The sequence below is a fragment of the Peromyscus maniculatus genome, chromosome 18 (genome assembly GCF_049852395.1).
Source record: "Peromyscus maniculatus bairdii isolate BWxNUB_F1_BW_parent chromosome 18, HU_Pman_BW_mat_3.1, whole genome shotgun sequence".
Taxonomy (NCBI): Eukaryota; Metazoa; Chordata; class Mammalia; order Rodentia; family Cricetidae; genus Peromyscus; species Peromyscus maniculatus.
The window spans coordinates 16,631,441-16,703,529 of record NC_134869.1 but is presented as its reverse complement, the minus strand read 5'-3'; positions in this window follow the sequence as shown (position 1 = coordinate 16,703,529).

Sequence of the window (72,089 nt, the reverse complement as noted above, 5' to 3'; positions counted from 1 at the left end):
GCTGCAACTGATTGCTGCAAATTTAGTGTCTCTCAAAATGCAGATTCATTATCTCACCATTCAAGTTGACCAAACCTGTTCCTTCTTCCCTGGGTTTCCTTAGGCTGAAACAAAGAGACCAACCAACCTAGACTCTTATCTGGAGGCTCTGTGAAGAATCTTCTGGGCTCACTCTCACAACACAGTTGATAGATTCATCTCCTGGTGGATGTAGGGCTGCAATTTCCACTTCCTTCAGGACCATCAGGTAGGAACTCCTCTTAGCTTCCTCTTCATTCCTTACAGTTAGCCCTTCACAGCTGAGGCCACAGAGAGCAATCAAGTCCCTCCCTTACTCTGAATTCTGTTGATGTCTTCTCATCTATCCAGCGACAGCTGTTTCTTGAGGGTGTATGTGATCATATCAGACCCACTCAGATAATGCAGGGTAATCTCCCATTCTCAGGTGTCTATTCAACAAAGTCCCTTTCACCATGTTATATAACACAAAGGTGACACTATTAAGTCATGAACACACTGGGGGATCTGTTCTGCCTTCCACGAGGTCTAAAGAACATTCCACCTTAGTACAGCGATAGATACATCTAATGAGAACTCAGGTCCTTGTATTAAAATAGGGACAGTTTCATTTGTATATGTAAGCATTGTTGAGACAGCAAAATTTATTGAGGCTCTTTTAGGGTGCAAATGCTTTGATAGACTTTAAGTCAAAAATTCTTAAAGTAAGTTCACTCTCTGGATGCTTATAATCGAGTAGAGAAAACAGAAAAATAAATAGAAGAGCCATGAAAACACAACCTAAGATAAACACCAGGGTCTTTATAAGTACACTAATGAGGGCATCAACCCCTCACTGGATGCGGAGGGGAGCTTCTTGAAGAAAATAACTCCGAGTTCCATTCTCAAGGCTAATGTGCAAGTAGAATAGGCATTCCCCTATTAGCAGATACTGTAGGGTTTTCTGGACAGAATTCCCAGACTGTTTTGCACATTAAAGAAAACCACATTAAAGAAAATCTACTCTAATAATTTGATAACAGGTCAAGTCTCTCTAACCTAAAATGCTACAAAAGCTAAAACACTTTGAGCACCAGTGTGACATTGCAAGCGGAATATTCCACAACCTGACCTCAGGTGATGAGGGAGGGCTGAAAATAGTGTATGAAATTACCTTCAGATTTTTCAAGTACAGCGACGAGGAGAACAGCTGAATTTCGTGTTTGTTCTTCAATGTCATTCCCCAAGTACCTGAAATACCTCTAGTCCCAAGCACTTTGGGAGAGGAACACTCCACTTGTGTGTTCGTGTGTTGCTCTAACACTCTGTAGTGAGCACACATTTCATTTTACATTGTATCCACTGTAAGGTCAGAGGAACAAGGACCCTTAGTCTCATTGGACAGACATGGCACACAGAGTTGAGAGAAATTAGGAATTTAGACAGTGATGACCCACTTGTCTCCTGATGGTGCTTAGATGAGAATCCGGGCTGTCCAGCCACCAGCAAAAAGACCATTACTTACTAAAGTATGTCACCTGGAACTCGGAAGTTCTGCCCATGTTCGCTCACTCTGCTTCCTTTTTAAATGCACCTAACATCGCTAAGGATTGATGAAATCCCAGAAAAGACCAATGGATTCTTTCTTCTTTGCCTTCTAGTTGACCGCACAAAAAGGGAACAAAATTATACTCTTACCCAAACATTATTGCTTTGTTGGTTTTCATGTTTCCCAAAATGAATAATTTGTGTTGTTTTACCCCAGTCATTAGAAGACATAAAAGGATCCGAAGGGCAGGAATGTTGTGATTGTCCCGGGGACGTTTCCTAGAGGACGTGTGAGTTATTGATATTCTCTTCTCAAGCTGGAAACTGTCTCGGGGGATGCCAGGGAAACATAAAATCCTAACAAAAGCTGCAAAACAAATTGATGGAATCAGAGACAGCCGCGTCCGTAAATCGCTTTTCACGCCACTGCCTGCTCAGTTTGGATTCATACTTTGGTTTTGCAAATTGGTAGGGGGCAAAAATTAGTTTCTATTTCAGCATTTTACTCGGCAGTTAAAAGGCAAAAAAAGGAGTTTTTGCACTCAAAATGGTTCCTTTAGGTTGCTTTGTTTAAAAAAAATCATAAAGTGCTTTCATTAGACACACACACACATACACACACACACACACACACACACACACACACACACACACACAAGACCCGTCCATTGCATTGAGATGTTGAGAGCACGCTCAGAGGAGGACGTGTGCCTTCCTTTGTACAGAGGATTTAATAGTTTCATAAAGATCCTCTCCTCAGTTCCTCAAGCATTTGCCTTTCATTTTGTTTTATTGAATTAGGTTGCAAAGCACTCAAGCAAGAAGCGCTTTGTCGTCTCTAACCAGACTAACATTGATTCTGCATATCCATATGCCTACTCTGGGTTTATTAATCCACACATCTATCCCACTAAGAAGAAGGAAAAAAAAAAAAGGACTCTCTAATTTATTGTGTAAAAGGACCGACCACCTCCGCAGCCCATTTGCATGCAGGTAAACTTAAAAGGATATTTGTTTCTCTCACTTAGAGCTGGCTTCTGCAGCATTAAACCCAGGGGGAAATGGAATTATACTGTGATTTTTCATGGTGGATTAGTTGACAACCGTGACAGAAGCAGACCAATATTTCGGGGTTTGGTTTCTTTAAACATAAACAAGTTTTAATGTAAAGAGTCCCAGGCTCGTTTAAACCCAATTCTGCATGCATGCACACATATCCTCCAACAGGCAAATGCCAACTGATTCACAGCCTGTTATTTCTCACTGGAGTTAGATCACCCCCAGCCTGAGGCCAGCTGGGGTAGGGAGGTGCTTCATCGTAGTGGCAACAAAACTTATGTTCATCCTAAATATCAGTTTCCAAATACTGAAGACACTGATATATGAAATAGGCAACAAAATAATTATGAATTTCAAGGAAACTTACTTGTCATTAATTACATGTCAGTTTTGCCTTTCTTCAAGGTTCTTGCATTTGAAGCCAGACAACTAATTAATAAGTGCTGGAGCCAGGCGGTGGTGGCGCACGCCTTTAATCCCAGCACTCGGGAGGCAGAGCCAGGTGGATCTCTGTGAGTTCGAGGCCAGCCTGGGCTACCAAGTGAGTCCCAGGAAAGGCGCAAAGCTACACAGAGAAACCCTGTCTCGGAAAAAAAAAAAAAAAAAAAAAAAGTGCTGGGCCCCTGCCTTAGTCACATAAGGTGCTTGCGTGTCTTTTTAAGCTTCTCCACATTACTTTGGCTCAGAGGTGTTTTCTGTACAGAAAAGAAAGGTTATCTGGCTCATCTACCCTACAAATAGTCGTTAGAATGAACTAGATGTCTGTCTGTTCCAGAAATTTGTATTTGAAAATCCCAACCAAGCCTAAGGGACCAATGCAGTGGTATTAAGCAATGAAGCCTTCACTCACAGTCACTGCTGCTCTATTCAGACTAGCCCAACATCGGGAACAGCCTAGATGTCCATCAACTAGTGAATGGCTAATGAAAATGTAGTAAATCTACCCTAGTGATTTTTCAACCTTCCTAAGGCTGTGTGTGGCCCTTTAATACGGTTCCTCATGTTGTGGTGACCCCCAACCTTAAAATTATTTTGTTGCTACTTCATAACTGTGATTTTGCTACTGTTATAAATTGTAATATAAATGTTTGTGTTTTCCAGTGGTCTTAGGTGACCCATGTAGAAAGGTCATTAGACCCTCCCCCAAAGGGTCACGACTCACAGGTTGAGAACCACTGCCATATTAATCAGCTCTTAAGAAAAATGAAATTATGACATTTGCAAGTGAATGGATGGGGCTAGAAACAATAATCCTGAGTGGGATAATTCAGAATCAGACAGACACAGCATGTTTTTGTTTTTGTTTTGTATGTGGATGTTAGCTTTTATGCCTTAGATATATGTGTTTATATATATATATATATATATATATATATATATATTATCCACAGAGATTAGGTAGTGAGTAAAGGAGCAGGAGTGGGGGATGGGAATCTTTGAAAGAAGAGGAAATAGCATAGAGTTCTATAAAGTGATAAAGGGGAAGTTAGAATGGGAGGATTAAATCGGGTTGAGGTGGGAAGGCAGGACAGAAGAGGTAATATGTGAAGTGATAACCAGTATAAAAGCCCTTTGAAAAGCCATTTGGGAACCTATTACATTAGAAGCTGCCCAAAATATGTCCATATCCAAAAGGAGTCTAAATGGAGGAACCATGTAATGAGAAGACAATGTCCCAACTATATATCATATGCTAACAAATAAAGCCCCCAGTACCACGAATGGGTTACATCTTTTTGAAACAGCCTTCAAAGTGATTCAATAGACTTCCCCAGACAGTACAGGCTATTGCCAAATCTATTGGTTACCATCCACAACTTAACAGTAAGACTCTATTGCTAAAGACCAACTTATCAGAAACCAAGTTTATCCATCACACCCTGCTCCACAGTTACAAACTTGAATATCAGCTTTGAATTTTTTCCTCTTTACCCTCAGCTTATACCAATGAGAACTTGTACTGCCTACCATAGCTACCTACCATTCTTAAGCTCAGAAATGCAAAGCTATGGTCTCCCAAGTATGTATGCATTTTATACATAATTAACTTTTTGGAAGTTCTGTCTCTTAGTTTGATTTCCTTAATTGACCCTGCATCTTAAAGGATCTCTGTTCACCATTTGATATTTGACAGATCCATGTGTCTTTGTAGCTGACGATTGCTCTACAATCTCTTAATCTTGTCTAAAGAAAAATGTGCATGTGCCCCTAACTGCTTTTGTTTTTAATGTGAATATGATGAGGAAAATTCTCACATTTTCTAAAAAAACATTTACCATAAAATAAGTTCCTGTTTCAGAATTGTACTCAAAGCCTTAAGTCATTTTAAGATGGGTAGGCTAGGGTATAAGTCTTGTCCATCCTCATATTGGTTGGCTATAAAAATCAATAGCACCACCACTCTGTAGATTTATCTAATGTAATAATCAATATCAATGTCTTTCCTGATATTTACTTAATATAATAATCAATAACAATACTGTTTGTTTATTTGATGCCATTGACCAGGGTAGAACAAATCCATGTGCTTTATCTGCCCTTTGTATACATAGGTTAGGTCGTTTACCACTAACATCTCCTTTCTTTACTTCTCATACTCCAAACCAGAGCAGAACATCATTTCCTCCTTGAAGTAAAAGGATGGTCAGTAAGCTACCACGTTGGGAAGGCAGTTAGCACCACTAGAACCTTTTCATTATTCTAGGTACTGTAAAATAAACAAAGAATTATTTAATTACATATGACACTGTAATATTATTTAGCCCTCTGATTTCCAGGGGAAAAATCTAGCTGCTGCAATAGAAAAGTTCCAAGATCCTGGTACAATAGTCTTCAATAAAGTGTTTGTTTCTCATATAATGGTATAGTGTGCTTGTTCCTGGTTAGCTGAATACTTCCATATGATATTTCAGAGATGTAAGCTCCTCTTGATATACAGACCCACACTCTCTTAGAGACTTAACAATCCTATGCAGTTAGCTGATGTCTTGCTTACTTTTCTACTGCTGTAACAAAGCATCATGACCAAGGCAGCTATTAGAAGAAAACATTTGATGGGAGCTTACAGTTTGAGAGGATAAGTCCATGATCATCATGGTTGGGGCATAGCAACAGGCAGAGAGGCATGGTAATGGAGCAGTAGCTAAGGACTTACATCTGATCCACAAGCATTAGGCAGAGAAAGAGATAACTGGGAATGGTATAGAGTTTTGAAACCTCAAAGCCCACCCCCAGTGGCATACCTCCTCCAACAAGGCCACACCTCCTAATCCTTGCCAAACAGTTCCACCAACTGAGAACAAAGCATTTTTAAACATATAAGCCTATGAGAGTCATCATTTAAACCACTATAGCTGGTGTATGGAAAATGAGCAAGGATGACTATGTATAGGATACTTCAACAAGTCAAACCTGGAAACAGAGTTCATCACTTCTTTCTGTGTTTCTGTTGGTAGAATTTGGTCTTCTGGTCACATTTAACAGCATGGCAAAGCAATCAAAGAACATGGTCCGGGTATATACCCAATAATGGGAATGAATTTGAAGAGTTAATCCTGGCACTATCCCATCCTTGAATTGCTTAGGGTTCAAGGAGGAAAACAGGAGGAAGGAGTATCCATGTAACAAGAAGGGAGAGCTCACTGGGGACTGAATTGGTCATAGATGACAGCGTACACAGATTTTTGAAAAATAGATTAAAGAGAACATGAAGAGCCATCTCCAGGGATGAAACAGCACAGAAAAAGCGGGGTTGGAGAGAGGTAGGCATCAGGAAGTGGGATGTGAAGAGGCCATTCTGTCAACTGCAGCCTACGCCTAGTAGAGACAAGCACACCTGGTTAAGGTGCCTGGGATGAAATTACCTGACTATGAGAACAGTCTCTGACACCATATGCACACATTTCCTCTGCATTCAAATGCTTAAGTCCTGGGAGCCAGTGTACTTTTCTGCCATTTTCTTAGAAATCTCTAAATATTAGCTGATGTTTTCAATTTGAGTAGAAAATGATAGCATTACCTAGAGGAAATTGCTCACTGACTCTGAGCTTCTCAAAAAACAAATGAAAATCTGGCAGCAAATTGTCATAGAATAGTATTAAGCTCAGATCATCTCATTTATAAATGAAGCCACAAGACTTTGCAATATAACAAAGCTAAGAAGTCAATACACATCAGATGTTCCAGGTCAGGACACTCAGACTTGGATAATTAAATGCCTTGACCAGGAACCTAGATTTGCAGCAACATCAAAGAAGAAATAAAGCCAATCATTCTCTATTTGACCCCAACTCTAGATCTCATCATAGTTAGGATTACTACAGCTGTGATCAAATCTGCCTAAAACTTAATTCATACATGATCCCAATAGACATTCCAATTGGTGTGTGTTTCTAAACCACTTTGGGAATCTCTTTGGTTGTCATGGGAACACACCTCCACCCCTACCTGTTCTGACGTCCCAATGTGTTTCTAGTGTAAGACTTGCATATTAAATCTACTTTATACTCCTTCATATAGAACATGAATCAGGATTGCACTGTCCCTTTGTAGAAGTTCTGGGGCAATGTTTATTTACCTTTGGGGATTTTGAATCCAAAGAAAACTATGCTTCTTGTCTCTTGCCTCTCCAGAAAGCTTTGCACAAGTATGTAGAAGGTATTTCATTTATACGCAAGGGCAAATTCTTGAGAACCTCTTATAATTAAAGTACTTTTAGCATCAGTTTATCTTAGGGCTACCAGAGATCCCTGTACAGCTAAAAAACATACCAATGACAGTTATTTGCTTCTTGTACCAATTCAAATCCCTGATTTTAGAGGTAAGAAAAATACTGTATAGAAAGCTTAAGCAACCAGTCGCTATCACCCATCTCTAGGAATTGGAAGGGAAGAAGCTATGCCATCTACTTCCAATGACCTTGAACACAATAGGACAATGGTGAGATGCTGCCTCCACTCTTTCCTGTCCTAGTAATATAGCCATTACACACACAGAGACACACACACCTCTTTATCTACTTTCAGATTCATGGGCAAATGCTGTGCCTCCTGTCCCCTAAACCCACACCATCTCCTTGATCTCTTCTGCTACTAATCATTAGATAGTCAGTATGGAAATCCCATTAATCCTGTGCTTTTAAGTCCTCGGGGTTTCAGAGCATACATCTGGACAAAGTCCTTCTGGATCTATGTATTTTATAGTCTCTAGACTCTTTTACAGGAATGGTAGCCTTCTCTTAATTTGTCCCTAGGGCTTGCCATAGACATCTGCCCTACTTTCGTCTCTATTGCTGTAATAAAAACAGTCTGACAAATGACAATTTGTGAGGGAAAGGGTTTAATCTGACTCACAGTTCGAGGTTTCCGATCCATCATTTTGGTGAAGTCAAAATGGACCCTTGAAGAAACTGTTTCCATCTACAGTAAGAGCAGAGAGAAAATAAATACGTGCATGCTTGCTTCTGTGCTCACTTTCTCTACTCTTAATGCAACTCAGGACCCAAACCTAAGGAATGGCGCTGCCCACAGTGGGCAGGGTCTTCTCACATCAGTTAAAATATAATCAAGACAGTTCCCCAGAGACACGCACACCAGACACTCAGAGCTAGATAATCCCTTGCTGAGACCTCCTTCCAAGATAATTCTAGATTTTGCCAAATTGACAATTAAAACTAACCATGACAATCGCTTATATTTTATTGAGAGCAGGGATATAATCAAAGTTCTTTTACTCTAAGTTAATAAAGACCTTGGGTGGTTTTTGCTGTTTAAATGTCCCTATTTTAGTTTTTTATAAGAGTCAAAGTCAAGTTCATATCAAACTTAATTGGGAGACAAATATTTTGAGTGATTTGATTATTGTACAAAATCTTAATCTAATGCCTCTTGATTAAGCCAGCTGTCCTATAATTCACACTAGACCTAAATATCATTTAACATTCTGGAAATGTAATAGAGATGCCAGGTTTTTTAATGTTCTGTTTATTAAGAGTTCTCTCTTCCCAGGTGACTCTAGGTACCAGTTGAGGTTTGTTAATACCTTCCCAGAGAAGGAGGAACTATGACTGCTAGGGGGTTTCCCATGAGTGCAGGCAGGGTAACTGGTTCCAGTCACAGAGGGAGATCTGAGAAATTTCACCCACATTGTCACTTCCAAATCAACCCAAAATAAGCCCACTTTGTAAGTAAAAACTGCTTAGTGCATTTTCAGGAGAATATCAAACTTTTACTTTGATATTAGCTTATCATCAAGTTATTTCAAATAAACATGGAAATCCAGTTTTATATATGTGTGTGTATGTATGTATGTATAGTGTTCACTATGAAATTACAATCACATCCTTAAGACAGATTCTTTAACAAGCTCTGCCCACCTTCCATACAGGAGATCTGAAGTTCCCATTTGTGTCTGGTGCTCTCAACAGCAACTCTATGGGTCACTTCTACATTTTACTGACATGAATGTATTGAATGTGGAGACAGAATTTACATTACTTAATGGGAGTGGAAGTTCTTTTAGCCATACTTGTAAGACTAAAGTTAATCCAGAGCCATCAAAAAACACGGATCCTTAGAAAAGATACAAGTAGAAGTAAGTACCCAAGATAAGCACCTACTCAAGTCAAAGTACAAACAAGGCTTTCTCCGGGGACAAATCCAACTGAATACAAGTTATCAATCCAAAATTATAAAATACGTATGGAAACTCACAGCCCTGAGAAAGTAAGCAAAATCAAGGAGGAATTTCTATCTATGAAGAGTTAAGATAATAGAATGATCTAAGATCAAAATTTTAAACTATGAATGTCATTTGATATACTAAAATATGATATACTTAAATATGCTATGATAAACACTATTACAAACAGCAACTTAGGGAGAAAAGTGTTTATTTGACTTATGGGTTACAATGGTCATCATCAAGGAAAGCTAAAGCAAGAACCTAGAGTCAGGAACTGAAGCAGAGACCGTGGAGATTTGTTGCTTACTGGCTTGCTCTCTGGCACACATTCAGCTACTGTTCTTAGACAACCCAGACCCACCTACCTATATGTAGTACCTACCACAGCAGACTCAGACTCCTGCATCAATTAGCTATCAAGACAATGCCCCACACACCTGCCCACAGGCCAATCTGATGGGAGCAAACCTTCAATAGATGTTCCCTCTTCCCAGGTGACTCTAGAGTTGCATCAAGTTGACAGCTAAATCTAGTCATGATGGAAGTAAAAGGAGAGAAAGTATTCATGAGAACAGGGCATTATAGAGAAAAGGACATAAGGTGGGGGGGAGAAGGAAAAATTACAAAAGACAAAACTTTTTGAAATAAATGATGAATTTATTGATTGAATACTTGTTTCTTCCTAAAATCTGATGCTGAAATCTTAACTTCAGAGGTGATGGTACTAGTAGATGAAACATTTGGGAGACAAATAGATAATAAGTAAATTAGTGCCCTATAGAAGCCCAGAATGCTCACTTGACCCTTGTGGGGACACAGTAAAAACAACACTCTTTGAACCATAAAATGAGCCTGCCCTGGTTACCAAATCTACCTGCCAGCATCTTGATGTTGGATCTTCAAGACTATGACGGCAGAACTATGAGAAATAATCTTCTGTTGACAAGATAATTCCGTCGATAACGTAATTCTCTTTATGATGTTTTTCTATAGCAAACAAAGCAGGCCCGAACCCATAGTCTGTGAAATCATCTGTTGACAGCTTAACTAAACAGTGGAGTAGACAAAGACAATAGCTAAAAATAAAATGAGTTATGTGAAAGGTAGGATGCTAAGGTAATCACCTAGGACGAGGAAGACATAACGGCTGAGAAGCATAAAGGGAAGAATGTGCTGCTTTGTCATACATATAAAGGGGTTTCAGGAAAAGGAAAAAGGTAATTTAGAAGAGACAATACTCAGAGAGATAATGACTAAATTTTCTGGAAATAAATAAAAGCATGAGTCATTAGATTTTAAAGGGCATGAGTTCTGGGAACTTTACAAAAGAAAAATATCATACATCATTGTGAACCTAGAGAAACAAAAGTGGAGATGAGTTTTAAAGCTACCTGGGAGAAATGACTTTAACTACCACGAAACAGCAATCAGAATGACAGAGGATGTAATTGGGAAAAACAGATGCCACAAACAGTCAGGAAATACATGAAATGTTCTAACTAAAATAGCTGTCAGACTAGAATTGCCTGCTGTGCCAAGCTAATATTCAAAGCATAAGAGTGAACTACAGACATTTTAAAACACACCCAGAATAAGACTTTGCTCTTCACCTATCAGCTCCCTTCTGCCCGTTGAAAGACCTACTGAAAAACTGAACCTCAGCAAAAACCAAAATGGGAGAGATGAAATGGGAAGCAGAAGTCATGGTGGGAGAAAATTTGATTTCCATTTTCAAATATAAATAAATGGGAACTCTGTAAAATAATAAGCATAGTGACTAATTTTGAAGGGATTTTTAATAACAGTGCACAACCCACATAACCAAATAACAATAACATAAAGGATGAGATGTGTTCAGAAGAGAACTAAAGCCATCTAAATTACTGGCAGTTTTAGGAAAATCATAAGGAGAAAATAAATCAAGTGGAATTAGAAATGGAGGAATATAGTTAAAATTTGTTTTTTATAAAGATTTGACAATAAGATTATGGTCCTATACAAGACCAACATTAATTATTTTAAATGCATTTCTCAAATATTTTCCATCTAAAAAATAAACATTTCAAGAAATTGAAAACAGTATGTCCAGAGATGAAGAAAGTTAACCTATTTCCTTATTAGACATTTATGAGTTGGTTCACACAGAATTAATCATGATATTTAGCATCTAAGGTTAATATTTATTTTCATTAGCACATGTTAATTGTACAAAACAATGGGCTTTTTGATATGACATTTTCATACATTGTGTATAATGTATTTTGATCATATTTGCCTCCCAGTAACCTCTCTTTTTACCAAACTCTAAAATCCCTCATCAAAATCATCTCAGTATTGGGGACCAATGACATGACTCAGTGAGTAAGAGCATGTGCCACCATTCCTACAACCTGGGTTTGATTCCTGGGACTCACAGAGCGAAAGAAGAGAACCAGCTCCCACAGGTTGTATTCTGAACTCTCTGTGTGCACCTTGGCACTTAAGAACCCACACACATACAAAATAAAGACGTAAGACGTTTCATTGAAATAATAATGGTGATCTTAGTAATTCTTCAAACTTTCCAGATTAAAAGGAAATATAAATCCCAGCACAAAAAAAAAGAAGGGATAGACAGAGAAATTCAGAAAGGAAGGAAAGAAGGAAGGGAGGGAGAAGAAGGAAGGAAAGGGGAAAGAAGGAAGGAAGGATATATTTTTCCTAAGAACTCAAAACTTTAAAGAACATCAAGAATAGCATTTCTTTGGAAGGCTGAGTCAAGATGATCCCTTGAGCCCAAGAACTTAAGGCAAACCTGAGGTACATAGCAAGACCCTGTCTGTCTCAAAGAAAAAGGTGAATGACATCAATTCTTCTATCATGGATTTTCAAAGTCTAATAATAATTATTAATTAAACAAGTCATTGATAACATCATTTCCTTACCACCAAGAAAGCCTCTTGTGATGTGTAATCTCACCTGAGAGGGCAAAATGTGTCTACCAAATGATATTCTAATGGTTTCTAGCACTGACTGGTCACTATTGCCATGAGAGAATCACTTTGGCTTGACTACAGACATTCTAACTTTGTTTTTCTTTTTGGTACTTTTGGGAGAGCTAATTGCTACTCACAGAAGCAGTTATTAAGGTCTGAATAGAAAATGTTTAAATTAAAAAATACCATGTTCATATTCAAGAATCATTGTAATTGGTCTATTAAACAGCAGCTTTGCAGCAGGACCTACATTTTTATTTGCTTCATTACTTAAAACGAAATAGCAATTATTAGCTATACTGCGGTGACTAAATATTCAATTGTTTACAACGTCGGTGTTAACAGCTTTGCATTGACTCATTGACAAATTCTATTATCCATTTACTATGAAGTGATAGTGGCTTGGCTGAATTCTCTGCTTCTTATAATGACTTTTAAAAAGACGAAGTTGGAAGAGATACAATGAGGAAGTTGACTGCATTCATCAAGGTAGAGGGGGCTATGACCATGATGGTCAGGCTTATTTCTCCCTCCATATACATCTACTGCTAGTTAACTACGAAACAGCTCCACGTCCCCCTCACTGCAGTGCTTAGACCATGGGAGACCTCTGCCTGGTACAACAAAAGTCTCTATAGCACAGATACAAACAACATGGAAAATCATATGATTGCTCTATTAGCATCTGTTGGAAGCACAGCAATGCTTATTGTCTTGACTGAGGCAAGTCACATAAACAATCCTAAATGTAAAATCCTCTCACAAGGGAGAGATCACAGGGAGAAAGGAGCACCAAGATATACTGGGTGTAGTCATACACTGCACCACACTGAACATGCCAGCATTTTTTTCATGAAAATTAGGAAAGCATCAATTCCACATAAAACTTACATAAGCAATTTTTTCCTACTTATTTATGCAAGAGAAAAAGTGATTTTTGTTTAGAAAAAAAAAAGTCAACTAGATATGACGGCCCATGCCTTTAATCCCAGCACTTAGGAGGCAGAGGCAGGTGGATCCTGTGAGTTTGAGGCCAGCCTGATCTACATAGTGAATTCCAAGATAGCCAGGACTATGTAGCAAGACACTGTTTTTTTAAAAAGGCAAAAAATAGAAAAGTAAGTATAAGTAAAACTTACTGACCTGAAATGTTAGACAATCTAACAAATAATGAAAAGTGATAGTCTACTAAAAAGTAAATTTTGACTTAATATTTTTAAAACCTCAATTGTCTCCTGACCGCCTATTCAAGATGGAATGAAGAGAAATAGTATGTCCACTATCATAGAGAACTTTAAAAGCATGATCATTTACAAGAAAGAAGAGGAGGAGGGGCTGGAGAGGTGGCTCAGAGGTTAAGAGCACTGCTTGCTCTTCCAGAGGTCCTGAGTTCAATTCCCAGCAACCATATGGTGGCTCACAACCATCTGTGATGAGATCTGGTGCCCTCTTCTGGCCTGCAGAGATACATGCAGACAGAACACTGTAGACATAATAAATAAATAAATCTTAAAAAAAAAAAAAAAAAGGAGGAAGAGAAGGAGAAAAAAATCTCAATGGAAATATAAGGGAATTTCAGTGTAAGAATTGGGCATTTCCAGTTCATCATACATTTGGGATAGATAAAATGCTTATGAGGCTGTGTTAGTTATTTTTCATCACTATAACAGGATGCTTGATGATGAGGGAAATAGTTGAACAGGTTAAGGCACTTGCCAACGAGCCTCATGATCTGAATTGGATTCCTGGGATCCACAAGATGGAAGGAGAAAGCCAGCTCCTAGAAGTTGTCCCTTAACCTCCATGTGCATCACACATGGCATGCATGCACACACATGAACACGCACACGCACACATGCACACACAAAACAAATAGATGATAGATAGATAGATAGATAGATAGATAGATAGATAGATAGATAGATAGATAGATGATAGAGATAATAGATAGATAGATAGATAGATAGATAGATAGATAGATAGATAGATAGATAGATAGATAGATAGATAGATGATAGAGATAATAGATAGATAGATAGATAGATAGATAGATAGATAGATAGATAGATAGATAGATAGATGATAGATAGATAGATAGATAGATAGATAGATAGATAGATAGATGATAGAGATAATAGATAGATAGATAGATAGATAGATAGATAGATAGATAGATAGATGTAAAAATGTTAGTACTGAACTAATGCTAGCCACTCTTCGAAAAAGTACCCGAGAAAATAAGCATAAAGAAGGAATGATTTATATTGGCTCATGGTTTATAAGGTTTTAGTCCAAGGTCAGCTGGGCCCAACAATCTTGGCATGATGCTAATCAGAATATCATAGTGGCAAGAGCTGTTCACTTCATGATAGTCGTGAAAAGCAAAACGAAGCAACAGAAAGAAGCCAAGGATAATGCACACCACCAGGGACACACTCACATTGACCTGCTTCCTCCAATAGTTCCCACCTCTGAAATTCCTTCCCCCAGTAACGCTATACAATTATGGTTCCAATAAGGGATTAAGCCATTGATGAGGCCAGAGCTGTCACTCACTATCCAATCGCTTCTCAATATCTCCTACCCTGAACACGATGCATTATGGGCCAGTCCTTTGAATAAATGAGCCTTTGTGGGCAAAACTTCACACCCAAACTGGAACAGAGGCAGAGGCTCAAATATTGAAGTTTTAACTAATTTTGCCCCTAAAATCTGCTAAAATCAACAGCATGTTAGCAAGCCTCAAGATTTGCATTTCAAACTCTTGGAGTTTAGTAAGCTACTATCCTTCATTTTAAGTCTTTAAAAAGTTTTAATGTTGTGGAGTTGTAGCAAGAAACCCCTAAGTTCCTAAACTACTGGTATTTGAGACTCACCTTTCTTGTTTTTGTTCAAGGAAGTAAGTTTTCAATTTTTTTCACATTTTTTTTTATTTACTAGGAACAGGGATTGGGGGCTTTGTCGCACAGGACACATGAAGAGAGCAAAGGACAGCCTGCAGGAGTGGGTTCTCTCCTTCTACCATATGGATCTCAAGGATCAGACACAGTCAATGGGCTTAGTGGTAGGCATCTTTGCTGGCTGAGCTCTCTCACCAGCCCTCAAGGAACTAAATGTCATCATAACAATTCTAACGATAGAGCAGGGTCACAAATTAGAAGGCCCACAGTCCTTGGTTTTTTTCACATGTCAAAGATGCTTGGCTATCAGCAGCTTTGTAAAGGTAGGGACCATAAAGACCCCAAATAGTTTTGCATGCCAAATTCTAAGCTAAAACTACATGATTCCAAAGAGGCTTCTAAATATCCAGATTCAGAAGTATATGTAGGAATTTTAGTGCCACAATCACAAGAAAGGTCAGGAATTAAAATAAGTTCCAAGCTGGGAAAATGTCTGAATAGGGAAAGAGTTTGCTGTGCGGTCATGAGGACCTGGGTTCAATCCCAGATGTAAAGAGCCTGGTGCAGGTGGTGTACACTTGTAAGTTAATTACTGGGGAGGTGGAGACAGGAAGATGATGGGGCCTTTTTGGTCAGTCACTCTAGCTGAATAGCTAGAGCTCCAGGTTCAGTGAGAGACCCTACCTCAAAAAAATAATTCCTCGGTTGAAGACACCCCAATGTCAAGTTCTAGCCTACACCTGCACACACATGAGCACACAGAGAAGTTAAAATGGATAGCTTATCCTCGAGAAATATATTTCAAGATCCCACATTCATGTCAACATTGAAAGAACTCTCAATGTTCACTCGTTCAATAACCATCGTGGAATCTCACCAATAAGTACCTCTCTTTAGTCTTCTAAGAAATTTAATGTAAGCTTTTCTCAAAGAATAGCTTACAAATCTGTAGTTCCATAGGGCTTAATTGATGGCTAGATGACATATAGATAATCAAATAAGTTTGAAAAGCACTGAGTTAGAATGAGGTTATTTACAGAGCTATTAAAAGATCGTGATACATCAAGAATCCCCAAGGAAGAGATGCAGCATGCAATCCTTCCAAGACTCACTTGCCTACTGACTGATTTTCATTTAGGACAAGTGAGACTGTTGTTCCACAGAGGAAAAGTGCTAAATTAGACTTCAGCCAGGGAAGCAGGCAGGTGAACCGCAGATCTTCACCTCTCCCTCCACCCCTCCAAATGCAATCCCCCAGTCTCATTCCCGGCTCTGTAGCAGACCACCTGCTCAGTCTCCCTCTCTTCTGCCCCCATGTCTAATGCATCAACCAGATCTTCCTGTCCTAACTTCCCTCCCCCACTCATTACTTTAGCTCAGCCCCCAACTCCAAAAGGCATTCCCTGGGAACCCACAGGCCACTTAAGCCAGAGAATCAGGTAGGTCAACTGTGGATCTTCACATTCCCCTCTCTTCCTCCAAATCCAGCCCCACAGCCTCATCCCCAGCTCTGGAACAGACCTTCTGTTAAGGCATCTCTGTACTCTCTACCTCCATCCCCAGGGGACTAAGCAGATCCTGGTGGAACATCCTCCTTTCCTTCGTTCTGTGGACTCCCTTAACCCCCAACCTCTGCCAGCTCATCCTCATTCCTGAGTGTCAGCTCCCAATACCTAGAAACACGTTTAACCTGGAATCCAGTAGCCACACCTAGCAGGATCCTAGAAGAATTTCCTACCAGGCAACACAGCTACCACACTCTTTAAACCAGCAAGGGCAACAGAAACCAAGGAGCAAAACAACCAAGAAAAACAAGAGCAGACATCAGCACCTAGACTCTACACAACAGGCTGTGAGTATTGTAACAAAACTGAAGCACAGGAAAAAGACCTTAAAATAGCTTTATGAATATAATAGAGGTCCTTAAAAAGAAAATAAATACATCCCTTAAAGATAACAGCAGAAGGAAATTAATAAAACTGTTCAAGACCTGAAAGAGGAAATAGAATCAATACAGAAATCCAAACTGAGGAAAATCTGGAAAAATTTAGAAACTTGAACGGGAACTACAGAGGCAAGCTTCATCTACAGAATATGAGAGATGGAGAGAGAATCTCAGGCATTAAAGATACAAGAGAAGATACATTATAGGTGAAAGAAAATGTTAAATAAAAAAAAAACTGACACAAAGCATCCTGGAAATCAGGGACACTATGAAAAGACCAACCTAAGAGTAATAGGAATAGAGGAAGGTAAAAAAAAACCGGTCAAAGGCATAGAAAATATTTTCAACAAAATCATCGAAGAAAATTTCCCTAAACTAAAAATGGAGATCAGTTGTTCAGTCTCCAGGAGTTTATGAGTTTTCTGTTATTGTTGATATTCAGCATTAAATTTTGGATTCTATTTTGTCAGATATTAAAATGGACTGGCTTGTTCATTAGGTTCATTTGCTTGGAATATCTTTTTCCAACTCTTATCAAGGTAAAAGAAGCATACAGAACACCAATTAGACTGAACTAGAAAAGAAATTCTCCTCTGCACATAATAATCATAAATGTACAGAACAAAAAAAGAATACTAAAAACTTCAAGGAAAAAGACAAGTAATATTTAAAGGCAGACCTATTAGAATAACACCTGATTTCTCAGTGGAGATTCTAAAAGTCAGAAGGAACTGACCACATGTTCTACAGACTCTAAGAGACCACAGATGCCAGTCCAGATACTATACCTAGGAAAACTTTCCATCACAATAGATGGAGAAAATAGGATATTGCACAATTTAAAAAAAAAATTAAGCAATATCTACCTACAATTCTAGGCCTACTGAAGGTGCAAAAAAAAAAAAACCCACAGTCAAGAAAACACAAGGAATAAATAATTCCAGACCAGCGAATAAAAACAGGAGAAACACACACATATCACCAGAGGGGGGAAAAAAGGAAAAATAAAACAGTAATTAACAAACATTGTTCATTGATATCATCTCTTAACATCAATTCCCCAATAAAAAGGCACAGACTAACAGAATGAATGAGAAAATAGGTTCCATCCATCTGCTACATCCAAGAAACATGCCTAAACATCAAGGATATTATCACCTCAAGAAAAAAGGTTGGAAAACTATATTCCAAGCAAATGAACCCAAGGCTCAAGCCAACACAGCCATTTTATTATCTGACAAAATATAATTCAAAAACTAAAGATAAATTTCAACAACAGAAAGCTCCTGGAAACTGAACAACTCTCTACTGAATGAAAAATGTCAAGACAGAAATTACAGACTTTCTAGAATTGAATGAACATGAATATACAACATACCCAAACTTGTGGGACACGATGAAGACAGTTCTAAGAGGTAAGTTCATAGCACTAAGTTCCTACAGGAAAAAAACTGGAGAGATCTCATGTTCTTAACACTACAACTGAAAAAGCTCAAGAACAAAAAGAAGAAATCACACCCAAAAGTAAACAGCAAGAAATAATCGAACTAGGAGCTGAAATCAATAAAATAGAAACAAAGCAACAACAACAACAAAAGAGTTGATTCTTTGAGAAAAATCAACAAAATTGACAATCTCTTAAAAATCAACTAAAAGATAAATTAACAAAATTAGAAATGAAAGGGGAACATAACAGACACTGAGGAAGTCCAGATATTCTGAAGGATATAGTTTAAAAAACTGTACTCCGTCAAACTGGAAAATCTAAAATAAATGGATAATTTTCTCCATAGATACCACTTACCAAAGTTAAATCAAGATCAGATAAACAATTTAAACAGACCTATAACCCCTAGTGAAACAGTCACTAAAAGTCTCCCAACCAAAAAAAAGTCCAGAGCCAGATGATTTTAGCACAGAATTCTACCAGAATTTCAAAGAATAGTTAATACCAATACTCCTCAAATTTATTCCACAAAGTAGAAATAGAAGGATCACTACCCAAATTCATTTTATGTGCCTAGTTACTCTGATACTCAAATCACATAAAGACCCAACAAAGAAAGAGAATTACAGATCAATATCCCTTATGATGATAGACACAAAAATTCTCAATTAAATACTTGCAAGCTGAATCCAAAAACACATCAAAAAGATCAACTACTGTGATCAAGTAGGCTTAATTCCAGAGATATAGGGATGGTTCAGCATTCATGAATTGAAAAATTTAATCCACCATATAAACAATCTGAAAGACAAAAAAAGAAACCTCATGATCATCTCATCAGGTGCCAAAAAGGTCTTTGACAAAATTCAACACCCCTTCATGATAGAAATTCTGGAGAGATTAGGGACACGGTAAGCATACCTCAATAAAATAAAGGCAGTTTATGGCAAACCCATAGCCAACATCAACTTAAATGGAGAGAAACTCAAAGCAATTGCACTAAAATTAGGAACAAGGTAAGGCTGTCTACTCTTTCCTTACCTATTTAATATAGTACCTGAAGTCTTAGCTAGAGCAATAAGACAACTGAAGAAGATCAAGGAGATACAAATTAGAAAGGAAAAAGTCAAAGTATCTTTATTCACAGACGATATGATAGTATACATAAAAGATCCTAAAAATTCCACTGGGAAACTCCAATAGCTGATAAACACATTCAGCAAAGTAGTTAAATATAAAATTAAATCACAAAAATCAGTAGCCCTCCTATTTACAAAGGAAAAATGGACTGAGAGAAAAATCAGGGAAACAACACCTTTCACAATATCCTCAGACAATATAAAATATCTTAGGGTAACTCTATCCAAGCAAGTTTAAGACTTGTATGATTAAAAACTTTAAGACATTGAAGAAAGAAATTGTAGAAGATACCAGAAGAGGGAAAGATCTCCCATGCTCACACATCAGTAAGGTTAACATGATAAAATGCCCATCCTATCAAAGGCAATCTACAGATTCAATTCAGTCCCCATCAAAATTCCAACGTAATTCTTCACAGATCTTGAAAGGACAAGTTTCAGCTCCATATGGAAACACAAAAAACCCAGGATGGCTAAAACAATCCTGAACAATAAAAGAACTTCTGGAGGTATCACCATCCCTGGTTTTTTAAGTTGTACTACAAAAGGTGTAGTAATAAAAACCGTGTGTTTTTTGGCATAAAAACAGGTGTGTTGATCAATAGGACTGGATAGAAGACCATGAAATAAATCCACACACATATATGGACACCTGATTTTTAATAAAGATACCAGAAATACATACTGTAAAAAAAAAAAAAAAAAAGAGCATCTTCAACAAATGGTGCTGGTCAAACTGGAAACCTATATGTGAATAGATCTATACTTACCACCCTACACAGAACTCAAGTCCAAATGGATCAAAGACCTCAACATAAAACCAGACACACTAAAACTGAAAGAAGAGAAAGTGAGGAACAGCCTTGAATGCATTGGCACAGGAGAAGATTTTCTGAACAGAACACCATTAGCACAGGCACTAAGATCAACAATTAATAAATGAGACCTCATGAAACTGAGATGCTTCTGTATGATAAAGGATACCATCATTTAGAGAAACCTGAAGCCTACCTAATAGGAAAAGATTTCCATCAACTACACATCTGATAGAAGACTAATACCCAAAATATATAAAGAACTCAAGGAACTAGATATCAAGAAAACAAATAACCTGGTTGAAAATGAGATGTGTATCTAAACAGAGAATTCTCAATAGAGAAAACTCAAATGAATGAGAAACACTTAAATTTCAACATCCTTAGTTATCAAGGAAATGCAAATCAAAACTACTTTGAGATTCCATCTTAAGCCTGTCAGAATGGCTAAGATCAAAAACCTAAGTGACAGCTCATGCTGGTGAGGAAGTGGAATAAGATGAATAATCATGCATTGCTGATTGGAGTGCAAACTCATACAACCACTATGGACATCAGTGTGGCAGTTCCTCAGGAAGGTGGCAATAGATCTACCTCAAGATCCACCTATACCACTGTTGGGCATATACCCAAAGGATGCTTCATCCTACCAAGAGACAATGGTTCAACCATGTTCATTGCCGCTATATTCATAATAGCCAGAAACTGAAAACAACTTAGATGTCCCTCAACAAAATACATAAAGAAAATATGGTACATTCACACAATGGAGTATTACACAGAAAATTTAAAAGGGTAACATCATGAAATTTACAGGCAAATGAATGGAACTAGAAAAAAAAATCATCCTGAGTGAGGTATCCCAGACTCAAAAAATGAATATGATATGTATTCACTTATATGTGGATATTAGCTCTAAAGTCAATAATAACCAAGCTATAATCCATAGAACCACATACATACTGTAAAAAAAAAAAGATCATCTAAATATGGTGATATTTTATTTGTATTAAAATGTTATTTGTATGTTAATAAATAAAGTTCCCCGGGGGTCAGAGCTATTAGCAAGCCATAGGAAAGCTGGGCAGTGGTGGCATACACTTGTAATCCCAGCACTTGGTAGACAGAGCTAGGTAAGTCTCTATGTGTTCAGGGATACACCCAATATTGGATACACATGCCTTTAATCTCAGTACCAATCATAGAAAACCTGGAAGTCTATACAGTCAGGCCGTGATGAGCCGGTCATGAGGTTGGGTTTACAACCAATGAGAAGGCAGAACAGCAGCTCTATATAAAGACTTTAACACAGGAAGTAGCTCTGGTTCGGAGAGGTAGGACCACTGCAGGAGGAAGGGTAAGGTTTTAGCTCTTAGCTCTAACCTCTTGGCTTTCTTCTTTGCATAGATTCTGTGTTTCTTATTTAATAAGACAGTTGGTTACTTCTACAACAGACAGAAGGGGGAGAGTAAAAAGCTAGAGGGAAAAGATAGATCTCATTGGGAAATGGAAATAGAATAAATAGTTATGGATGGATGAGGGAGTGCTGGAATGGGAAGCTAAAGAGGAGAGGTAGCGAGAAGGCATTGTGGGAGGGAATACAGAGAGAAACATCTAAAATTAGGAGGCATTTGTGGGGTAGTATGGAAAACTAATGTTAGTAGCTTTCTAAAATATATACATGTATGAAGGTGATCTAAATGAAACCGCCAAATAATGGAGGAGACAGAATCTCAACTGGCCACCTCTTGTCACCAAATGAGGCTTTTAGTACCGGGATTAGGCTACATCTAATTGAGTTTGGCACTTCAGGAATCCCCAAACAACCCAGGTTATTGCTAAGACTATAGTTTGCTCTCCAGAAACTGACAGCAAGGTCCCATCACTGAAGACAACACCTACACAGCTCATTGAACATGGAGATGTCGATCCGGTGCCTACCTAGAGCCTTCACCAGTCCATTCCAGCATTTTGGTGAAGGAATATACTCTGGACACTCTCAAAAGAGAAATGGAAACACCAAGCCAGCCACAGACCCTTTATCTACAATGGTGTACTACCTACAAGATACGCTAGGCCAATGGAGACACCAGTAACCAATTTGACTTAAGACCTACTCCATGAAATTGAACCCGTACCCAACACTGCTGGGTCCTCCTACATAAGTTAGCAACTGAGAAAATGCTCCATAGACATGCCCACAGGCCAGTCTTATGGAGGCAATTCCTCATTGAAGAGGCCCTCTTCCCAAGTATGTCTAGGTTGTGTCAAATTGACAAAAACTAACCAGCACAGACAATAATGACCATTATACCACTGATGCAACCAAGGTTCTGTGGAACTCCTTACTCTTCATCTGCTTAAAACCAAATTTAAATAATTATTTGATAATGTGATCAATTATTACACCATTATCAGAAATTTATGAAAAGAAAGGAAAAGATAGCAGAAAATTGACGATGAATGCCTTTATTATCCATATTGTATTCTATGATCACATCGTACAGGTACAGTGAATGCTGACCCAATCTCAGATCTCATCGACACTGAAACAATACTTGTAAATGAGATGAGTTAGCAGTTTTCCTGGAAAGCCAATCCAGCTAGAACAAATGTTACCCAAGCTCTATTAGAAAGAGCCAAAATGGATGCCCTTCAGGAGACACAGGAGTCAGTAAAATTGAGACACCAACAGTGATGAACACGAAGTTGGGCTGAGTGTCCACAGCTCTCGGCTCAGTTGGAGAGAAAGACATTTCTCATCTTCTTTGCTACTAGGTGAAGCGGCCTGATAGAGCGGTGATGGTTCAGTGTCTAGCTAAGGATAGGGTGAGACAAACAAGTCAGGCTAGCCACCAAACCAAAATACTTTCTCAGTGAGGTCTACCCTGATGTCATCCCAAACACTGTAACACTCCCTCTCCTCTCACGCCTCTAATCCTGTCCCTGGTACCCCAACCTGCCCAGCCTGAGGTTATTCTGTAACTTGTGTTATCTCGTAACACGTTCTATAGTTTACATGTCTGTAACCCTTCATGTTACTGTCTAAATCCTAAACATAGGCTAAAAACAGCTGCACGAATATTTACGGAATTGATATGGAAATTTAAGTGCTCAAAACTCTGGTCATGGGAAAGCTCCCTCCCTGAGACTTCCGAATCTGTACACCCTGACAGAGACTGCCTCTGTGTGCATGTTTCCCTGGGAGAGGAAGGAATGGTATAGGAAGCAGTTGACAGCTCCCAGCCTGATCACAGTGTCACTGTCTATTGCCACCCTTCTATGACTTGCCCTCTGTAATCAGAAAGGCTTCAGTGGGCAAGGAAATTCCTCTTCTGACAGAGTTCTCTAGCACAGGACCTTAAACTTTCTCCCTCCATCGTCGCTCTTTACCTGAGAAAATGCTCAGTTTTTACAGGTATATATTATTTTTGAATTATGTTTAACATTTTTTGAAATTGAAATAAAATAACATTGTTTTCCATCTTCCCTTCTCTTCTCCCAAACCTTTCCCTGTACACACCCCTCTGATCTCTCTCCAATTCATGACCCCTTTTTCTTTCATTGGTGCCCTGCAGTAATATAGGTATATATTGCTGATCTATGAATACAACTTGCACAGTCATATAACGTTACTTGTATTTATATTAGCCTCGCCTCTCACACTGTTCCTCCCACCCCACCCCCACTTGCCTCCTTAGTCCCCCTGGCCAATTTCCCTTCTGCGCTCATTTACTATACATGCACAATTTTAGGTATCTATATAAAAATCTGAAAATTACAAAGGAGAAACCATATGATTGTCTATTGAAGGCTGCTTTATTTAGATTAAATTAATTAATTAATTAATTAAATGTGATCATCTACAGTTGCATCTACTTCCCTGCAAACAACATGACTCCATTCTTTCTTTATGGCTGGGGAAAAATTCCACTATGGAAATATCATATGTTTTCCTTATTCATCCTTCTCTTGTTGGGCAACTATGTTGGTTCTGGAACTTGGCTGTTGTCAATGGTACTGCTGTAGCTAGAGTTTTCCTGGTCCTGCCTGGCCCACAGTCAGGGCAAATGTCTCTCACCCACCAGTCCTGCAGCCGCTCAGACCCAATCAAACACACAGAGCCTTATATTACTTAAACTGTTTGGCCTAATGGCTCAGGCTTCTAGCTATCTAGTTCTTACATGCTAAATTAACCCACTTCTATAAATCTATACCTTGCCACATGGCTCGTGGCTTACCAATATCTTACATGTTGGTACTCATGGCGGTGACTGGCAGCGTCTCCTCCTCTCTGCCTTTCTGTTCTCTCCAATTCTCCTCTCTGCTAGTCCCACCTATACTTCCTGCCTGGCTACTGGCCAATCAGTGTTTTATTTATCAACTAATCATCCACAGCATACTGCAGTAAATGTTGATATGCAAATGTCTGTGATAGGTTGACTTGGACCCAGGAGTAAGTAGTACCATAGGTCATATGGTAGACCTATTTCTGCTTTTTTGGAGAAACCACAATGCTGATTTCCACAGAGGCTGAGTAAGTATACACTACTCTGACCGGCAGTGTACACATCACACCAACATTTGCTGTTGTTTGTTTTCTTAATGGCTACCATTTTGACTGGCATAAGATAAAATCCCAAGGTAGTTTTGATTTGCATTTCTCTGATGGGTAGTAAGGCTAAACATTTTCTCATGTGTACTGGCTATTCCCAGTCCATGTGCTGTGAGCTGTGTTTGGTTTAAGCCCATTTGTTGACTGAGTTGTTTATTTTCTCATTGTTTAGTTTTTCAAGTTCTTTTTATACTCCCTATACTATTCTTCTGTCAACTGTAGAGCTTCGCCTGAGGAATTTGCATGCGGACCCAGGTCTACAAGTGTATAAAGTAGGCATACAAACCAAACATTTAGTGATAATAAATCATAAAGAAACTTATTTTAAGACAATTTTAGTCCACATATCATTTTCTTACTTATTAAAGATGATAGCTATGCTTGTTTATTTTTATACAAATAATTAAACCTTGGCTGAATATTTTGGTACTGCAGAATGTAGAAGATCTTTAATATTTTCCAGAGTTGTTCAAGATCTTCATTTTATGATTTTCAATATGTAACACAAAATGTCAGAAATGTGTTTAAGCCCATTGCAAAAATTGTTGGAAATTCTATCTTAATTCCAAGACAAAAAAATGTGTTTAATGACTTTATGAAATTCAAGTCAGCAACTCAAACAGCGTTTTTTTAAATCAAACATTTTAACATAACACAATCCAAGAATATACTAATTTGATACTTACATACTGAGAAATGACAGTAGGAAAATATTGAAAGTCTTTCCTTTCCAAAATTAAACCATTATTTTAAGATCTGAGAACTTTATATGTATACCAAAAACCCCTCCATTCAGAGCATTCAGTAGTGTTGATTCTGAGGCAAGGTATTAGTGTTGTGTAGCATGAAGCCATGCTCAGTGCAAAGTGTACATGTTGGGTGTTCTCAACCAAGTTCTCATGTGGTGTAAAATAGGTGAGCATTGCCAGAAACACATTGGATTCACTATGTGTTTGATTTGGAATTGATTTTGGTCGTGGCACTCTCGGGAGCCTTAAAGATGTCTCACAAGCCCTACGTTTATTTATGCGCCCCTGTGTGGTAACACAACCCACAGTTTAAGTGCTGCATTATGGAAGCCTTCTTATGGGATTCCATTCATCTAGGCCTTCCCTGCATTCAAAATCTCAACACAGAACCCAGAGCGACTCTAAAACATACATAAATATTAGATCCCTTTTCAACCCTGGTAGGCTTATATTTTCCTCAAATTTTAACACCAAAGTCGTCCTAATCAACTGCAAGACTGTGTATAATCTGGCTTTCCATGCCCTATAGCAAGAAATCCATGGGAGTCTACTTAAGGGGTATAATGAATTTATTAGGACATAAATTGGAAAAGACAACTCACTAAACAGAGTAGGCAAATCCTCACAGGGTCCTGGAAGGTTGAGATCCTGCCCCATGATGTTCCTGCCATCTCAATCTGTCTGCACAATCCAAGCCCACAAGGGAGAGGAGAGAGCCAGTGTACATGACTCTCAGATCTTAAGGGTAGCCCCAAGGCCACACCCCTGGGGCTGGTACTTCAAGGTCATAAGTAGAACAGGTATCTACTACATCTCCCCTTTTTGTTTAAATAAGAAAGTTCGAACCTAATACAAAGCTATATGCAATAGGAATGATTATCAAGTATTGTCTAGGAGAGGGGAAAGGTAATAATATAAATAAAATAGAAATACAAGAACAACATCAAACAAGAGACACATACTAAATATCCAGAAATGTCCAGACCATAGGTAAATGGCATATTATAGAGATTATTCCAATAGCTGGCCTATCCTGAAGAATCTAACTTTAGTTCCTAAAATATTCTCAGCTAAGATGCAAAGGGAGTATAACTACAACTGTCTAGTCTTCAACCCCATCAAAGACCTGAGAAGGAAAATAGTATTACCTGAGAAAACAGGAAGTACAAACAAGCAATTTCGAAAAAGTTGCAAGAATAGACAGGGACATCTGGCAGCCTGGACAGTCACCTAATGTTTCTCAGCACTGTTTGGGGCATCCATATTTGGCTACAGGCCTAGAGTATCTGACAGACCATTATTAGAAGCAGGAATTTTGAAAGGCTGTCTCACCCTGTCTTGGCAAGGTCCAGCAGTTGCTTTTCTTTGTGTCCTGCTCATCCAGAAAGGACAGCATTCATGTCAGAAGCTAAGGCATGGATAGTTCTTTGCCCAGCAGGCCATTTTGTGCCCAAGAAGAAGACAAACTTCCATATGGAGTGTCTTTGAAGCCCAACATTCTCTAAGGAATAGATCAGTGCTGCCAGGAGCAATCATGTCTTTCATCAACAGAATTCTAAGTTATTAAAACATTTAAATGCCATATTCTCTATGTCTATGGAGTGTTGGAAGATCACCTATCCATCTGACAAATATTTCTGTAAATCTGGAAAACCTAACTAATGTAACTATAGATATGACAGCATGGGTGACTATTAATCGGTAAGTCTTATCTACCTAAATAACCTAAGGACTAAAGCTTCACATTATCAAGGTAAACAATCTGTAAACAGATGTACAGTATAAAAGGACAATGACCTCAAAATTGTGGCAATATATAAAATATCTTAAATGGAGGTAGAAATGTACAGGGCAATATGACAACAATATCCTTAATATGTGTCAATATACAAAATATCCTAAACAAAGGTAGAAAATACAGACAGTATGACAAATATAATTTTACATTTGTATCAATATATAAAACATTTCAAATGCAAGTAGGAACATGTGTATAATATGACAATTATAGTTTTAAACTTGTATCAATATACAAGTTATCTTAAACAGGAATAGAAAAATAGTTTACATTTGTATCAATATACAGGAATCCATATCAGTGCAAATTATCTAAAGCTGATAGTTTGCTAAATTAGTTTACTAGTAGATACAATAATCTACCTTAATATCCTATACCTATCTATTCCCCTTTTTTCTTTTCCAAAAGAGAACCCTAAGTCTAAATTTTATTGTTCCACCCCCAACCCTATTACAACTCATCCATAACCCTGAGAAAATAAAACCTTTTGGGAGAGAGGCCGTTGTTTTCTTAAAATTGCTTCCTGCTGTCTGGGGGTGACAGTATCTCTGTGGGATCCTGTAAGAAAGCTAAATAATTAAGTCTCAAGAGGACTAGCTGAACATTTGTAGCCAGTCTCAGAGTAATGGGTAAGGTTATCTGAGGTTCTGGCTAGAAGTGTAATATGATGGGCAATCTCATGTTGGAACTGTCCTGAAGAATTATCAGTCCAAAGCTGATCATTGAACAGTGTTCTTAGGTACAATGGCATCTTTCTGGACTGAGTAGAATTGTTGTGGGGCCCCATCTTCTTTCTGGAGACTTCAGAGATTGCTATTGGAAAGACTTATTTTTCACTGTGGAAGACTTGAACATTATTGGTATCAAAATGGAAAGTTAGAATCTTAAGATGACATGACATGCAAGGAAGGATTCCCAGAAATCAAGAATAAGCATGGAGAAAATAGAATCTTGACAACATTGGTCCCTGGGTTATTGGTTTTCCTCTGTCCCACACCAGTTGGCTCTTCTGATATGATACAGAATCTCTTAATTTTTCTTTTAGCAACATGCTTGGGTTTAGAGAAGGAGAGAGCCACATTCCAACTCCAAAGTCAGCTTGATTTATAATTGAATTGGGACCATAACTTTTCTAGAGTTAAAGAGATGTAGATGTTAGGCAGTGAGATATTACCCTGTGGAGTATATTAGTACCAATAGGTCCTTCCTTGCCGTAGATGTCTAGGTGTCCAAGGCCTTTTGATTTCTTGAAGATGGGTATTCCTATCATCCTGTAAAGACAAAAAACAGAACCCTGCCCCAACCCTTGTTTGTTAAGTTTTTCTTACAACTTGTAGAATTGTCACATTGGTGGATGAGCTATCACTTCTCATCAAGGGGTTTCTCCTGTTAGAATCGAATTTTTATTAATTTTGTTGGTATCCATAGTTTTTCTTCTCCTGCAGAAACAAAGACAAAACCCCTCCCCAACATAGGACATGTCCTGATATCCATTCTGAGGTCAACACATGTTTGAAGTAAACAAACTGGCTAACTCAGTTGGTAGAGCATGAGACTCTTAATCTCAGGGTCATGGGTTCGTGCCTCATGTTGGGCCATAAATTGGAAAAGACAACTCACTAAGCAGAATATGCACGTCCTCACAGGGTCCTGGAAGGCTGAGGTCCTGTCCCACACTTCTCTACTTCCTGAGTCAGTCTGCACCATCCAAGCCCACAAAGGAGAGAAGAGAGCCAGCATATGTGCCTCTCAGGTCTTAAGGGTAGCCCCAAGGCCACGCCCCTGGGGCTGGTACTTCAAGGTCATAGGTTGAACAGGTATCCACTGCAATGCCCTCTCAGTCTTCTCTTCCAGCTATGGTCCCTGCTCCCATCATACCACTTCAGACCCCTTGCTGTTTCTCAAATGTATCAACTGTGTTCCCACCCCGGTGCCTTTGCATTGTACCCCCATATTTGGATCATCTCTTCGTAGCAGATCTCTTTATGGACTCACATCCATGTGAAATCTCACCCTTCAGATTTGTGTTCAAATACATGGCACACCTCCCCAATCTCCATATTAAATACTGCAGCCTTACCCTAGTCTTGTCCACATTATGCCTGCTATATCTTCCATAGCTATAATTTACACAACTTGCTTATTTATTTAGTTACTTTATTTATTGGGTATCTTCCTCTGTGAATTTGTAGATGTGTGTGTATGTGTGTGTGTGTGTGTGTGTGTGTGTGTGTGTGTGTGTGTGTGTTTTCATTTGTGTAGGCATACATGTATGCCTTCAGGTGTGCGTACACATGTGAGCATGCACATGGTGGCTAGAGGTTAACCTCGGGCACTGCTTATTAGGATGGCCATTCATTTCATATTTAGAGATAAGGTGCATCTCACTGTGGCCTGGGTCTCACCTGATTACACTAAGCTGGCTGAGCACAAGGGATCTACCTGTCTCTGTCTCTCAGCATTGAGATTATAAGTGGATCCTACCATGTCTAGCTTTTTACATGGGTTCTGGGAATAACGATTAAAATAAAAATTGGAGAGTCTATCAAGATTGCTCAGTGGACAAAAATACTTGCTGAATAAGCCTGATGATCTTACTTTGATATGAAACTAATAAATGAAAGAACTGACTCCCAGAAGTTGTCCCCTGAATTGCACATGCATGCTAACACACACACACACACACACACACACACACACACACACACACACACACACCAATAATAATGATGTTGGTGGTGTTGGTGATAATGAGAGTAATAATTTTTAAATAAAACAATAAATTTTAATTTTGAAAACACAGACTGTATTTTAATCCTGGATTTACCATTTATCATCACCTCTCTGAGCCACAATTTCAGCATCGTGGAAATGAGAATAACAATAGCTAATTCAAAAAGTACAGTGCCTTGCCTAAGCAATAAAAGGAGGCCACTATTACACAAAGCAGAACTTCTAGAAGCAGGGATGTGATGACCTGCCTTATAATTTGAGAGTGAGTTGATGTTATATTAGACAACAGAAAATCAAGAGGGAAGTTGGATTAAACTCCCATGCATTTCTCAGTCTATATATATATATATATATATATATATATATATATATATATATGTATAAAACCAACATGTTAGGAAATTAAAATTGATAGAATGTGACCATCTTCTACACAGTTGATTTGATGAGTCACACAGATAACAATCACTATGGCAGGTGACAGCCATGGTGGTTTGGAGGTGGGGGTGTGGCCTTATACAATGTGTAAAATATTTTCGTGCGAACTATAAAGCATTTTGTTCAGAACGCTTCAGAATCAGTGCCTCTGTTATCTCAAGGTCATTCAGGTTGTCTCCATTTCATGCATTCGAGAATGTCATTATTGACTTTGCACTTGACATTCCTCCCCGAGTCTGTTAAACTGTCCTTGGCAGCAAGGAGAGGCCATATGGTGCCCATCCATATGGATGGGCTGGCTAGATTTTAGAATCTTATTCCCTATTGATGCTCCTGTTGTGTGAATAGAATAACTTCTATTTAAGAGGGAAGATACAGGATTCCAGCCTTTCATATTGCGTCAATTAGAAAATAGCAGAGACCTGAAGATGGAGTTTAAACAAAGAAGTTACGACAGATGCCTCCAAAGCATTGGTTCATATTTCATATTCACTCATTCTTATCCCCCATCTCTTTCTCTTTTTCTCCACCCCACCATCTTTGAACTATGGCTTCCTTTCTCAGAGCTGCTTTATATGTACAAAGGGGCTACCACAACTCCAACATTTCCTCATTTTAGATGGAAGAACAGAAGAGATAAGGAACAAAGGGCACATGCCATCTAATTTGTTAGACCCTTAAAGAACATTACCCAAACATTCACTTAATAATTTATCCTTGAATTTCACTGGCTAGAGCTCAGCCATTGATAATACCAATCGTCTCAAAGGCAGGCTGAGAAATCACATGTATTTCAGCTAAGCATGCACTGCCCCAATAAAATGAGGCTTCTGTATAAGAAAACAAAGACATAGTGGATATAGAATAGTTATCTAGCAGTCTCTTCTTCAGAAAGATACTTAATTTCTGCATTGGACCGAGGACTCAAAAAAGATGACTGTCACACTTCCTAATGATTTTCCAGTTACCTTGGCATCAACATAGAAACTTCTACTAATTGATTAGCAATTTGATACTAATCGAAACATTCCATCCTGTAGGGAGGCTTTTCATGACTCAGGAAGTAAACAACTTCCAAGTCTAAGAAGTTCCTGAAGTTTACAAGATTCACAGGATCCCCTCCCCAAAGTTTATATGAGCAGTAAGGAATGATGGGGAGAGGCGACTCTCCATCTTGATTATTTGCCTGAAACCTAGCTGTGAGCTGTGCAGACAGCTCCAGGGATGCAGCTTTTGAAAGTCACCACTCAGACTGCGATGGGCTTTTCTGTGATAAAGCTGCTCTTGAGTCATCCATGCTCCCATAAGTAACTCATCCATATTCCTGTAAGCAATCACAATTAATTTACTGGTTCACCAAGTTGGACTTCGTTGGAGTCACTTTGGTCTGTCATTTGTTCTCTGTCTAGGGTAAGTTCTGTTCATGCTTCCCCAGGAAAGTCATAAACCCAAGATGGCGCTGTTGAGAAGTTGTTTCTAAGACATCCTTTTCACGGCTGCCTGTTCCCTGCTGCTTCTCTACTCCAAATCTCGCTGATCAGACCTCCATTTTGACAGCTGTTATTCCTCACTGTGCTCTGTGGGAGGAAACATTTCTCAGGACCCCAACATTACAGTCATCATTGTTGCAATGCCCCTTTGTGTGACCCAGAGCCTTGACTGCCTCTTACCCTTATACAATACGTGCTGGAAAACTGATACTTGGGGAGTTACATCTGTTTTGCACTTCAAAAACTCTTTAAGAATGCTTGGAGCACTCATTAGCTCTTTTGGGTCACCAGGGAGTGGTTTAGGTACATTTTTACCCTTGCTAACCACTTTTAAGGGTACCATTCCAATTTACTAAACGATCCCTCAGTTGCCTGAATGACTTGTACAGTTTCAGAAAGCACCTTACTTGCTGTCCTATGGTCCTCCATCCACTCAGACGATCTGGCTTCAAAAAAACCCAGTTATACAAGTCCTGCTCTTACCAATTCTTTTCTCATACTACCTGAGGAATATAAATGTTTGAAAGACAACAATTTGTCGTTAAAAACCAGTGCCTAATCACTTGGGATAAAGCCATGAGAAATACGCATGCATGTGAACTCACACCCCTTCACAAAGCACACATTTCCTTCTCCTCCACCTCCAGTGCTCTAATTCTGGTCTCTGAACACAACAGAACCCGCAACAACTCCATGAAAGACAAGCCCTTACTTCTCGGTCTGACTTCTTTGTGGATGGCTCTGTGGGGCTTTCAATCTGTCAGACAGAATCCATTTTGGCCACAGAGCCTTGAAAGGACAACTGCCACCGAATCTGCATTGTTAGATGAGAAAAAAAGCCTTGAATGCAAAATACACAACTTTACAGGGGTGATGAGCGGGACGTTCTCCCTCCCCGAGATGAAAAGAGGACAATGCTGGGCCTGAACGGAGCAGTCCAACAAATGACACATGCCTCTGTGGACACAGTCCAGAGCCTCTGCTGCTCATAAAGGATGACTCCCAAAGGCTTTGTCCTCACATCTTCCCTGTCACCCCCACTGACACATTTTCAGGAAAAAAAAAAAGAGGCCAAATCACCCTTCATGAGGATATGCTGATTCAGACAGACAGCTAAGCCAAGGTGGCTTTGGTGAAAACACTCTCTGGAATGAAATGAGTTCCCCTGTGGTCTGCTGCCCTGGTGCAGTTAAACTAACTAAAGAAGCTCAGAGTTGCTAAGAGATTGTCACATTGCTCCAGGAAGAATTTACACAATTGGCACCCTCAGGCAAGCAGTGCTGAAACTGTCAGTATTCAAGACTGTGTAATTTTTTCAGCTATTTCTTCATTCCGGTCTAAGTGGAACACAGCCTGCTCTCCACACACCTGCACAGTCAGCATCGACAGCGTGGCCAGTTCTGAAGAAAGGCAAAGACTAGCTACCTGGCTTCGCCCAGGGCAACCCTGGGAAGGAGGCGGACTGTCAGCACTAGAGCTGTGGACAGCTCCAGGGACAGCTGGACCAGACTCTGCAGGCCAGCCTAGAGAAGGGAGGAGTGGAGAGAGAGTCCTGGAAACAGTGAGTCACAACAGATAAGGGAGCGGAGCTCACCGAGCAGTCCGAGAGTGGGTTTGTCATAGAAAAAATAGATCAAGGCAGAAGCAAGGACGAGGGTAGAAACGGCTCGATTTGCTCTTCTCTTTCCCTGCTAATCAGAGAATTTACACCCAGCATCCCCAACTGAGGGGCAAAGGGACTATATGACATCACATACTTTGTCACAGTTCATCAACAGATTAAAAAACCATCTGACTGACTCATGCACAGCAGTCTTTCAGCTGGCTTCCGTATCTCTCCTTCTCCTCCTCCCCTTCCCCCCCTCCTCCTTTTCTCCCTCCCCCACCCTCCCTTCCTCCTCCCTTCCTCCCTTCCTCCTCCCTTCCTCCTCCCTTCCTCCCCCTCCCTTCCTTCTCCCTTCCTCCTCCCTCCTCCCTTCCTTCCTCCCTTCCTTCCTCCCTCCCTTCCTTCCCTCTCTCCCTTTCCTCCCTCTCTCCTTTCCTCCCTCTCTTCCTCTTTCCTCTCCTTCATCTTTCATTTAAAATGACTCACAGACTGGTGACACAGTATGACACACTAGATCTCCAAATCAACAGAAAATGGGTCAATCAATGTCCCAACAACTCAGAGACAAATGCAATCCAGAGTTATGAGAGAGCAGAAACTATGTCTTCAGAGGAAGCCAATGAGGAAAAGCACCAAGAAGAGATGTAAGGGCATCACAGAGGAGATGCCAGGTCACCTCAAGAGGGACAGGAAAACAGGGAGGGCGGCTGCCTGACACCTTTCCACGTTCCAGACAAACCCCATGATTATTCCTGCAGAGGGGTTCTCTGAGATCCCTACACACTTAGAACCTAATCTGAAAGCCCTGACCCCACAGGTCCCCCACATTCTGCATAGGCCTCATTGTTGTAGTAAGCCAGCTATTCCAGAAAGTTTCCTTGCAGCGAAAGAACAGAGCACACTGGGCCAGTGGGATGACTCAGTGGGGAAATCACTCGCTACACACGCTTAGTGACGTGAATTTGGTCTCCATCACCCGTAGTGGAAGGAAAGAGATGATCCCTGGAAATTGCCTTCTGCTTTTACACATACACGAAGGCACATATGCACATAAACACACATGCACACGCACACACACAACAATAATAATAATTTTACAAGAGTTAATATCATAAAGATATGTATGCACTGGGTCCAAAACCAGAGGGCCAACTGGAACTAACATCATTTGAAGAAGAGCAGCCCACATGGGTATCTCTGCCTCACCAGAGCCCTTCCAATCTCTTGTGGTGTTCTGTGCCTCCACTCCCTCCTCTGGCTAGACTGACTGGTTTGTTCTGTCCTTCCAAAGCTCTGCGTGGTTCTCCTCCACTCAGAGATTCTGCTTCCTCGTGCCATTCACTTCCTTAGAAGAGCAGCCTGCTGTGACCCTCCTGGCCTCACCTTACCTCGGAGATTCTCGATATAGATTCCTCCTGTCCCAGGCCTCACTGCTAACTGTACTTTCTAGTTCAGCTTCAAAAGAGAGGATGTGATTATCCCCGTTCGTTCTTTAGCACCAGGTCAGAAGCTTCTGGCCAGCCTCTGATTTGACTATTCTTGGATCAAAGCCCACTTATTATTATACAACCAACGCCAGCCAGTAGGGCAGGGTCATGTAGCATAAAACCAGGCCTATCTAGTCAGAGCCATGCACACAGTGGACACTTTGACCAATACATTTCATGTAACATCTCCTCTCTGCCATCCTCTATTGTTCCCAGACAATTATGTGGTAAACAGAGCCATGCACACGATGGGCACTTTAACCAATACATTTCATATAATAGCTCTTCTCTGCCATCCTCTATTGTTTCTAGACAATTATGTGGTAAACATCTATCTTGTACTATTAGCAATTATTGTATTTTCTTTATTTTAGTAGGTCTCTAAATTTCCCCTAAGTAATATTTCCAATTTTATCATCAGAAATTTTCCTTTAAGTATTAAGAACAACAACAAAAAAGGTCCTTTTATAGGACAAATTAATATTGAGCAACAACTATGAATCATGCTCCGTATTAGACACTGTAAATACAGCAGCAAGTGAAAGAGACCATCTCAAGCTGGGCAAATGGCTCATTGGGTGAGAACACCTGCTTGGAATGCATGAGGATCTTAGTTCAAATCCCCAGCACCCACATAAAAAGCTGGGCGTGACTGGATATACCTGTAACATTTCAGGGTGGAGAAAGGCAGATCCCAAGAGTTCACTTGCCAGCTAGCCTTACCTGCAGTAAGTCAGAGAGAATTTTTAAAAATACACCCAACTCCCTCTTGCTCTGGTCCATGTGCATATGTCTAGGCATAGAACACACACACACACACACACACACACACACACACACACACACACACACACACGAGACCTTCCCCACCCCCTTAAACATTAATCAACAGATCTGAAGAATATGCAGAAAAACAGTGTGGAGGCCGAGAGGGCCGTGATAGTCCCTCAGATCCCAGCATCCTCCTCCTCCTGCACTTTAAAAGGAAGCATCCAGGATCTCAGTACCACAAGAAGGACCAGGGACATGGAGAGTGTGGTGAAGATAAGCAGAAGGGAGTGTGTATTAACATTTGTAAATCATTCACCATGTGTACCAGCCCCATGGCTGGGTGCCTTCACTGTGTCATGAAAGTTCACATGGCATTTAATTCTGTGATATGGGTGTTATTGTGCTCATTCTTCTGAACAACAGACTGAAGACCAGAGTGATGAATTTGTTTGTCAAGGTATCATGTCCAGAATACAGAATTCAAATCAGATCCCATTGGTCATAGCTAACTCCACTTCATCAAGTCATCTCTTAAAATTTTAAATTTAGACACTCAAGACACTGGCACATTATGACCTCAGGTTTCTCTTTAAAATACATGTGAATAGCTGAGGGCCTTCCATCAAAGTCTACTTATAGTGGGTCCTTCTTCCGTAGTCTTAGCTTCCCGGCTTGCCCCAAGCTTAAACAGAAAGAATGAACTTAACAAGATGCTGATTCTTGCAACACTTTTCATGGGCCTCGTGTAGGTGGTATCTGATTCACCGTGTAATTTGAAAATGAGATTTTTTTAAGGTGATTAAAGAAAAATATCTGAAGGGTGCCATTAGCCCAGGGGACTGGGGGGAACACTCAAAATGCCAAAAAGTATTTGTAACTAATATCCTGCCACTTGAGTCAGAGTAATTCTATTGATACCAGATTAGTTAATTAGAGTAATATGTCAAATTCTATTTTGACAAATAACGTCAACTCATAGATCTATTCACTTTAATGGGATTTGACCTGCATCAGCTTTTCTTTTTCAAAGCATGAAAATGAAGAAAATCAGGTTTTTCTCAGAGGGTTTCGTGTTTGTTGGGTTTTTCCAATAGTGATGTCTATAAGACACTTTGAATCAAAGTCACACGGGAGAGTAAAAGGGACTTGAAATAAAGCCACCCATAAGATATATTTTCCCTGCCCTGTGTTAGCAAAATTCATTTACAAACTCTCACTAAAAGAATGTCAAAGGAATTTTTAACAACACTATCAGAAATCTTATTGTGCCTGTGACACATCACATCTCCGCTTCAGATCGCAGTGGCACCTTTTGAAACAAGTGTCTTTGGAGGACCTGGGTGGGAGGAACTGAAATTGGAAGACCCTTCGGAGACAGACAGTCTCCTTTTATCCTGAGAAGGTCTTTGTTGAAACAAAAAGACCTTCATATTCTGGAAATAGCTGAAAATTACAGTTCACCTTTTGTGCCTTCTGTACTTAAAATCTGAGAGATGGGGAGATAGAAGAATATGGTTTGATGAGGACTGGGGCGTTCTTTAAGATGTGAACGTCTGGGTTCAGTACACAAGCAGAATAGGCAATTTCGTTTAATATAAGAAGGAAACGGAACCCTTTTGTCCCCAGTACGTAAGTGAGAGACTCATCCAGAACTTGCCCCCCACTCTTCCCCTTCAGATCTCAAGCCGCAATTCAAACCAGTGTTTTAGAATACTTTCCTTTCCTTCCGTTTCTTCCATTAGCAGCAAAATATAATCTCCTTTCATGTTGTGTAGCTGATAACAAAAACTGGCTAGCGTGAGAATGCCCTGCTGAATTCACAGTCGGCTTCGCAGAGCTGAGCTGTATAGAAATAAATGCAACTGTTTATTGTCTCCTGAATTATGGATTTTAGAGAAGTGTTTAATAAAGAAGAAAATATTTAAAACAGCTTCATTGAATTCCGCACATGCAGAAAATGAACAGGTCACTGGAACTGATAACGGATTTTGTTAGGAAAGTTAAATTGAAATATAATGATAGTTTGGAAGCCAGAATAACTCTACAAGGACAAATCCCAGCACGGCCTGGAACCTGGGAAGTATAATTATATTTTTAAGTGGTTGAATCTTTTTTTTTTTTTAACTTGAAGCTTTAGGTAAAGAAGTTTCCCTGCTTCTGTAGCCTTTGTTTAAGATTCTGGATCCATGGAGCTAGTTCTCCAAACAGGAGCCTCTTCCTCTCCCAGTTCCTAGGTTGTTCAGGAAATTGGGTTGTCTTCAGAACTAAATTATGAGTCAGTGAAGTTCTTCAGCCTATGTCTTCAACAGACATAGCGATGTCATGTGCCCATTATCCCAGCACTCAGGAGGAATCCTGATCATGAGTCAGGATGGCCTGGGCAGCATGGAAAAACCCTGTCTCATGAAAAAAAAATTGACTTGTATCTTAGAATGTATCCATCTTCCTATGTTCTGTGGTATTTAGTAAAGTCAACAGCACAGCGCAGGCCCTTAGAAAGCGGTTCTATTCACTATGTTTTATTTGTTTTGTATGCATGTGTACAAGTGTGCTCATGCCACAACCCATGTGTGGGGCTCAGAGGACAACTTCCAGTTCTCTTCTTGCACAACGTGGGATTCTGGGATAGAACTCAGGTCATCGAGTATGGCGCCAAGCGCCTTTACCCACAGAGTCATCTCTCCAGCCCAGAAAACACGCTTTGATTGGTGGAACTCAAACAGCAAATCTCAAAAAATATTAATAATTTCCTATGCCTGTCATTTTCTAGCTGTTCCCTCCTGGCCCACCAAGGCTGGCAGCTCTGCTGACTGGTGACAGCGAGCCAGGCGGACTCTCCACAGGGATGCAGCTCCTGATCTGGGACAGGATAAACAGATGAACCATAGAGAGTACTGCTAGGTGGTCCCAAACATGATGGAAGCTTCCACTGACCCAGAAGGAGGTCTAAAGCTTCTGATAGAAGTTGATTCCTGAGCCAGAACTGTAAACACGAGCCATGAATGGAAGGGACAAGGGCCTTCTAGGCAGAGAGGAACACTTCCTTCCAAGAGCTAGACAAGTGAGGGAAAACCATGTAGAGAAGAGCTGCAAATGCTTCAATAAGGTTGATGCATGGATAGACAGTAGGTGAGATAATCTTTGCAGGCCTTCGGGCATCATCCTCCACTCATTCTTTACAGACAGCCTGGAAATATAAACTCTGATGCTTCTATGTTCTTTTGCATTCTCTTACTGTGAAATCATGACTAGGCCCAAGGGAAACCAAATAGATGATGCTTTCAAAGCGGGTAAAATAATTCAGCATCCATCGGTGGGTTCCATGTGTTCATCATGTGAACACAAACACATTATACATCCCTTTTTCTGCTTCCATTCTTTCCAACGTTTCTTTCCATAATCCTGGCTAGATTCCTAGCCCAAGCATATGACGTCATCAATGAGTGTAGAGTGAAAGAAAGAACATATGGGGGGGGGGAAATATGAGAGGATGTTAATTTCTGAAAGTTGATTATAGCCCACTATGCATAAAAGTGTTGGGGTTCAGACTCGACCTATTGAAGGGTTCCCTGAAGGAGGGGGTGGGGAATTGAGAAGTGCTAGATAGAAATATAGATGAAGAAAGTGATAGAGACACAGGATAGCTTCAGGAGGGCCTTGGGTCAATATCCAGCTGCCTTGAGTTTATTTCTAATGGGCTTTTTATACACTAGCTAGGGAAGAGGCAAAAGACTTCCCCCTTTCAAGATCAAAGCACAATGTACAACCAAGTGTAGACCCTTCAAAACAGCTGGTAACTTCGCCACATGGCAAAGCATCTAGTGATTAGCCCTTGAAGTATAAGACACCTGGTGACCATGCCTTTGCACCATATTATGCAGCCTTGGAGAGCAACATAAAGCCTGACTCTCTGACCTTGTGTCAAACCACAAGTTGGAATCTTTGTGGGCTCCCACAGAGAAGTCTCTCCTTCTGCACCCCTAAACAATTAAAAAAAAACTAAGCTTTTCTGTCTACCATGCCAAATCCACAGAGGATCAAGCTTCAGTAAGTATTTACCAAACCACAAAGCAAAACATGAACAGTTCTGTTTGTTGATCACACTACATCATCTAAAACAGAACTTTCCTGGGGAGCGGTAACAGTCTGACCACTCAAGTAAACAATCCAACAGAAGCCATAAGTTTATGTTGTCTCACCACCATTATCAAACTTTCATTCCACCAAGCTGCCCTTGAGGAACAAGTAAGTGCATACACGAAGATTTGGCCGAACAACATTGGACTTCGATGACCACTGGAATAAAAGCTTTGAAGTCTAAATCTTAGCCAAAAATAGTCCCCTCGAGGCCAGGTTTGAGTTACTGATATGGAGTCATGGACACAGAAAAATGTGTGCCTGCTCCAACACAGTGCTGAAGAGAAACCGCACGGAGCTCCTTTTGCTCTGTGTGTTTGGCTGGTTGGTTGGCTGGTTAGGGTTAATTTTGTGTTTGTTTGTCTGACTGCTTGCTTTGAGAGAGTCTAGGTGTGTAGCCCTGGGTTGACTTAGATCTTGCTACGTAGCCTAGGCTGGCTTCAAACTTGCAGTGATCCTCCTGCCTCTGTCTTCCAAGCACTGGGATTGCAGGCATGGACCACAAGGCCCAACAACCACGAGGAACTCTTATTCCACTTGCCATTTTAGGAACAGCGCCTGTCTGTCACACATCCACACATATCACCTTACTGTGACTCCACTTGCTCTCGTGTCTCTACCCAACTGCAGAAGGATCCAGAAAGAGAAAATCCTCTGTTGATAACTACAGCAACGCCCTCCACAGTACCCATCCTTGGGCTTCCTCTTTTACACCTGGAAAACCCATCGAAAGCAAAGTTTATCCTTTCCCTAAACAAAATGCTATCATCATTATCCTCAAAATAATTATTTATTCTCACCAGTTACATATAAGGTACCCAAATAGCCTATAAATCTAAAAAACTTTAATTTATTTCTGGATGACAGGCTTAGAAATGTTTGGTATTATTTCTATTAATTTATGTTTTCTAATTTTTTCATAACAAATATGTTTTGTAACAATAGAAATAAGTTTAGATGTTTAAAACGTATGTATGTATCATTGCATGTATATTATAAACACACATGGATGTACGAATTCTCTGCATCATTCCTACAAATCCTTTTATTTTTACTCTAAGATGAACAAAAGGCGGAACAATATGGTTTCCGGCCACGCCCAGCAGTCTCCTCTACGGTGTCTCTTCCATCTTATCTTTAAAACTTCGCTCAGACATCCATATATGTTTCCTGTGCTTTTTCTCTGGCTCTTTTTTTTTTCTGTCTGTCTATTTGTTCTGTACTACTCTGGTTTGACTTTATTTTGTCTTATTTTATGTTTGTTCATTTTTGTAGATGCCTGTTTGTTTTCTAATGAGAAAAGGAAAGAAAGGGTGTGGATTTGGGTGGGTGTGGAAGTGGGGAGGATCTGGGGGGAACTGGGGGTAGGGGAAACCATAATCAGAATGTAGTGTATGGAAAAATAAATTTCAATTTAAATAAAGCAATAAATACATAAATAAATATAAGATAGCTCAAGTAACTGTAACTATGGGGGAAAACACGTAGTCAATCTAGATTTAAAAATATGTAAATTTTGGCTATTTTAAATACATGTTTACTTCAGTGGTTACCTTCACATCATTAGTCTGAACTGTGTTCTTAATTACTTAATGATGTGTGATAATTTTATTATCTGTGACACATATTTTATGTGACATACAGAAGGGAGAAGGGAAAAAGATAAATGGTCGGATCTAGATCATGGTCTAGATGTGATAGCTTCGATATGATCAGGAGTCTTTCCTTGACGGCCTTTCCCAGCCATCCCTCGCTCCTGAAGATGGCTGTGCTATCCAGTCCTCAGCCTCCTCTCCAGCAGATCCCAGGGATGAGCTTCCAGCTAAAGGGGCCTAATGACATTTAATAAATAACGCGTGGTCCCCACATGCACAAAACGTGACGGCTGGGCCAACAGGAGGACCTGTGACCCAGAATCCCTGGAAAGAAGCTATGTCTTCAAAGGCTGACCACTGATTAAAACTGCAGTGAGTGTAGACATTGGAGTGTTGCAGGCCTGGAGGCTAATCACCTCACCTTGAGCTAGCGTTAGCTCCCTGAACAGCCATCTCTCGTCCACCTCGGTATCAGAGCTAACATCCTGTGACTGAAAGATTAAAACTTTTGAAATCTGTTAACTTAGAAGGCTACTACTTCCATTCTTAGAAGGCTCAGAATGTCATCGGATGGTGTCTCAAGCCTATAGAAACAATTCTCCCATCTTGCTGTAGCTATCTCTCTGACATACCAACAAATGTATTTTAAACTCACCTTGATTTATAAGTTTCTTTGTTCTGTGAAGCAATCATAAAGATTGCCATGAAACTGCTTCCATATTAGGAAAAAAAAGAAAGCTTTGTTTAGCTGACTGGAACCTATCTATTCTTAGACATTTCTCATCCTTAACTCCAGTCAGCTACTATAGCTTGAGCCGACCATCGCTGGGCCTCAGGTAACCCTCATTAATATCATTGAAACTCCTTCCTTGGCCAACAGTAAATGCCAAAAAAAAAATGGAAATATGAAAGTCAAGGGATATATTTTCCTGATCCCCTCCATTAAATTGCATGAAGAGGGGAAGTACTTTAATGAAAAAATTTGGTAGTCAATTCTTTGATTTTCATTTTTTCCATCTCATCTCCATGTTCAAAATGTACTCCTCAGGGTACAAAGGAAGATTTTTTTTCCCATCTATAAAAAGCCAGGGGTAGAAAGGACTGCTCAGCTGAAAAGAAAATACCCCGAATGAACACTGTACAGGAGGATACTGACAGGGCTCTAAATACAGAGCGCACCTTGCACTGGGCGGAACACACAGGAGTCTTGCCGGAACACGCGTTACCTGTGCTCACTCTTCTACACAATGCCATGCTTCAGCGCGATGCAGTTATTCTTGATCGCCATCAGTGATGGGATACGTGGAATCATAAAGATTACCATCTACGTCTTTAACCCAGAATAAATCCGCCGCAATCTCTCTTAATTGACCTACCTGCCATCTCAGTCACTTGTCAAAGTGCATGCTAAAGTCGCAAATGCATAAATCCCCATTATGTCATTTGAAGTTAAAAATACCCCACACAGACAAATTTATAACCATTTTACAGCTTTATTACCACTCCAGTGTGCCCTATCAGGTAGGCATATCCCGGCACTCGGTGTTTGTCAGACAGCGGAGGAATATTCATTGTATTGAAGAGAGCAGTACGACACACGATTACAACTTTTATATACAGGGGAAGTACATCATAGCAATGCCTTTTCTTCTTTTTATCTGCTTCCCCTTTCCCTTCAGGCAAAAACATAAATGAAAAATACTTTCTCCCTTCAATCAAATACCACAGATAAAATGCCGATTGCTTGCTTGACTGCTTGCAACGGAGGTATAACAAATGGTAATCTATTTCCACAGCCAACAGAGACTGGGGGCTGAGAAGGGAAGAAGGGGATTAGAAGAGCTTTGCCTCCATGGCATTTTTTTTTTTTTAGACTTCAAAATGCTCTTAGAAGCTACTTAACAACAAATCAGTTGATCCCATTGTCGGGCCTCAGAATTCTGCTTCGCATCAGCCTGTGAGTGGAGAGACGGAAGGGTGGCGGGGCATGACTGCCTTGCCCAGGCACATTCCCAAGAGCTAATAGAGCACTTTAGAGAACTCCTACAAAAAAAAAAAATCCCCCAGCCTGCCACAAAACTTGGGTCCCCTGGGACCACCAGTCCCACCAAGGGCAGAAATCCAAGGCCCCACCAGCATCTCCAAGGATAGACCTACCAAATTGTATTTCTAAAACTCCAGTTCCGCCCCGTTTCCACCCACCCAACCCCATTACAGTTTCAGCTCCCATGTGGGGTGGAGTGTGCTAGAGAGCCGCCCCCCACACACACACCCCCTTGGGGACCACACAGGACCCTCAGTGGTCTCCCACAGCTGCTGGCCTCACTACTTCCCTGTGGCTCCCAAGTGCCCAGCCTGGACCCCTACCCCAGACTCTGCACTGTATCTGCTGGAGAGGAAAAAAGAGATCGTTCAGCGGAATACCCATTTGTCTTCCCACGTGGTCAGTGTTATGTGTTAGCTTGTCTTGGTCATGAACACAGTAGTTTGCTCTATACCAATCTACACTTTACTGGGAAGGTAGTATTTCCATTGATTGCTATCGGTCCACTCCAAGTAGAGCAAATTACCCTCTCTACTATGAGCAGTCTACATCCAATCAGGTGAGACCTTAAAAAGATTAACTGGGGTTCCTCAAGTGAGAGGAACACTATTTTACATTGCCTCTGGCCTAAACTTGCAGTATCAGCTCATGCCAGAATTCCCAGCCTGCTGACCTGCCCACTGTGTTTCTGAATTGCAAGTTCCCACAATCTCAGGAGGTAATTCCTTAAAACAAATACCATTTTTTCTTCTTTCTTTTTTGTTTGTTTATGAAATTTTAATTTAATTACATTTCTCCCTCTTCTTTCCTGCCTCCAAACTCTCCCATATACCCCTCCCAACACTCCTTTAAATTCATAGCCTTTTTTTCTCATCAATTGCCATTGCATGTATACATGTATTCATGTATACATATACATATTTCTAAATATAACCCATTGAATGCATATGATATTACTTATATGTATGTGTTCAGGGCTGACCATTTGGCACTGGACAACCAATTGGTGTATTCTTCCCTGGAGAGAACTACTTCTCTCACTCATTTTAGATGGACAGATAGGTAGAAAATTGGTACATAGAAATAGATAGATAGATAGATAGATAGATAGATAGATAGATAGATAGATAGATAGATACATAGATACATAGATACATAGATACATAGATAGATACATAGATACATAGATACATAGATAGTAGATATAGATAGACAGATAGGTGATAGATAGATAGATAGATAGATAGATAGATAGATAGATAGATAGATAGATAGATAGATCCATTATTCATGGGGTAGAAAGACAGATAGCTCAATGGGTAAATGTTTGCTACTTGAGCATGGAGATCTGTGATCACAGCGCCTGTGTTAAAAGTCAGGCAGGGTGGCATTCATACCCATTGCTAGGAAAGTAGAGAAAAGAAAATCCTGGGACTCATTGACCAGCCAGTCTAACCACCATAGCAAGCCCCAATTTCAGAAATTAAGTAGAGTTGCCTGACATCAACCTCTGGCTTCCACAGTTGCACACATGTACACTCATGCACACACACACACACACACACACACACACACACACACACACACACACAGAGAGAGAGAGATATACAACTCACTGGTTCTGTTTTTGATTCTCTGGAAAAGTTCTTCTAAATACCATTCCCCAGGAAATGCTCCCTCTCCTCACTGACAACGTATCATGGGACAGGCCTAAAAGGTTGACTTGATGGCTCAGATCAAGCTGGGAAGCCTCTTCAATAAAGAAGACAGTCTACCCTTAAGGGGCTACTTTCTGAGGCTCAGTCATGTGATTGCATTCTGGGCAGCCTTGGGGGTCTTGTACACTGACTCACACTCTAAGATCTGAAAAGAAATCAGTAGCAAGCTCATATTTCCCTTTTCTAACACTGTGCTTCAGGCCCTGTAACCCTTGAACTCTGCCTCTTCTCTCAGCCCCAGGGAACATTTCCTCCCTCGTCCCCTGGCTCCTGAGGGAAAAGAGCTCTTCTGACTGGTAGAAAGTGTCCTGCAGCAGAGTGTTAGTCATCTTCTCACCTCATGGGAACCGAACTGCAGACAGAGACTTTCCTTAAAGCTCCAGAAAGGTGAGGGATCCCCTCTGGGAACTAAGCCCGACTTCACAGGGTTCTGTCTATCTGCTTTCCCTAGAGCAGGCATTTGGGCAGGAGAACCTTCCGGTAAAATCAAGCTTGTGTCACCTTCATTAGTAACTCAGAGCTGTGACTCTCCAAGCCAGAATGAATGCAGGAAATCCATGGAATAGGAATGTTGGGAGGGCCACACTGTGTGACTCTAGTGTATTTCATGACCCACCATCTCAATGGGCAAATGGCCAGATTCCCACACACTCTGCTCCCTGACTTTCTCCATTCTCTCTCGACCATTTCCTCTCTGTTTAGTGTCCAGCGTCTGCACTTGACCTGAATTGTTTCAACAACTGCTTCTTCTTTTTAATTTACGTGTGTTCTAGAAACCCAACCACAACACATTCCAGCCCCAATGTTCCCTCTCCCCCACCTCTCTCTCCCCCTCCCCCTCCATCTTCCAGCTTCTCTCTCCATGCATTCATGCACAATGAAGGGAAGTTGGAACTGCAAACAGCCAATGGACCTGTCACCTCATCTGTATTTATCACCTTTATTCATCCGGGCAAGACACCAAGTTTCCTGGGAAATCAGCTCTGTTCCTCCTGAGGTGCAAGAAAGAAACAATGGAAGGTTCTCTAGAGATTTAAAGGAATCTTTGTAGTAACCTGAAACAACCTACTCCAGCCACTCCATGGAGGTCTAAGGCTCAGCTAATTACCACTGCTTAATTAATCTGGGGCCCCCTCCACTGAATGCCCAGCTGTGCTGTGAAATCAACATTTAATTACCCAAAGGTCTTCCAGGAGATCAGTAGTGTGGCCCACCTGTGGAGACATATTTAATTCCACCCTCTGATTTTAACTGGCCCCCTGAAAAACTAGTTAACACTGTGGAGAAAGGAGATGTGAAGGTTCTCTGATCCAAGAAGTCTCACCCAGAAGTGAGGATCTCTCCAGAGCTGGAGCCACACCTCATGGAGAAGGCATTGCAACCAACAAACCACAGGCAGAAAGACTTATAACTAACAAATGCCTTGGTGTTAGAAAGAAAACATGGCCTGACTACATAGCCAGTTGAAATAAATGGAGATTCACATTGCAGTAGAAACATTATTCAAGAATCTAAGGTAGAGCTGTGGTCAGATGTAATATATGAGAGAAAAATAATAAAAAGGGATACGAGGTACAGAGATAGCCCAAGTTCAAATCTTGGCTCACTATTTAGTATATGTATCATATTCCTGGCTTTAATTAAGCCTCAGTATCCTTATCAGTAAAGTGAGCATCCTCATTGGGCTGTGGTGAGTATTAAATGATCTAATAACCCTCTACTAATCTAAATAAAATACTTAGCTAATAGCCACTACATGGTAAATGCTTCACAAGTATTATAACTAATTATTATGTGTTAGGGAGCCCTCTTAACACTTATCCCGGGCAAGAGTCATTCTCAACTTGCTGAGGACAGCAACTGCATCATCAAAGAGAAGTCCGGCTTTAAGCGATGTCTCAAGGTCTTAAAAAACTGGAGTGCTGTGGGATGGTTTGTATGTCAAATCTGTTGCTCTGATTGGTCAATAAATAAAACACTGATTGGGCAGTGGCCAGGCAGGAAGTAGGTGGGACAAGGAGAGAGGAGAATTCTGGGAAGCAGAAGGCAGAGGCGGAGAGACACTGCCAGCTGCCGCCATGACCAGCAGCATGTGAAGACGCCGGTAAGCCACCAGCCTTGTGGCAAGGTATAGGTTTATGGAAATGGATTAATTTAAGCTATAAGCACAGTTAGCAAGAAGCCTGCCACGGCCATACAGTTTGTATGCAATATAAGTCTCTGTGTTTACTTGGTTGGGTCTGAGCGGCTGTGGGACTGGCGGGTGACAAAGATTTGTCCTGACTGTGGGCAAGGAGGAAAACTCAAGCTACAAATGGCGCCCAACGTGTTGGCAAGAGTTTCTACCTAAAACCTGAGAAAAGATTCTAAAACGGAGCTAAAAACAGCTTCCTAATTGTCTCTCTCAAATGAGCAGCAGCTGCCGGTTTGGGTTCCTGGCGGGTTCCTGGCGTGTGAGCTCGATCTGCAGTATGGCGGGAATGAGGCCTCTGCAAGTGGCACATTAAGCTGCATGGTGGATTTAGCTTTTGCTAGTACAAAACAAAAAGAGGTTCCTGGGCTACACGCTGCTTTGATAAGAAGCATAGACCCACTATTTCTGAGAGTTGATGGCTCCCAGAGCTGGCGGAAAACGTACCACCGCCATGTTGGGAAGCTGAAGTGGGCGGAGCCAGCAGCCGCATTGCCGTTTCAGGCTTAAAAGGCTGCAGTTTAAGCAATAGGTTCAAGGTAATATAAAAAATAAGCCATGTAAAGATGGCTACCACACAGAGAATCTGGAATATGTTCTCTTTGATATTTGTAACTGAAGAAAAACATTTGATTGCAAAACTGTTGAGTTATGCAAAAACGTGTATTTTAAAGGTACCTTGACTTCAAAATTTGGATGTAAGGATATGTTGCTTTGGAAAGGAGGCTCTGCTTTTGTTTCCACAGAAAGCCAGAGGCTATGGATTTGTTCCAGATTAAGATACATCAGGTTTGACCAGCCAAGACCACCTGAAAGGTCTCCGATGACACCATGGCCCAGATGATCCAACATCCAGAATCGTTTCAAGGCAACTGGCTCAGACGATACGGTCTCACGGACTACTCCATGATCCTAAAATTTTCTTTGTGTCCCCATAAGATACAGCGCCCCCCTCCAGCAGGAAGTAGTAAGAGAAGCTACGCCCAAATTCCCAAATATACCAAGCTGACTTTGGAGATGTGCAAAAGTTAAAACCTTCCTTTTTAAAAAAAGAAAAGGGGAAGTGCTGTGGGATGGTCTGTATGTCAAATCTGTTGCTCTGATTGGTCAATAAATAAAACACTGATTGGGCAGTGGCCAGGCAGGAAGTAGGTGGGACAAGGAGAGAGGAGAATTCTGGGAAGCAGAAGGCAGAGGCGGAGAGACACTGCCAGCTGCCGCCATGACCAGCAGCATGTGAAGACGCCGGTAAGCCACCAGCCTTGTGGCAAGGTATAGGTTTATGGAAATGGATTAATTTAAGCTATAAGCACAGTTAGCAAGAAGCCTGCCACGGCCATACAGTTTGTATGCAATATAAGTCTCTGTGTTTACTTGGTTGGGTCTGAGCGGCTGTGGGACTGGCGGGTGACAAAGATTTGTCCTGACTGTGGGCAAGGAGGAAAACTCAAGCTACAGGAGGAGCAGAGGGGATAGCATTTTTATCCCAGGTGAAGGGAGCAGATTTGAAGGACCAAAGAGGAAGGAGAGGCCAGGAGTAAACAGCGAGTATTAGTAGATAAGGTCAAGGGATAGAGTCAGAAGACACCGTCTGGCTTCCTGAATAGCTATTTAAAGGTCTCCGGAGAACAGATACCTGGCTGGGGATAAAATTGACACTCAGGAAGTCCTACTGCCAATGACAGAACAAGAATAAATGGTGGCATGTTCACACAGTGGCGTACGATTCATGAGAGTAAAGAATCGAGTGAGCACACAAAACATTGGCGTGGAAGAAGTCAAATACAAGACTACGCACCGCATGATTTATTTATGTGACATTCATTAACTGATCATAGAAGACAAAATGTGGAGGGCCTCTGAGAATGATGGGCAGGGAGTTGGCAGAAAAATGGCAAGAGGGAAGTTTTAGGGTGAGTGAAAACATCCTATATCCTGTTTTTATGGTGGTGTTTCAAAAATTCATTGTACTAAATATATTTATTGAATGTTAATATAGAAGCATCTTTCTTAAGAAGGAAATAGAACCTACAGGGAAGAAATGAGAATAAAGAATCAAGGTAAGCACTGGCTATGAAATAATGCAAAAAGTGTTCATTGATTTTTGTGAATGTGTGCTTCAAAAAATGGAATTAAATAATTATTAGAAGTTGCAGGCAAAGTGGAGGAAAGCACTTGCTGGGTGTGTATAAGGCCCAGCACCTAAAAAACTATCGATAACAAAAATACTACACAATAATATCAAAGCCAGAAGCTTTTGCTCTTTCAGGAAAAGATCAGAGAATGGCTCAATTCAGACTTTTGACCTTAATTATGCATCCAAGACTGTAACAACAGCACCTAAAACATAAAGCAGTATACAGCTCATGAAGTAGAAGGCCAGGGCCCAAAGTGCACAGAAAGAAGAAAACGCAAATAATTGGCCAATGTTAATACACCCCGCCAGAGAGGAGGAATGAGAGAGAGAAGACACATGACTTCAGGGAACGTGCACAAAGGAACCACAGAGGCATCTTCTCACCTGCATTCATGGCAGCACTGCTTACAACAGCTGAGGTCTAGAACCAGCCTACATGTCTATCAGCAGGTGAACGGATATGTACATGGAACATATAATACTGATCATTATTCCTCCACAGAGAATAAAATTATGACATTGAAAATGAATGGAATGGGAGGTCATCGTTTTAGTGAAGTCATCCAAACCCAGACAAATCCTACATGTTTCTTCTCATACATGAAGTCTAGATTTACACATACATGTGCATTTGTGTGGTGAGGCACAGAAGCAGAAAACAGACAGACGGGAGGGGAAGGGACTAAAGGAGGAGAAAGGGCAAGATGGGGTGAGGGAATACATATTGAGTAGAAGCAGGAAGGAACTGGAAGGAGGAGGGGGGCCAGGAAGTGGGGGACAGTGGGGGACCGTGAAAGAATAAGTAAGAACAAAACATATTGATATATGTGTGTAACTAAACGTTTTTCTGTGTCCCACCTGGTCTGCAGCCGCTCAGACCCAAGTAAACACACAGAAGCTTATATTAATTAAAACTGCTCGGCCATTAGCTCAGGCTTACTACTGACTAGCTCTTACATTTAAACTCAGTCCATTCTGTTAATCTATGTGTTGCCATGTGTTCCATGGCTTTACCTGTGTGCCATTGCATGCTGCTCCCTGAAAGGCGAGCTGGTGTCTCCAGACTCAGCCTTCCTCTTCCCAGAATTCTCCTTGTCTGTTTATCCCGCCTATACTTCCTGCCTGGCTACTGGCCAATCAGCATTTTATTTATCAACCAATCAGAGCAACACATTTAGAGCGTACAGAACATCCCACAGCACTACCCTTTTTTGTCTAATCAAAAAGAAAGGTTTTAACTTTAACATAGTACAATTACATATAATAGAACAGTTATCAAGCAAGAATTACAGTATAATATCTAGTCTATTTGTATTTGGCAAAATTAAAGAAAATATTCTATCTATCCTATATTTGTGAGTCTAAGGTTCCATATATAACTTATCTTCTATCATAACCAAGGAAAATTATAACTATCTAGTCTTCAGCTACATTGAAGACCTCAGTAGGATACAATATTATCTAAGTAAACAGGAAGAGCATTGTAAGCAACTTTCAAAAATCTAGAATGACAGAGAAAGCTGCCTGCCTGGACAGTCACCCAAAGTTCCTCTGCAATGTTGGGGCATCATCTTCAGCCTATAGGCCTAGCGTATCTGACAGATTCCTTTGTGAAGTAGGATGTACACAAGGCCTACAGCTCAACCTCACATTTGGTGCAAGTAGCCCATGTACCAGATAAACCTGAATTTCACCAGTGTCCTGTGATGAGTCAGGATTTTAAATTCTGGAAATTGTTGGTGTTTTTTGGAATTCAGCTGCCCATTCTTCTCAGCTTGTGGGTGGCTTCATCTCTTTTATTAAATGCCAATCTACCATTGAGAGGGACTTGAGTGGAAGAGATTTGTCCTCTTCCAACTACAAATAGCTTCAAATAGTGGGGCAAGAGTTTCCACCTAAAATCTGAGAAAGCTTTAAAAAAAAAAAAAAAGGATTCTAAAACAGAGCTAAAAACAGCTTCCTAGTTGCATCTCTCAGGTCAACCATGGCCCATGGGCTTAAGCTACTTTATGGCGGGTTTCATGGAGTATGCTGCGTGATGGATTTAGCCTTTACTATTACAGAAAAAAAAAAGAAAAAAGAAGAGGTTTGGGGGCCTCACGCTGCTTTAATGGGGGCATAGACCCACTGCTTAGGAGAGTTGGTGGTACACATGGCTCCCAGAGCCAGAGCTGGTGGTAAATGTACCACCACCATGTTGGAAAGCTGAGGCGGGCAGAGCCAGCAGCCAAAGCTGCCATTTCAGTCCTAATAATGCTGCAGTTAAAAGCAACAGGCTTACAATAAGGCAGGACAGCAAGGCAATAAAGGTGCAGGTTAGACAGGAAGAGGTTCTCTCTGGGGAAGCTACAGTGATGTGGTGAGCTAAGGTTGGTTGGTGGCTATCACTCTGATCTCTAAGGCTATCACCCCTATATTTGGCTCTGTGTTTGTTATTTAATAAGACTGTTTAGAAATTCGTCTACATATGTGTGAAAATATCATACTGAAATCTATTACTTGGTATGCTACTAAATGGCAAATTTTTTACATGATGGAAAGGGGCCAGCAAGATGGGTCGGTGGGTGAAGGCCCTTGCTGCCAAGCCTGATGACCTGAGTTCAATCCCTGGGACCCACGTGAAAGAAGGAAAAAAGTAATTCGTGCAAGCTAGCCTCTGACCTGCACGTATGTGCTGTGGCTCACACACGCAGAGACACAACAAGCAAATGAATATCTTAAGCAGTAGAGATGCGTAAAGACGTCAGTAATCACAGCAAACACACAGCCGTGAATTCACTAATGTTACACATAAAGTTTTTTTTAAACACGTTCACTTTCAACTATATATTGCTTATGAAAGCAATATCTACTGTCAAAAACAAAAACAAAAAAAACCAAACAAACAAAAAAAAGAAACAACAGAGTTGGCCAAGGCCAATGCTGATAAACTTCAACCCTGGGCAAGAAAATGCTTCTTCAGGAGACAATTTTCAATTCCCCGAGTTCTCTGGTGCCAAGTAAGAGTGTGAGTCGGTAAGAGGGGTCAGAGGTCAAGAGCGTTCTGGGGCCAACACGGTGGTGAGAGAAGAACCAACTCTGAGAGTTGTCTACAACCTCTACAAGCACCTTGGCATGTGTGTGCATAGGTGTGTATGCATGCACATACACACACACACGCACACATGCATACATACATGCATGCATGCACACACATACACATGCACACACATACCTGCACACCCTCACACATGCATGCACATATACACACACATGCACACACACTCACACATACAAGCATGTACACATACACACACGCGCACACACATGTACATGCACACAAATGTGCACACATGCTCACACACCCACACACAGGCACACATGCATGCACACACACATACATGCATACACATGCACATACACACACACACATACACACACGCACACACACATACATGCATACACATGCACATACACACACACACATACACACACGCACACACATACACACACACACACACACACACACACACACACACATGCACCACAAACTAAGTAAGTAGATAAGTGCAATTTTTAAAGAAATTCCTGGACAGCCTCATTTTTGTCACTGGAGTGGAATCACACTTTAAAACCACACTATTCCTTGTCCCCTCACTGAAGGACTGACATGGTTACACGTGTGTCTCCCACACCTCCAGGGAACAGATATTTCCTGACTCAGGGAAATCTGTCACCAAGCGTCTAGAAAGAAGAAAACCTTCCTGGTTCACTGTATGAGGCTGACGTGCTCGATGTTTTTTTGTTTGTTTGTTGGTTGGTTGGTTGGTTGGTTGGTTGGTTGGTTGGTTGGTTTGGTTTGGTTTTTCGAGACAGAGTTTCTCTGTGTAGCTTTGCGCCTTTCCTGGATCTCGCTCTGTAGACCAGGCTGGCCTCGAACTCACAGAGATCTGCCTGCCTCTGCCTCGAGTGCTAGGATTAAAGGCGTGCACCACCACCGTTTTAAAACTGAATCAGTGACGTGTCAGCGACTGAATCAATGACGTGTCAGCGACTGAATCAGTGACGTGTTGTCTCCGTCACTGTTCTGCTATGAAGACATGACGCGGTGACTCTCACAAAGAAAGCGTTTTGTGGAGGCTCCTTACATTCAGGGGTTTAGTCCATTGTTTCAGCTTTTCACGAACCCTGTGGATTTCACATCATGCATCCCGACCCCACTCATCTCCCCCGCCCTTTGTGCTTGCAAAACCCCAAAAAACATTTAAAAGAAATTTAGAGAAAACAAAATTTAAGACTCTCATCATGGAAGCTGCCATGTGTCACACCCTTCAGTCCACACAGCTCTACACGGGAGTGTTCGTTGCTGTAGTCATTGTTTCGTGGTTCCTTCTGGACACCCCGATGTGTTCTGTGTCGCGGAGATCCTGCAGCTCTGAATCTGCAGGTCCAGCCCCTTCACATCTTCCCGCTGTGGGAAGATCCTTCTGTGCACTGTGAACATGTGTCACTCATGGTGACTAATAAAGCTGTTTGGCCTGTGACAGGCCAGATAGAGTCAGGCAGGACGGTCACACTGAGGACTCGGTGACGAAGGGCGGAGTCGAGAGAGACGAAAGATGCCAGAGGACGGGTAAAGCCACAGGCCATGTAGCAATACATAGATTAACAGAAATGGGTTGATTTAAATGGAAGAGCTAGTCAGTAATAAGCCTGAGCTATCGGCCAAGCATTTTGTAGTTAATATAAGTTTTTGTGTGTTTATTTGGGACAGAAAAACTCAGCCTACGTTTACACATGGTGGACCAAAATGGGGCACGTACATCCACATAAAGACTGAGAGAGCTTAATAAAGGGGTTCTAGACACACAAACACAGACCCAAGAGCAGCTCCCTAGTTCATGTCTCTCATGTGGGCCACAGTACAGAGATGAGTCGTTCCCCCCCCCCCCCCCCCCCCGCCGCGCGCGAGCCATGGCATGTGGCCTGAGCTGCAGCATGTTGGATTTCTGCAGTCTCACACAGGCCAAGGTACAGGGGCCTCTCCCAGCCACGTGCTGTGTGGTGGATTTGAAGTTTTTGTTCATAACAAAAAGGATTAAAGATACACAGTGAGGACAGATTCAGACAAAAAGGGCTCTAAACGGGTCACAGGATGTTTGAAAAATGTGCATAGGCTTGGGAGAGAGACAAGAAAGAGTAGAAACAGTCATAGATTAAAAAGTGATTTAAAAATAATAGTGAAGTCCTTAAAATCGAATAAAGTAATTTTTAAAATATGATAAGCCACATAAAGATGGGAAATGCACAGAGTCCGGGTCTGGCTTGAACATTTGAAATCCCAAAGCCCACCCCCAGTGACACACTTCCTCCAACAAGGCGACACCTCCTAATCCCTGTCAAGGAGTGTCACTCCCTGATGACCAAGCGTTTAAGAATGAGACCATGGGGGCCATTTCTATTCAAACCACGACAGATGTTTAAAAATAAATATACCAAAACAAAACAAAAGTCCACCAAAAAAAAAATGAGGTTTGTTTTGTATTGACCAATTATTCCTGGACACGGGGCCTGCTCTGGAGTGTGGTGTATATACTCAGTGACACTCCGTCAGAGAACTGATTTTCCCTTTCCCAGCAGGTGTCAATTGCAAACAGATGCTTGATGTGGGGTTGAAACCCATGTCCATTTCCTCTCCCCAATGCTGGGACCCAGTCTGGCTTAACCCTGTGCAGACTTTGTGCATGTTGACATAGTCTGGATGAGATCATCTGTGCCTGTCAGTCCTGTGTCTGGAAGACACTGTTGCCTTGGAATCATCCACCACCTCTGGATCTATATACTTTCTTCCTGCTCTTCCACACAGACCCCTGAGCCCTGAGGGGAGGGATTTGATGAAGACATTCCATTTAGGACGGAGTGCTCCAAAGTCTCTCAGACTTTGCACATTGTCCAGTGGTATGCCCCCTGCGTTAAACCCATCGACTGCAAGAAGTGTTTGTTTTAATTTTTGTTTTATTGGTGGTGGTGGTGGTGGTCAGGTGTGGAGGGGTGAGGGGGGATGGAGAGAGAGAGAGAGAGAGAGAGAGAGAGAGAGAGAGAGAGAGAGAGAGAGAGGAGAATTGGTGTGGGTAAAATGATAATGAGGATCTGGGGGAGGAAAAGACATGATCAAAATATTTTTATGAAAACATTTTAAATAAAAAATGTTTTAAAAAAAAAAAACATTGATGAGCAGTGGTGAAAGCCTTTAATCCCAGCACTCGGGAGGCAGAGGCAGGAGGATCTCTGTGAGTTCAAGGCCAGCCTGGTCTCCAAAGCGAGTTCCAAGAAAGGCGCAAAGCTACACAGAGAAGCCCTATCTTGAAAAAAAAAAAATGATGCTTTGATTTCAGTGAACAGCAGTCATACTGTTTCTTACAACCCCACTCATTCATAATGTTAAATAAATTAAAAATCAAAACATTACTTACTTTGCTACTATGACATTCTGATAGCTGCTTGAACATGTAGAAACATATACTAAGAAGGGGGAATAAAATACAGAAAAAAAAATGTTGAATGTGCTAGACCTTTTTTTTAAAGCTTTGAATAATTTTCTACTATAGGAGTAATTCACAAATAAATAAATACACCAAGGCTAATAAAGGCCTATCTCAGGAATGTGAAAATTATTAATTTTAGAAAATCAATCAAAATAATACCACACTATGTTGGAGGAAAACTGGTAATCTCAAGCTTCAGAAATAGAACAAATGAAACTCAGTACCTCCATGTTATAAAAACTTAGCAACTTAGACTAGAGAGAATAACCTTTGCTTGACAAAGGGTATCCATCTAAAAGCCTCCTAGAGAGACTAGCAAGATGGCTAAGTGGCTAAGAATACTGACTGCAAGCCGGGCAGTGGTGGCGCACGCCTTTAATCCCAGCACTCAGGAGGCAGAGGCAGGTGGATCTCTGTGAGTTCGAGGCCAGCCTGGGCTACCAAGTGAGTCCCAGGAAAAGCGCAAAGCTACACAGAGAAACCCTGTCTCAAAAAAAAAAAAAAAAAAAAAAAAAAAAAAAAAAAAAAGAACACTGACTGCTCTTCCAGAGGACCTGAGTTCAGTCCCCAGCACCCACATGACAGCTCACAACTGCCTGTAACTCCAGCTACAGGGACTCCAATAGCGACTTTTGTGAATACCTGCACTCTTGTGCACATATGCACATAGACACAAAATGAAAATAAAATAAATCTTTGTAATTAAAATAATAAAAAAAAAAACCTCTGACTATCGGGCTGCAGACTATTAGGCTTAGGTACTCCTCTTTCTGTAGTAATAAGGTTAGTTTTAATTGTCAAGAGACAATTTGAATTACCGAGATTCCCGTGTAGTCAGTGACCCCTTGGGCCAGTGAGATGGTTGAGTGGGTAAGGGCCCCTGCTGGGACCCCACGGTGGGAAGAAAGAACCAAATGCTGCCATGGAGCAAAAATAAACACTGTCTAGAATCACCCAGGAGGCGAGTCTCCATGGGGGACTGTCCAGACGGGTTGGTTTGCTGACATGGGAAGAAGACCCGCCCATTACTTATGGCCCCATTATCTGGGTTTGGGCCCTATGCATAAGACAGGAGAAAGTGCGTTAGCATGGCTCGTCTTTTTTTGACCGTGCATGTAACCAGTTGCTTCAAGTTTATGCTGTCTTTACTTGCTCATAATGATAGACCTACAGCTGTGAGCTAAAATAAGCCTTTTCTCCCTTAATTTGCATTTATAGGCTATTTTTATCATAGCTAAGATGATGCCCTTTAATGCTGCTTGTATTCAGTGCTTTCCTGAAATCCATGACTAAAATAAAAACACCATCAAGGGGGGAGACATGTAGAGAATAGATAAGAACAGCCAGAGCTGCCATTGTTTACAGATAACAATTTCTTACACAGAAAGATCTATGAGAATATATAAAGAAACCACTAAAAGCAGTAAGAGCTTGATGAATATAAAAATCATACACAAAAATCAATAACCTCTCTATATACAAGCAACACCCAATTAAAAGGCACAACTTAAAAAATTGTCTTGGTCACGAGTAGCAACAAGAACTATTAGCTATGTAAGAATGTGGTTGACAAACTATATTAATTTGTATTAATATCAGTGAAGCAATATACAGATTTATTTAAGCAAATAAATTTTGAAACATGGTGGGGAAGGAAATAAGGAAATTGCCCATGAGTAAGAAGCAGGGCTGTGTTTAGATATGACAGGCCTTTAAAAATGAATCTATAAAGTCAATGCATTCTGAGCAAATCCACTGGGGTTTCCACAGACCTTGTCAAGCCAATGCTGAAATTCCTATGGAACAACAAAGGTCAAAGAACAGGCAGGACAGCTCTGACAGATAATGAAACAGGACTCACCCTCAAAAACATCAAAACTCATTATAAAGTCGTATCACAGGAAAATGAGACAGTGGGCAGTTGGAACTGAGCGGGAAGCTCGGACACATGCACGAGTGTGAGCATTGGAACTCAGCGTGCGGCAGGAGAGGCCTGGAAGATTCCGTGGGTGTGGGGGGAGGCTAGCCAATTTTCTCACGACTCTTTCAGATCTCCTCAGGAGCAATCGAAGAAAAATAAGTCTGTTACTATGAATTATTGGTAAGAATGTGGGCAATGGACATTCACCCGAGTCAAGTAGGAAAATCAGTTGTTTCAGGACTTTGGACAGCAAGCTTTGGAACCAACTGAAATTGAGGCATTCACAAGTGGCAGCTCCACCCTTGAGTATCTAGCCTGGAGAAACTCAACCCTCTTCAGAATGGATAATAAACGGAGGTTTATTTACATTCATAAGATGCGATGGAATTACAATAAACTAAATATTGATACAATGTTGACTTGCTGTGTAAACAGATTTTCGTTATGTAAGTTTTGTTTTGTTTTGTGGGAATAAGTTCATACTGTGAAATCTTGGCTGGCCTGGTACTCACTATGTATCTCAGACTGGCTTGGAACCTTTTGCAGTCCTCTTCCCTCAGCCTCCTAAGTGCTGGGGTTACAAATATGCTCCATCACGCATAGCTTCATTTATGTAAATTTTCAAATGCCTATAGCAAGACTACATGCCTATTAAAAACAGAAGAAAAAAATGAATGCTGTAGAGATGAATCAGCAGTCAACAGCACTTGCTAGACAAGCCTGGAGACCATAATTCAGATCCCCAGCATCCAAGAGAAAGTCAAATGTGGTCCTACAACACCCTGTAAGGCCAGCATTGAAGGTACAGACAGAGGTGGGAGGATCAGTGACTTACAATGTAACAAAAACAAAAGAGAAAAGAGAGCTCTAAATTCAGCAAGAGACTCCGCCCCAAGGAATAAAGTGAAGACTGATAGAAGATGACACCTGGTGCCCTCTTGTGGCCCAAGTGCACACTGACATACACATTTGCACATAAAACCACACACATACACAAATACATTCATACTTGACACACATACATGCATGCACATAAATTTTAAAATTTAAATAAATAAATAATAGAAAAGTGAAGAGAGGATATAATAGCTCAGTAGCAGACCAAGAGATCCTCAATTTAAATCACAGAACCCCCTGAAATACTTTGAGCTGGGCATGGTGGTGCACACCTTTAATCCCAGAACTCCAGAGGCAGAGGCAAGCAGATATCGATGAGTTTGAGGCCAGCCTGGTCTACACAGGAAGCTCCATGCCAGCCTGCAGGGCTACATAGTGAGACTGTCTCACTATGAGTGTGGGAATGATATCCACTCACCTCGTGATTGTCTTTCTCATTTCATTTCTAGGCAGGTCTCTGGCACAGATATAAAGTTATTTAGGTGATGGCCATGTGAGTGCTTGAGGAGATATTTTCTGTTTATTTGTATGATTGGCATGGATGAACCCATGAAGAGAGTTCTGGAGAGGTAATTGGGGAGAGCCAAGAAATCCTAAGTTTGAGTAAGATGACGGATGTCGAGGTGAATACATGGACAGAATGAAAATACAACCCACTGAGTGAGGCTTAAAGAAAGATGGCTGAGAGCAAGAAGTAGGCAGGGATCTACTCTCCATCCAGAGAACAGACGGAATCTTCTATTAGATCTCACCTCACGAATCTTCATGAACCAAAAAATATTCCATCGAGGTCCTTGCCCTTCCTTGGTCAACCACTCTGAAGTTCCAGCAGCTTCCCAGATTTACAACACTCAGCTCTGGGGAGTCTGAAACCCTTCACTGGGAAGGGGCATTCATGCATGGAGAAACTGATGAAGAAATCTGAATGGGCCTTTCGATTACAATGCAGGACACTGCTCTGCCACAAGCGGCTTGACCTTGAACAGGTTACACTAGTCTCTCCGTTTCTTCACCTCCAAAATGGGTGTGCAGAGAGTATGTGCCTAGGAACGGAGAGATGGGTCAGTGGTTAAGACTGCTCACCGCTCTTGCAGAAAACCACAGCTCAGTTTCCTTTGCCTACACAGTGACCCGCAACCACCTGTAACTCCATCTCTATGGAATCTAACACCATCTCTGGCCACTGAGGGCACTCATGTGAGCATAGCCCCTCATGACCACACATATACACACAGAATCAAAAGTCAAAATAGTTGAAGCAGGAGAGATGACCTGGAGGTTAGGAGCACTTACTGCTCTTACGCAGGCCCCAAGTTCAGTTCTAGGAACCACATTGAGCAGATCACAATCACCTGTAACTCTCAGTCCAGGAAATCCAAGACCTTCTGGCTTCTTTGAGCACCAGCAAACCTGTAGCACACACACAAACAACATTAATATGCATCAATAAAAATTGAATTAAATCTTTTTTAAAAATTGCCTTGTTGAGTCATTGTGAAATTAAAGTGATACAATGTGTCAATAAAAGTTACTATGTTGCCTGTCATACAGTAAATATTTAATAAAGCTATCAATGTTTATTACCACTACATCAACTAAAATGCTTTTTAGTTGTTATAAAAACCAGAATTCAACACAAATCTACTTGGTGAGACCACTTGTTGGCTCTCATCACAGAAATGTAAGGAAGGGTAGTGTGTCAGTTAGGGTTTCTATTGCTGTGAAGAGACCACAGCAACTCTTAAAAAGGAAAACATTTAACTGGGACTGGCTTACAGTTTCAGAGGTTTAGTACATTATCACCATGGCAGGAAACCTGGTGGCATGCAGGCAGACATGGTGCTGGAGAAGGAGCTGAGAATTCTGCATCTTAATCCGAAGCAGAAGCAGACTGTGTACCACACTGGCCATAGCCTGAGCAGATAAGACCTCAAAGCCCACCTCCACAGTGACACACTTCCTCCAATAAAGCCACACCTACTCCAATAAAGTTGCATCTCCTAATAATGCTACTTCCTATGGGCCAAGCATTCAAACACGTGAGTCTATGGAGGCCATTCATATTCACATCACCACAGGTAGCCTTTACTGTGGTTTCTGTCACTGAACTTCTCAGTAAGATCATCAAGTCTGGTCACCTTCATCCCAAAGCTGACTGCCCAGTATCTTAAAAATCTCTCAGCAGAGTGAGGCTACATTTCTGTTTACTCCTCATGGCATCTAGCAGCTCTGGAAAGGGAGAGAAAATTTCTTATCCATTGAAAGATCTATAACTGCGAACCATAAAACAAAAAAGGTCAATGTAATGAAAGCATATAAATTTTCTTATCAGTTTCACATAATGTGAGAGCCTGTAGATGAATTTCTAAACAGTCTTATTAAATAAGAAACACAGAGCCAAATACAGGGGTGCAAGCCACAGAGATCAGAGCAATAGCCGCCAACTAACCTTAGCTCACCACATCGCTGTAGCTTCCCAAGAGAACCCCTTCCTGTCTAACCTGTGCCTTTATTGGCTTCCTGTTCTGCCTTCTCATTGTCTCTAAGCCCAGCCACATCACTTCCTCATCACTGCCTGTCTATACAGACCTCCAGGTCTCTGTGGTTGGTACTGGGATTAAAGGCTTGTGTCATCACGCTTGGCTGTGTCCTTGAACACACAGAGACTCTGCCTGCCATGTGATCATATTAAGGGCTACCACTGCCTGACTTCTGTTTATGGCTATGACCTCAGATCTCCAGGCAAACTTTATTTATTAACATACAAATAAAATATCACATTTCAGCACAAATAAAATATCACTACAAGAGCCCTCCGAAATGAAAGCCCAAAGAAACATGGAAAACTATATTTCACAGACAGTCATGCAGAAGTCTGATTGGAAGGCAAGGGATAGATTCTCCAGGCAATAAACTAAAAGGAACTTAGCAAGTCTTGCCTATTCAGATCTCTGGGTCCTTAGAGATAAGAACGTTCCCTTCCTCGGGATGTAGGATGGACCCCTCTGGATAACAATCTTTGGCCTCCTTTCTAAGGAAGGTCAGCCACATTTTATGTTGACATAAGACAATAAGCAGTAAGATAACATGAGAGAGAGGTTCCTTCCTGTATCTGTGATCCTCTCAAACACCAAGGTACCATGATTTAGTGCAGCACATCCTGAACCCTATCACTCAATACAGAAGTTACCCTTCTAGAAGCTCATGGTAAACCTTCTTTCTGTTACTCAGTCAACCAGACCAGGAGGGTTTGACTCTGTGAGAGGAATAAAATCTAACTTTCTTTTACATGAGCCCTGAACCAGCAACATCAACACCACCTGGAAATAAGAATCTTCTGCCCTAATCCCACACCAATTAACTCTGACATGCTAGGGAGGCATCCAGCCATTCTTGGGTGTGTTTAACCAAGCCCTCCAAATGAGTCTCGTAACACAAGACAGTCCCCAGAGCTGAGGTCACATAGCCTCCCTACAGCACACAGGCTCTGTGCAGGGGCATGGATACCTCTACAAACAAAGGGTGATTTGATGAGAAAGGCAGAGAGATGTGAGGTGGGTATTCAAATATGTAGTAATGTTCTGTGGGTCATTACCATAAGACTTGATCTAACCACATTGCTTATGTTATATAACCACAGTGGGCAGTGTTTTATATGCATCATAGCTGCAGAAATTGAAGTATAATTTATGCAACTTGTGTGAGATCCCACAACTAACCAGTGAGAGAGCCCTGACTGCCTTCAAGGGCTCTAACCCACCTCTAACCCACACCACCACATAGGTCTAGTTGGGTTTAAAAGTCCTCTGTTGACAAAAATGGGGGACCACCCCTAATCAATGGTGAGTCCTTGGACTAGAGGATGCCACTGCTGTAAGTGAAATCTTCATCTTGCCTCTCCAACTCACTGTACAAATAGGGAAACTGGGCCTTAAGAGCAATTGAAATTGGGGGGGGGTGCGGTGAGGTGGCTCAGCAGGTGGGGGTACTTGCTGCCGAGCCTGATCCCCAGAACACACATGGGAGAAGGGAAGAACTGACCCCTACAGTTATCCTCTGACCTCCACAGAAATGCCATGGCACACATGCACCCACACACATACACACAAAAATTAAATAAAGAAATAGAATTAAAAAAAAAAAAAAGTAACTGAAACTCTTTCCAAATCATTGAGTCTGTTGGCACCATAGCCGGGACATAAGATCTCATTTTCTTAGAATAAGAAGATTCATGAGCTGGTGGTATGGCTGTCGGTAAAGTAAGGGCTTGCCTTGTGAGTATGAATCCCTGAGTTCAGAGCCGAGGACCTTCCTCTGCAAGCTGGCATGGTGATGTCCAGCTGTAATTACAGCCCTGTAGGATGGGAAGCAGAGACAGGTGGGTCCCTGGAAGCTCAAGAGCCACCTAGCCTTGCTTGTGACAAAGTTCCAAGCCAACAAGAAACCCTATCTCAAACAAAAAGGTGGAAGATGCCTGACCTCCACATAGGCACCATGTGTGTGCACACCCGCACTTACATGTGCACTCACTCACACACAAACAGGATACACACACCACAAAGAAAGAGAAAGAGGAGGAGGAGGAGGAGGAGGAGGAGGAGGAGGAGGAGGAGGAGGAGGAGGAGGAGGAGGAGGAGGAGGAGGAGATCTATTAAAGGGACACCTGTCAGTATTTAGAGAGATTCGCTCCCCTCTCATATCTATTTAATTTCTTTTCAACCATGGAGAGAAAGGATCTGAAATGGGCAATTTTCACGTGAAGAGGAAAGGTCTCATTCTTTCATAAACCCTCAAAACAAAGTTGCCAGCTGTGCTGCCACAGCAGATGTTCAGGCCTCAGACCTGACTGCATGGGGACTAACCTTGGGCTCCTTTTTCTAAGCAATTGGAAATCAATGTCAAATCAGGTGATAGAGAAAGCCAACGAAGCGCTTTTGTTCATATTCCCTTGCTGGGGGGCATACTCTCTTCATTAGCATTGATCTCGGAGCAGACAACTGTCTGCACTTCTGTCTCATCAGGCAGATCCTTCAAGTATGCTTAGCCTGACATCAGTTGGCCTTGCTTTAGACTAGAAAAAAAATCTATATATTTCTCCCTAAAACTTTTACTTGGGACAGTAGTTGGCTTTCTATTTCTACTCCTTTGGTCAAATTAACTGAACGGTTGCATGTGGCATATTTACTTGCATTTTCTATAACCGATGTCTTTAAATTCCTAAGTGACCAAAAGTCAGAGCAAAGAGTCAGGGCAACAAGCCAGAGAAAAGACCAATAGAGTGGCCACCTCTCAAGGCATGCTGTGGGGACAGAAAAGGCCAGTATGTGTTCTGCTTCCACCACACAGCATGGATGATTCAGTGTCCAGCAGGATGAGCTCTTCTGCACAGAGCAACTAAGTGTCCCATACTTGAACTCAGCTTTGACTCCATCTACCTGGAGGTACCAGCAGACCCCACAGTGTGTCCCACAAGACTATTCCCACTTCAAACACCACTTGCAAACCCGGGGTCCTGTACCTGTGCTTCTGGTTGGGCAGCAGTAAAGCAGAGTTCCCCTGGCCCCCTGAAGGCTGTGACAGAAGATGCAGATGATGTTCAGATGTGAGCAATGCAGACAGAAAGGCATGGGAGGGTGGCATGGGCTCCTCCACAGATTCAGCCATCCAGAAGACTTCCATCCCTGGTGCTTTAGGGGTTTTACAGAGGTTTTATTACACACATGTGATCGGTTATATCAGTGGCTACTGAATGATCATCTCACCCTATCTCCAGTCCATCGAGTATTAAAATTGGGACTGGATTTCCAACCCATCCTTCCCTTAACTCTGTCTTGGTATTTCTGGTGACCAGTGCTCAACCAGAAGCTACTTCTCAGTCATCTTGTTAGCACCCAAAATACATTCATCACTCAGAGTTTTTAAGATTTTTAAGAGTTGTGTGCCAAGAGGCTGCCGAGGAGCCTCAGGTATATGTTCATCACATAGCAACATCCACCACCTCCTTCAACTCGCTACCTCTTTTACCATGAGACCCTTTCTAATTTCATGGCATCTTTTCGCCTTCATGAGGTGGACAAAACAGCTAGTCCCTCCCTCTTGTGGCCTCGCCTAAGGTAGGAAATATTTCCAGCCCTTAAAATTAGCCTCCAGTTTGGATTAATTTCACCTGTGGCAGGAGGCAAGCAGGGCAGGTTCAAAGCCTTGAGTATCCCTGCTTGTTTTCCTGCTTCTTTGTTATTGATACAAGAACTTGCAACACCACATGCATGCTCCAGTGAGTTTGAGAGGCAAGGGAAACCAATTAATCCCAGACCTTAGTGAGGACCAGAGCCCTCCAGACACTGGAACTCAAAACAGAGGTACCCAACTGAACCCAGCTCAGATGAGCCAAACTGTACCTAACCTACATGCCCATCATCTGAATAGATTCTTCCCATTGTACACTTCAGGGACTTTCTTTCAGTATTGTTGAAATAACAGTTGGCTTAAACACTCTTCCTTTTATGAGAAAATTAGATAATCGCATGCATAGGATGAGCCTAAACAAAATATCGTTTTAATTGCTTTTGAGACAGATAGAGAGGATGTGATGAAGTCCATAAATATGTCCCTCTTGGAACCTAACTTTTACTTTTTAAAAAAATTATTATCTTCTTTCAAACTACTTTTGGGAACGGCTTCTAGAAATTACTTTCTAAATCAATAGCACAAATTTTGGATTGTCAACTTAAATAACAATCAAAAGGATTCTCCAAAGAACTCTATTTGTTTGGAAATAGAATAGCGTTGTATATACTGTGAGCATATTCAAAATGGGTGAAGCAAGAGGAAGATGTGAAAGGGGAAAAATTGTGGCTATGTAAAATACTTTGAACCAAAAACATTGGCCACCAAATAGTAACATGGGTGGCCCTTGGGTTACTACACATATGACCTTGTAGGCATGCTTCTTGTGCATGCTTGTGGTAGGATGATGTGTTACTATATTTCTGGCTGAGTTTGGAGGGATGGTTACACTCAAGCAATCATGTATGCTGTTTCAGACAATTTCCACAGACTTCTGGTAATAGAAAATCTACATTCTTTTAAGTCAGCTGGCTTATAAAAAGCTTTTAAAAGCTGGCTAGAATCAAGCCAAGCTAAGGCCAGGCATTCATAAGTAAGAGGTCTTCACATATTTATTTGGGAGCTGGGTGGCAGACCCCCAAAGTGGGGGGGTGGGGGGGACTACATTTTATTCCATTTCTCTTTAACTACATTTAGCCTCTGGGCTTTTTACATTTCTCTATTCTATATACCTTTTTTCCTTCTTACTCCATGGCTCAGTGGCTGGCACCTGGCATCCTCTACTCCTCTTTTTTTTTGTTGTTGTTCCTCCCTCTTCTTTCTTCTCTTTCTTCTCTCTGACTGGCAGTCTCTATTTCTCTCCCCTGCCTTGCTATCGGCTGTTCAGCTCTTTATTAGACCAATCAGGTGTTTTAGACAGGCAAAGTAACACAGCTTCACAGAGTTAAACAAATGCAACTGGACCTGCCTGGACTGAATCTACCAGGTTGAACTCAATCCCCAGGGGAATCTTTGCCCTGGAGGAGATGGGAATGGGGAGTGGTCTGGGGGGAAGATGGGGGTGGGGGTGGGAGGAGGGAGGACAGGGGAATCCGTGGCTGATATGTAAAATTAAATTAAATTATAAAAAAAGAACACTGTTGTAAAATGCTAAAAAAAAAAAGAATACAACACATCTTTGCATCAATAAATATTTCACAGCATTATCGAATATAGCACATCTTCAAATAATATTCCATAATGCAGAAGTGTCTTCCATTAATACAAATCCTGGATGCAATTCCAATGAGATTGAGTTTTGATCAACAGGATGAAACTTTGACCCTATATCATGCTTATAATTGAGGTATGGATAAAATTGTGGCTGGTGAAGACATAACGGGTGTTTTAGTAGAAGCAATGTTTATGTTGAGGTCTTTGATCCACTTGGACTTCAGTTTTGTGCAGGGTTATAGATATGGATCTATTTGCATTCTTCTACATACCAACATCCAGTTAGATGAGCACCATTTGTTGAAGATACTTTCTTTTATTTCATTGTATATTTCTGGCTTTCTTTACTGAAAATCAGGTGTCTATAAACATGTGGATTTATATCTGGGTCTTCAATGTAAATGTGTCTATTTTTATGCCAGTACCATGGGTTTTTATTACTACAGTTCTGTGATGCAGCTTGAAATCAGAAATGGTAATACCTCCAGAAGTTCTTTTATTGTTCAGGATTGTTTTAGCTACCCTGGGTTTTTGTTTCTCCATATAAAGTTGAGTATTGTTCTTTCAAGGTCTGTAAAGAATTGTGTTGGAATTTTGATAGATTGTGTTGAATATATATATTGCTTTTGGTAGGATGGCCATTTTTACTATATTAATCCTACCGACCAATGAACATGGGCGATCTTTCCTTCTATCTTCTGAAATCTTCAATTTCCTTCTTCAAAGACTTGTAGTTTTTATCATACAGATCTTTCACTTGCTTGGTTAGAGTTAGTCCAAGATATTTTATAATATTTGTGGCTATTGTGAAGGGTGTTGTTTCCCTGGTTTCTTTTTCAGTCCCTTTATCATTTGTATATAGGAGGGCTACTGTTTTTGTTGTTGTTGTTGTTTTAGTTAATCTTGTATCCAGTCACTTTGCTGAAGGTGTTTATCAGCTGTAGGAGTTCCCTGATAGAAGTTTTGGGGTCACTTATGTATACTATCATATCATCTGCTAATAGTGATAGTTTGACTTCTTCCTTTCCAACTTGTATCCCCTTGATCTTTTTTAATTGTCTTATTATTCTAGCTAGAACTTCAGGTACTATATTGAATAGATATGGAAAGAGTAAACAGTCTTGTCTTGTTCATGATATTAGTAAGTTGCTTTGAGTTTCTCTCCATTTAAGTTGATGTTGGCTATAGGCTTGCTGTAAATTGCCTTTATTATGTTTAGGAATGTCCCTTGTATCTCTATTCTCTCCAAGGCTTTTGTTACAAAAGGGTATTGGATTTTGTCAAAGGCTTTTTCAGCATCTAATGAGATGATCATGAGATTTTTTTTTCTTTCAGATTGTTTATATGTTGGATTATATTGACAGATTTTCATAGGCTGAATCATCCCTACATCTCTGGGATGAAGCCTACTTGATCATAGTGTATGATCTTTTTGATGTGTTCTTGGATTCAGTTTGCCACTGTTTCGTTGAGTATTTTTGCATCAATGTTAATGAGGGAAGTTGGTCTGTAATTCTCTTTCTTTGTTGAGTCTTTATGAAGTTTGGGTGTCAGGGTGACTGTGGCCTCATAAAAAGAGTTTGGCAATGTTCCTTCTGTTTCTATTTTGTGGAATAATTTGAGGAGTATTGGAATTACCTCTTCTTTGAAAGTCTGGTAGAATTCTACACTAAAGCCATGTGGCCCTGGGCTTTTAAGATTGAGAGACTTTAAATGACTGCTTCTATTTCCTTAGGGGTTATAGATATATCTAGATTGTTTATCTGATCTTTATTTAACTTTGATAAAGAGTATCTATTAAGAAATTGTTGATTTCTTTCAGACTTTCCAATTTTGTGGAGTACAGGTTTTTGAAGTATGACCTAATGATTCTTTGGCTTTCCTCACTGTTGTTATGTCTCCCTTTTCATTTCTGATTTTGTTAATTTGGATATTCTCTCTCTGCCTTTTGGTTAGTTTGAATAAGGGTTTGTCTATCATGTTGATTTTCTCAAAGAACCAACTCTGTGTTTCATTGATTCTTTGTATTGTTCTCTTTGTTTCTGTTTTATTGATTTCAGCCCTCAGTTTATTTACTGCAATCTACTCCCATGGGTGTGTCTGCTTATTTTTGTTCTAGACCTTTTAGGTGTGCTGTAAGGTTGTTAGTATGAGATTTCTCCAAATTTTTAATGCAGGCACTTAATGCTATGAACTTTGCTTTTAGCACCACTTTCATTGTGTCCCACAATGTTGTGCACTATGAGTTTATTTGGGTATGTTGTGCATTCATTTTCATTGAATTCTAGGAAGTCTTCCATTTCTTTCTTATTTCTGCCTTGACACAATAGTCATTCAGTATGAAGTTGTTCAGTGTCCATGACTTTGTAGGCCTTCTGTTGTTTCTGTTGTTGAAGTCCAGCTTTAATATATGGTGGTCTGATAGGATACAGGGGGTTATTTCAATTTTCTTGAAACTGTGGAGATGTTCTTTGTGAGTGAGTATGTGGTCAGTTTTGGAGGATGTTCTGTGAGGTGCTGAGAAAAAGTTATATTCTTTTGTGCTTGGGCGAAACGTTCTATAGATTATCTAATAGGTCCATTTGATTCATAACATCTGCTAGATCCATGATTTCTCTGTTTGGTTTCTGTCTGACCTGTCCATTGGTGAGAATGGAGTGTTGAAGACTCCCACTATTAATGTGTGAGGTTTGATGTGTGATTTAAGCTTTAGGTAATGTTTCTTTTACAAATGTGGGTGTCCTTGCATTTGGGACACAGATGTTAAGAATTAAAACATCATCTTGGAGGATTCTTCCTTTAATGAGTATGAAATGTCCTTTCCCATCTCTTTTGATTAATTTTGGTTTGAAGTCTATTTTGTTAGATATTAGAATAACTACACCAGCTTGCTTCTTGGAACCATATGCTTGGGAAATCTTTCTCCAACCCTGTACTCTGAGGTAATGTCTATGTTTGATGTTGAGGTATGTTTCTTATATGCAGCAGAAGGATGGATCCTGTTTCTGTTTCCATTCTGTTAGCCTGTGTCTTTTTACCAGGGAATTGAGACCATTGATATTAAGAAATATTAATGACCAATGATTATTAATTCCTGGTTTTTTGGCAGAGGTGGTGTGTGTGTGTGTGTATGTGTGTGTGTGTGTGTGTGTGTGTGTGTGTGTGTGTGTGTGTGTGTGTGTGTGTGTCCTTCTTTGGGCTGGATGGTGAGGACCATCTCGGCGGCAGAACAGCATTGGACTGTGCCTCAACTTTTCAGGACCCTGTGACGATTCTTCTAGTCTGTATTTCATGAGTGTATTTCCCCAATTCATGTCCCAATAAACTCCTTTTACCCCTTAAGCAGACTCCCGTGGATTTATCCATACAGCCAGCCCCTTCACATGCTCCAGCAGATCATAGATGGGGTGGATGTTGGGGTGGGACAATTCATCACCCTGGTTCTGGACCTTGGTAGTTGCAGGCTTAGTCAGCCCACCAGCTCTGCTGTCCTTACCACCAGGGTGAGCGCTCCCGCATTGTCCTAAGTAGTTCACCCCTTGCAGTGACAAGCAAGGGATGGGGGCCAGTTCTCTTGCTTTAATACCCTCAGGGTCAGCTCTCCCACACCTAAACCATCAGGGCCAGCTCTACTGTGTTGTCTAGGCGAGGTGAAAGGGCCACTCTCCCAAGTGCTGCAGCTAGTGAGGAATAGGGATAGCTCTCCCATAGTTTTTTGTTTGTTTGTTTGGTTGGTTGGGGTTTTTTTTGTTTGTTTGTTTGTTTGGTGTTTTTTTTTTTTTTTTTTTTTTTTTTTTTGGTTTTTCAAGACAGGGTTTCTCTGCGTAGCTTTGCGCCTTTCCTGGATCTCGCCCTGTAGACCAGGCTGGCCTCGAACTCACAGAGATCCACCTGGCTCTGCCTCCCAAGTGCTAGGATTAAAGGCGTGCTCAGCCGTTAAAGGCTAGGCTCACTGCTCTCCCATTCTTATGACCACAGGCGGCAGGGGCAGAAGGGCATCTCTCCCCCAACACACACCACCACATGGCAGACGAGGAGGACATGGCTGGCTATCCCACTCTCATACCCTCAGGACCAGCTCGCCCTTGCCCCCGCAAATAGGGTCAGCTCAAGTGAGGTGTAGGACCCTCTCTCCTGAGTACTTCAGCCGGTGAGGGGCAGGACCAGTTCTCCCCAGTGTGACAGCAAATGAGGGGGCGGGGCCAACTCTGTACAGCCCTATCCTCCCGGCCTTGGGCGGTATCAGGAGCCAAGGACATCAACAGAGACCGAGGCTGCATCAGGGCCATGAACCCAGACATGCGGTTCAGTTGCTCAGACATCATCGTGGCCCTGGGTAGCAATTAAGCCAGCCATGTCAGTCCGCTCCCCACAGCTTTCACACACACACCCGCCCAGATACACCTCTGTTCACACGACATGAACCATTCTAGCGCTCTCTCTCTCTCTCTCTCTCTCTCTCTCTCTCTCTCTCTCTCTCTCTCTCTCTCTCTCTCTCTCTTTCTCTCTCCCATACCACACCATACATATGCTCACTATAATAGTAACCATCTGCCCAATGTCACACGTGGGTCTTGTCCCGCTCTGTCCATCATGGCGCTGGGCAGGACCCTGCTTCCAAGAATTACAATGATGCTCAACTAAGACCTGGCAAGGAGCTGTGTTTGTCCTCCAGGGTCCACCCGGCCTAGAAACACCAGGCAGCTCTCGGGTGAAATTCTTCTCGCCCCAAGTCTAGAGACCTAGGGTGGAGCTGTGTCTGTCTTCTAGGGTCTTGTGCTTCAGCTGCATTGGAGTATTCATGCCTTGCTGTCATAGAACAGCTGGGCTCTCATGGTGCCATATTGTCTTGGCTGTTATTGATTGTGTTCTTATGCTGGCATTTAGATGTCTGGGTTTGGGATGACTATAGGTCCAGGTGCTGATTTCTGAGTTTGTCTTTGTTGGATGGGT